The sequence below is a fragment of the Silene latifolia genome, chromosome 8 (genome assembly GCF_048544455.1).
Source record: "Silene latifolia isolate original U9 population chromosome 8, ASM4854445v1, whole genome shotgun sequence".
NCBI lineage: Eukaryota > Viridiplantae > Streptophyta > Magnoliopsida > Caryophyllales > Caryophyllaceae > Silene > Silene latifolia.
In genome coordinates, this window is record NC_133533.1 from 86,154,399 (window position 1) to 86,225,407 (window position 71,009).

Sequence of the window (71,009 nt, forward strand, 5' to 3'; positions counted from 1 at the left end):
TAATCCATCAAGTAAGTCCTCTTCCATATTCTTTATCGTTTAATTGCATTTTTAAGCTTTAATTTTGCAATTAGGGTTTTGAAATTTGCGAAATTTGGAGGAAAATCGTCTTGTTGCTGGATTGTTTTCTGATTATAGGACTTATTTTGATTATTAGGATGGATAGTAGCTCGATTCCTGCCACCTCTAGTTCTACTGCCCCATCTACCTCGGAGACGATGGTCCCTGCTGCCACCACCGTCACTACCCCCGCTGTCACTGTTACAACTGTTGCTCCTGTCACTACTACTGTTACTACTACTGCTGTACCGTCCACGGTATCGACCCCTGATGTGTCGACACCGTCTGTCAAAGTTACATCGTCTGCTTTTGTACCTCGACCATTTTCAGGCCGCGCTCCTGGACTAGCTGCCTCTGCCATGGCTGCTGCCACTGCCTCAGGTTCACGAGGACGGGGACGGGGACGGGGAGTGGGCTCCACAGCTGCTGCGCATATGGACGCCAGGTTCGCAGCTGATGATTCTTTGGATCCTGTACAGGAGTATCCTGAGGTACGCTTCATTAACCCACTTCACCGTATTCGTTTCATGCATTTGATGGATTGTGACATTACCTCTACACGTTTCTTGTGTCGTTCTTCATTGGACAAGTTGGGGATTTTAGAACCCGTGGCTGAATTGTTAAACGGGACTGGGATGACGGGTCTGACCACGATGAGAGCGCTCACATATGAGCAAGTGACCCTCGAGTATTTTAGCTCTTTTACTTTCTCATCTGCTGCCTATGACACTGACCCGGGGAGTTCTTGTATTTCATTTCGACTGTTTAACCGGACCTTCACTTGGACCTTAGCTGAGTTTGGGAGGAGGTTAGGTTTGACTAGTGACATCCCTCAGGATGCTCCTATGAAGCTCCTGTCTTTACTTTGGGGCACTATTGCACAGACTCCCTTTGACCAGAGGAAAATGGCTCACATCCATCTTCCCCTAGACGTTACTTTCATCGTCTCCTCGAGGAGACGATCTTTGGCCGCCACGAGCCCAACAACGTTAATAACGTTGAGTTGTCTATTTTAGCGGCCTATTTAAACATTGATGGTGCTGGCCCCTTCGTTCTTAACATTACTTATCTGACAGCTCAACATTTTAACGTTGTCCGGCAGAAGAGGAAGGGCACGATTTCCTGTGGTGGGTTGGCATCCTACATTGCCCGTAGCCTCTTTACTGACTTCCCCCGTGGCCTGACACATTTAGATAAGAACGTGTACATTGACATTGACGCCATGCTGGCGATGTTTTGGTTAGCTGAGGACCAGCGGACTTGGAAGATTAGTGGTTCCGAGTCCGTGACCTTACCTTTTCCCGACCTACCCCGTCTTTTACCTTTGACCAATGTGTCGGGTAGGTTACCTCTACCTCTACCTTCTTACCACCTTTCACTTGCTCCTCCCGCTTCTAAGAAGCGGAAAAAACCTGAGACCAGGGAGGGGTTCACACCGACTCAAGCTAGGCAGACGTCCACGTCCACGTCCACGCCTACACCTACATCGACCCCTATCCCTACTCCTTCTGTTACCCAGCCGGATTTGCCGACTAATTTTGTTCCTCCTACTCCCTTTGTGGCGCCTGAGGTCATGGACCAAGGGCGTCGGGACTCTTTGCTCCTTGAGATGTGCAATCGAGTGGCTCGTATAGAGCGGGATCAGGCATTTGCCTTGTTGCCTCTATACGAGTACCACATGAGGAGAGGACGTCCCGTTCCAGACGGCTGGCCACACCCTTCTTTCTACCAGTACCCGGCGGAGGGGTACCCACAGCCGGAGAGCGAGGCGGACACAGCTGAGCAGGAGAAGAGAGCTAGAGATGACGAGAGGAGGAGACGGGAGCGGGAGCGTGACCCCGACTACACGGTGGTTGGTGAGGAGGAGAAGGCTGACGAGTAGCTGCTGGTCTACTCACTTCCCCAGTTTTCTGGCTGGTTTGGGAAAGTTCGCACATTTTGTAAGTATTTCTGCTTTATTTATTTTTCATCTCCATTTATTTATTTATTTTATTTCATTCATTTATTTGTTGTATTTATCCCGTTCCCCATATATTATGCTGGTGTATGCTGGAGGACAACGAGGGCGTTGTCCATTTTGGTTTGGGGAGGGTATTGCATCCTTTGAGTCTGCATTTGCATTTGTTTTGCATTCACATTTATTTTCTACTTGCATTGTTATTTTAATTTCAAAATATTATGAAAAATAAAAACAATAGAAAAGTTCAAAAAAATATTTCACGTTTATTTTTGCATTTAGGTCGAGTCGGAACGGTAGATTTTTGTGATGATTTTGCACTGTAATTTATCATTTCACTTAAGCCTTGTAATAGATTGTCATTTTTACTAGCTTTGTCATGCGCATAGTCTACGAGTTAATGTCAAAAATACAGCTGAACATATAGACTTGACCTGATAAAATTGGCAAACTACTTAAAATTTCTAAGTTTTTAGAGTCGTATAACTGGTGTCATTTATGACAAGTCATGTAGGAATTGAGAGTAGTATACTCCTTGCATAACATGTTCATTAATTTGCACTTTTATGAAATTCGATTGCTTTTTGCTTGCATACATTCGGATTTGTGGTCGGTGTCACATGCAGGGAGGCGCTTGCAATTTTCTCTTTCTTTCATTTTCACCCATTTAGCTCCACATTAGCCAAACTTAGCCTTTTTGACCCATCAATAACTACACCCAAATTAAGCCTGTCTGTCAAACTAGTTTAGTGTGTTTTGCGGTATGTTTTCCATTGATGCGAGTTGGTTTGTTTTACATTGTTTGGAGTTGGTAGAAAAGAACAAGAAGGAGGATGTGATGAAAAAGAAGTTGAAAAAAAAAAAGAGTTGAAAAATGAAAAAGAAGAAATTCGTGGGCAGGAAAATGAGAAAAGAAAAGAGAAAAAAATGTGAAAGGAAAGAAAAGAAAAAGAAAACAGACCATGTGAAAAATAGAAAAAGAAAGTTTGTGTTTGTGACGGTCTTACTCCTGTGCTTTATCTATATCTATTGAGGAGTAGCTTTGTTTGGTTGAGTGAGTTTATGTGCCAATGAAGGGCACATGTGATTGATTTTATAATTGGTTAGGAATTGGATGTTGCTATATGGTATTGTTAGTTTAGGTGCTAGCTTGAAGCTTTACCTCCACATTTTCCATAACTGTTTTGCCTTTTCTTACCCATAGCCTCACTTTCCCATAACTTTTGTAAGCCCTCGGCTGTGACAAACACTGTTTGGTTGGAATGTACATATGGTGATTAGAATTGTCTATCATTTTAGTTGCAAGCATGTTTATGTGGGTTGTAGTTTAGGTGAGTGACTATTTTCTCTTCTTCTCTTACACTTTTATACTTACCCTTTGCTTCATGAGAGAACAGTGACCCGTGAGAGTCCAATTTTAAAGGTCTTGCAAGGTCGACAGTTCAGCTTATTTATAGACATCATACAACTCGTTTGCGCCTGACTGTTGTAGCTATCAATGTCAGTTTTGTTTACATTAAACGGTTTAAGTGGACAAGTTATAGCTAGCTCTGAGTTTTCATTTCCGTTCCACTAGTTTGCATTTAGTTTACTCGAGGACGAGTAAAGATTCGGTTTGGGGAGATTTGATACGTGCAATTTATATAGTCTTTTTGGCCTCTTATTGCACGTATTTCTATATCGTTTTCATAGTTTTGTATTGCAAAATGCCCCGAATAGGCTACTTTGGTTTGTTTTGCCTCATTTGCAGGAACGGACCTGAAAGTAGTTGCCTTATTCAGTCCTTCTAGCATGCATTTATGGAGATGGAGGATTTAGAGCGGAAGTGCAGTGCCTCGGGAAGCGTGAAGAGGTCCTTGGAAGCTGGCCAAACGAAGATCAAGTTGTTTTCAGTGGTTGGGCACTCGATCGAGAGCTCTTTTGTTCGATCGAGTGGTTTTGACGGTTGCTGGTGTTCGATCGAGTCCCTGCTGAACTCGATCGAAGTGTGCTGAATTGAAGGTCCTCGATCGACTGCTGTTTTTGTTCGATCGAGAGGATTTGCTGAATACTTGCTCGATCGAGAGGAATGAAATGCCTCGATCGAGAGGTTTGCTACTTAATACGGGATTTTATTCCGTGATTATCTTAGTTTAGTTAATAAAAACGCTTTCCTATATAAGGTGAAGCCGTCATTAGGTTAAAAACATCCTTTACACTCTATTATTCTCTAATTACTCTCTTAAGCAGACTATTGCTTTCTCTTTTGCACGTTGCTTTTGCAATTAATTTCGGATCTCAATTTGTAATCTTTCTTCACTCCTTACTCTTAATTTAATTATTCTTGTTTGCTCTTAATCTTTGTTTCTTAATTTCTGTTTAATTATTATTATTATTAGTTTATGATTCATCTTTACTGCTCATCTATTATGTTTCTCTCTAGTTTATTCATTGTTATTGTTTGTTTCATTAATAGCATGAGTAGTTAAATCCCTCTATGTTAGGATTAGGGGAGCCATGGTAGCATTTTGTTGTCAGAATCCCGATTCGATCCTATGATTCTACGATTTTACGATCCAAAAATGCTTGTCCGATCCCGGATCCTACGATTCTATCATGTTTGTAGAATCTTGCGATCCTATTTATTTGAAATTTTCTAGAGGTAGGATCATAATACGATTCTACGATCTTACGATCCTACGATCCGACTCCATAGTAAACATATTAAAATAAATTTTTATATAATGACATCGTAAAATCCAAATTTCATGTCATTTGTAGAAACGTGTTCATGAAATGATACTAAACGCATTAATTATCAATATTTTGGGTGTAAAGTGTTTTGATCTTCAATTATATATTTTTACCAAATAAAAAACTATATTTAGTGAATTTGTAGAATCTTACGATTCTACGATCCGATTCCACCGATTCGATCCTACCCTCCCCATCGATTCAAAGTAGAATCCCGATCATGACAACATTGCTGATGGTAGTGAGTTGACGATGTTATGAATAGATTAGATGATCGTATTGTGATAACTGTTTTATGACAATATAATTGTAATCGTTTAGTTGAGTGCACGCTTCTAAACTAGTTAAATTGGTTAAATTCAGACCTAGATCGGAAGATTAGAATGAACAGACCTGTTATGAACAGTAGACTACACTAATGAGGATTAAGTTTAAGTTAGTTGTATTCTAGGGTGGATAGCGGACCGGGAGGACCTTTCCCTTACCCTTCTCACATTAGATCGCCTGAACTATTTATGACCGAGTTAATTAACTGCCATGGTGAACCGACTTCCTAGCATAATTTTCTTTATTTGATCACACCTTTAATTCTCCTTATTTTATTTGCTCTTTTCTCTTGCCTTAATCTCTTTTAGTTTGTTAGAAATCAATTTAAAACCCTCAATTGTTACCTCGACAGACTTAGATTAGCAGATAGATATAATAGCCTCCCTGTGGAGATCGACCCTACTTTCACTAGCTTCTGTTAGTTGTTTTAGGTATTTATTTTTGGTACTAAACGACAGGTATCATGTTGCTTCTGGTGATAAATTGTTGTAGTAAGTGTTGCATTGAGCTATTGCAACGGAGCTTTAGGTAGCACTCTTAAGAGCGTTGCCTAAAGTATAAAGCAACATTTGTAAGACATTTTGCAACACTTTTAGCGTGTTGCTATAGTTCCATTTTGTAGTAGTGAGGGCTTACCAATATGTACCATCACCCTTTACTTGGATTTCTGATAGCGAATGTCCGTATCCATAACATACGAGAGTCATTCTAGACGTAGAATTCTCAGAGGAACGGGTCTTTATATATCTTTAGGTACTATGTTAACTCTGCTTTGTGCTATGTTTGACCAAGGTATAAAGTTGATTCGAAAAGTGTCCAAACACTCCATATTTGCTTGGTGACGACTCCGTCAATCACAAATTGCTCGTTTCGAAACCTTCATCAAAACGAAATCGATCGAACTAGACGATCCGGTCATCAGAAAACCCAAGTTTCTCACATCAATCACATATTTTAACCTACGAAATTCGTTAATGTACATCCAATCCAATTAATTATAAATAATTAATAATTAATGAATTGGTTAGAATGTTTGATTATTGAAAATTTCGATGTACGTTGTTGGGGTCCAAATTCCAATGCTTATTAAGAGGCCCCTATGAACTGAAATATCTAAGTAACAAGTACAACATCACGGCCCCATACTTAGATCTGAGGTAGAATCTTGGCACTATATGATTGACGGAGTACAGAAGATTAGAAGGAAGAAGTGGTATCTTTGTGACTTAGTAGATACCACTCATTTTAATATTGTCATAAATTCTGACTTCTATTACAACAAGATGACGTCACTTACCGTGCTTACAAGTTTCAAGGTGTTGCTACCTCGTCTTCTTTCCTCATTTATATTAATTCCACCCTTTTTTTTTTTTCTTTAATTCGCACCAAATTCGTCTCAGAATTACAACTATCCAATTCTGGGTTTTATTACCCAAATTCTATCTATCTACTATCAAGTATGTTTGTTTTTATCTCTGCATGCTCCTTTTTATTTCTTTTTAACTTTCCCATTTCTGAAACTCATTTATTGCCTAATTTGATTTGATTTGATGTCGGAAATTATTATGTAAGACGGTCTTACAATATCTTTTACATCTCATCCATTTGATATCATTAAATGAGACGTAGAAGTTACCGTAAGACATAAACCGGTGTTTTTAGTAGAGTATATTCTCGTCTCGTCCTAATTATTTGTAAACAAACGATTGAGACGGAGAGAATATCAATCTAAATGATCATATGATCGTATGCTTAATTCCTCCCCGGTAGTAGATTGTTGAAGAGGATTAGTCGTTTATGGACTGCAATTGTTTGAATTTGGTAAAGTAATGCATTTTGTTCAGTGGTTATGGATGTGGCGCACTCTTTGCTTGACGTAATTCATCTAATTATATGATTTAAACTGTTTTTCAAGGGTAGTAGGTGAAGATTGAATTTGTATATTTATCAATAATTTCGAGAATTGTTAATTATTACGATATTCGGTCAGAAATAGATGACGTATTTAATTGTCGTTGTTTTTATTGTTAGTCCTAGGTCCGCGGTCAACATCCGGCAGTTGAAAGCTTGCAACTGCAAGATCACTATATATATTACGGCATAAATGCACTTGTGAAGCCATCCATGGGAGTTGTGAGGAAGGAATAATTAGCAAAACAATTATCAGGAGCAATCTTTGCAGAAAACACCAAGAGGTATGTGTGTGTGTGTGTGTGTATGACTGTATGAGTGTGTTTGTGGAATCTTTGTACACGATTCGAGCTCGTATGTTCTTTAAGCTTACTTTAATCTAATTTGACAGGGATTTTAAGGCATTAATTGCATTAGCCCTATGAAAGATATGAGTACTGCCATGCATGATGAAGAATCATTGAGCAGGCCGCTTGGACGGTGCACTGTTTTTATTTACGGTGTTGGACATATGCTCAATGACATTACGTCTGCCTGTTGGTTTACCTACTTGTTGGTCTTTCTTACTGACATTGGGCTTTCCCCAGGGTATGCTTCTAACTTTGTCGAGGCTTTTGTCAATTTCGGAACTTAACTTCCACATTGTTAAAGTTGATTTCACAATTTGTATTTAGACTACATTCAGTTTAATGCCAATTGAATCTTTTTGAACTAATTGTAGTGATAGTTTAGGTTATTGCACGAGCGAATATTTAAATTAGTTACACTTCTAAATATGCGTTGGGGTCTTATATCCTTGAACTAATCTCCGTTTCACTTGAAAAGTTACGTGTTACATGATTGTTATATGTTGATTTTGACTTGCCTTGCATACGATTTGTCAGGGATGCTGCAATTGTGATGCTTTCTGGACAAGTAGCAGATGGTTTCATGACTGTGTTCTCTGGAGAGCTGGTATTATTACTATGCCCTGGGTTTAAGATTCTTGATGCTCATATTCCCTGTTTGACAATTTGCTGTTAGGATAAATGATCGAATTATATTTTTATACAATTAATGTCATCAATCTGTTTCATTTGTAGAGAATGTTATTACTCCGACTGTTGTTTAGATATTTCTCAAGTTATTTGTTTTGTTTTGGTAGCAGTTATCTGTTTTTTCATTCTCTCCTTTCCTAGTTACACCGCTTTTATAGCCATATGCTTGAATATCAGTGGAATCAACATGGCTATCATGAGTGAGTTGCTTGAAATTGAGTGGGCTCAGAGCATTACTTTTGTGAAGTATATGTATCTCTGGAATGAGATTTGTGGCCATGGGATGCGCAGAAGCTGTTGTTATCTTCATTGTGGTAATTACAAAGTCACATGGTCATTTATGTAGTCCGCACTGTGAAATCTTTAGTTCTAATGCACTACAGGTCACTAGTGAGAGTCAGGGGTATGAGGCTTGCTCAAGTGACTATGAATCGCGAATTGATTCTGGATTCTTTGGTGTATCAGTTTGCTAGATGGAGTAAAAACATAGGAAACTTATTGGTCTGCTAGGAAACAAATGGCATACTTAGACATCTCGATCCAAAAAAATACTCTTTCAGATAACAATTTTGATGTTGCCTTGGATTGATTAAGAAGATTAAAAAAAATCAGATCTCTGAAAAGGAAGATGAAGGAGATCATGAAGCTAATTTTTACAAATTTGCATGCTATCATTATCAATTTCCGTACTAGCATCACAGATTCACGTACTAATATTTCGAACTCGTGTACTAACCTGTGAATATTCAGATGCTAACAAGACCAATTTTGCATATTATGGTTCGTGATACTCCCACCACATTAGATAGTTTTTCAAGGGCAAATCATGTATTCGTATTTTGTATACATAGCAGGCGTGCTACATATTGGGTGACCCGGTGGGAGTGTGTAACTGCAGGTGTGAGGTGGTCAAGTAATAAAATTATTTACCGACAAACTTAAAAGTGATCTTATTTCATTTTTAAATATGTTCATTTAAATGAACGGTAATTAGCAGAATCCTGCCAAACATTTACTTGGCTTTGCAAACAGTTCTAATGCTTCAGTGTGTTACGAACTCGATCAGTATGAGGTTGCCTGTAAATGTGGAGCTTAGACACTCATTCTCTAATGTTTTTTTTTTAACTCTTCAATTTTAGCTCTAGATTCTTGGGGATAATGGTTGTCTTGTTTTAAGATCTGGCTCTTTTCCTGCCCTCTTGTTTTTGCAAGTCTGGTGTAGATACTGGTGCATGTTGGCTAGAACGAGCTACGAGCCTCTGAATACTCAGATGTTTGGCTGCTGTATTAGACTGTCAGTTGCATCTGATGTACTCGATTGGATTTTAGTTAGGTATTATGCCTGGTTTGATGATCTCTGTGATACGTTGACTTTTTTAATTTCATTTTTCATTGATGATGACGATGTCCATTAGAGTTTGTGATGTATAACCTGAAAGGACAACTTTGACTAGGTGTACGCATCTTTGAACCCAAGGCATGATGAGATTTGGGTTCTAGTCACAATGTTCAGATTTTTTGCATGTTCTAGTTCTCGAATCATGTTATTCAACCACAATTCCAGGAAAATCAGGTTAAGGGGTGCTTTAACCCTGCATGAAATGAGCAGGTGTATGATTTTGTTTTGTTACTGTCTTGATTTTGTGTCCTTTGTATGTGCTAGATAGACCGTTTTGGACATTTCAAAATATGGCACGGTGCTGGATCCCTGTTAGTTGCTGTTTCATTTTCTTCAGTATTTGGTGGCTGTATGCTGTGCCAAATATTTGGTACAAATTCAGCCACTCTTCAGACTGTTGGATACAGCATTTTTGCTGCAATCTTCAATATTGGTTGGGCTGCCACTCAAGTATCACACATGTAACTTTATTCCTGACTCTCTAATATTTTAAACTATCAAGCATTTAAATTGCATTATTAGTTGAGTTAAATTTCAAATAAGATTAGAAACTCATTATTCTCATTTCTTCCTCGGGCCTCGACTCTTAAGAAGATGCTGTCAACTTGTTATGATCTTTGTTTTTAATATTGGGAAAAATGTTATTCTTGCTATTAAATTAAAGTATATTGCCTTCTTTGACTCTAGGTCTATGGTAAACTGCATGACACTCAATCCAACAAGCAGAGTAGTTCTCGCTAGCTGCAGGAACGCTTTTACCATGGTGAAGTTCTTCATACTTTTATTTAATTGGCTGTCTATTGACTTTTTAAGTGTAACCTCCTTCTTCCTCCTACTCATACGCCTCCTCTTTACTATGTTTTTCCCTCTGTTCTCCTTATACAAAAACTATAGGTTGCAAATTTGAGCCTTTACGGAGTGGCTTTGATTGTCTTCAGTTTTGGTAAATCAATAAGTCTTGGTGATATAGAAAGTCAGGTACTTCTTGGATAAAACTTTTAATATTCTTAACCAATGTGTGTGCTCTTGAAATCCACACTTACATGCATTTCACTTGAGCAGTATCGCTGGATTGCGTTTTCTTCAATTGCCATTGGATGCTGCTTTGTAGGCATTTTCCATCTTGGGACAAAAGAGCCAAGGTGTGTGTTTCTTCATCTTGTTCTATAATGCCCTTTATCGTTTTTTCTGTAGTTTGTTCTTCAGAGTCCAGAAACTGGGTTCAAAACTCTGTCATTGACCTATAAAATGAGCCTTCTGATATGTTCAGATCTACTCTTTCAACTTTGTAAAGATTCATTTATGTAAAATTACCATGACATTTTGCTGTTGTTTAGTATATTTGTATGTGGTCTTACTCTGAATCCTAATGTATATTCCTTTGGATCGATGCTTCCCTTTCTAAATCGTAGATTGCAAGATAGCTTTCCTGGAAAAGTTTGTGTTAGAATTGAATGGGCCTACTGGTTTCGGAAAGTCCTCTACTATCAAGTTGCCCTTGTATATCTTCTGACAAGGCTCGTGACCAATGTCTCACAGGTCTGTGGGCTTCTTTTATACGTTTCCTAAATGCTCGTTCAAATTATATTTACTTTTTTTTCTTTTACTATAAAAAAGGTATTTGAAATGTGGTTTCTTGCGACCCCCCGGCCCTTCATTTTCACATATTTTTTTGCAAGGAATAGTATCCAGTTTGTTAACTGTTTGTGGTTACTTGCAGGCATTTTTTGCTTTCTTCGTAATCAACGACCTACAAATGGCTGTGTCTTCAAAAGCCCTGGTACCATTCTCCCTCAGCATTGTTACTCTTCTTTTGTTTGTTTATATTCAATCAACTGAATCTGTTCCACTTGAATGGTGATCAGGTACCTGCTATCATTTACATTTGCAGCTTCATCGTCTCGATAATTTTACAGGTAGTTTTTTTTTGTTTGTTTGTTTTTTTTTTTTTTTATTGTGTAGCACCTTTCTATTACCAGAAATATCTGTTACTAAATTTATCAAATAATACACTTGTGTGCTCAGGAGATTTCATGGACTGGTCGTCGCCTTAAGACAGTTTTCTCTGTTGGTGGCATTCTTTGGGTTATTTGTGGTATAGGGATCCTCTTATTGCCTCAAGACTTGAGTGGCTACATGTATCTCATATCTGTCTTCATTGGCATTGCCAATGCCCTAATGATGGTAAGTTAACCCTTTCTACGTGGAGTTCAATGGTTTATTTGATTATTGAATTAGTAGGTACCTATGCTCTTTTTTGGTCGATGATGTATAACTTGGGTATTTATTGAAATATTTTCTTGAGCAGCGTGAAACTTCGTACACCATAAATGTTAGTGATGTGACTCCTCAATTTCACTCGGTTGGTCATTTAACTTCTTCTGGAGATCGGAGAAGAAAAAAAGTCGAGTGTGCCTAATTGAGTGAAATGGAGGGAACAATTTTGAGCATCATTGTTGGAAACCTTACAAGCATGCATCTAAATCTGTTAAACCTTATAGGTAACTGCAGCAGGCATGCAAAGTGCCCTTGTTGGACAAGATCTTAACGGATGTGCATTCGTTTATGGATCGTTGAGCTTCTTGGACAAAATGTCATGTGGATTGGTGTTGTACTTTTTGGAATCATATTTGAGTAAGTTGTTTTTACTCGTTATGAGTATTTCCTTGTGAGGTGTCTTTTTGCATCTTCGGTATTTTTCTTATTTTCATATGAAATGTGATCGTGAATTATATGTTTTTGCAGATACTTCTACAAACATCCAAGGGTTTCTTACACTGTCAGTACCAAGTTACACGCTTACAAGATATGCCTTGGGGCTGGTTCCAGCAATATGCGCTTTCCTTGGTGTTGCAGTGACATTCAGCATGGATCTAGATACTCCCCCGAAGGCATTATTAGACCCTCTCCCACTCTTGGCATGAATCGGTTCAAGGTTAACGCTTAGATTGACTGTAGAGCTTTGTTCAATTGTAGGATACTTGGTTTATAACAACACTGAAAATCATTCTGTTGGTCATCCTATTGTTTTTAGCAGTTCCTCAAGCTGTTTTTTCTTTAACAGAAAATTTCTGCAGTCTGTCTATTTTGTAAATGGAGTATTGTATAAAATTACGGCCTTCGACAAGTTCTCAGTTCCTTCACATTGTAATACGTATCTGACATTTTGGTTTGGAAAATCATCTGATACAACCAACATTTTGTTAGATAACTACTCCCTCCATCCCGTTTGAATATATTACGGAGCATAATGAACCGATACCAACTCGCCTCTTTCGGTGAGCTAGATGTTAAGTGGTCCACTTTTGTGCTTTGCTATTAGATTATGAGCTGGTGGTTCTCTTGGTATTAGAAACAACATTGGTAGGAGAGTGATCTGATGGCTTGGATGGTTTTGCTAAGAGCTCTGGACGCATCTTTGTGGATGCTTCTTGGCAGAAGGACGGAAGGGCGGCTTATGGATGGGTGGTGGTTAAGTCGAATAGTGAAGTTGTTTTGGAACATGGTACCAAGACTTGAGCTGAATCTCCTCTCTTAAGGCTGAAGCTTAATTTTGTCTGAAGCGCTTTCTTGGGCTGCTAATGCGGCCATGCGGGTCCTTATCATATTGTCATCTTCTCCGATTGTTTTAATTTGGTTTTACAGGTCATGGAAATTGAAACCACCCGTCCTTCGAGACAGATATATTTCTATAAATGAATTATGCCTTTTATTGAATTGTAAAACTTTAGTACATAGATTTAAATAATATAGGACGTTGTATAAGTCCGAAACACTAAAAAATGTGCCCATGAAACTAGATTTGCTAATGGGTTAATGAACCGATTTCAGATCGGGTTAAATTAGTTCGATTTTATTTGGATTGAGCTTAGTTTTACTTTTAGTTCGATTTCATTCGGGTTCATTTCGTTTAGCCACCTTAATTATTTAGACAATTTCAAATAGACGGGTCGATATCAATTCATATGAGTAATTATGTCAACATTTTCTTGAGCTTGGGGACAGAATGTCTTAATATTAATTAAATTTTTTAATTTGAATGTAATGATTTGTATTACCATTAATAAATAAAGAATTGACTAAAAATTCTCCTAAATTTAGAGTATTTTTATGATAAAATAAATACTTTTAAATAAGGGCAATTGATTCCGTTATTAGCAGTTTAAATGTATTTCAAGTTTGGGTTTATTGAATTCCATCCTCTTTCGGTTGAATTTGAATTGAATCGTATTTCTAGTAATATTCCAAATATACTCACGTCGAGTATTCGATCGGTGTCAATTCAGATATTACAAATTACAATTGATATTTCGGGTTCGAGTTTATTTTTTTCTGGTCTAAATGAAACCATAAACCAGAACACAAATTCTTGTTTGTGACGGCACATATCCGTCATTTTAGCTCACAAAGTACCCACTTTTTCTCTATCTACAACACTATTCATGTGGTCCCCTTTCTCCACTAACCCATTTTGTTACCATTTTAACTCACAAAATATCCGCCACAAATGGTAACCCGTCACAAGGGAGACCAATTAAAACCAGAAATCCGGAAGGACATGTGAAGCCCCGGTAGGGCAGTAATAAAACTCTCCCGGAATTGAACCACTCCTTCCTTATTTTTGAAGCTCAAGAAACCACCAACACTTCTTCTACAAAAAAAAAAAAAACAAAGGAAGAAGAGAAGAATGCCTCCGAAGAAAAAAGAGGAGAGTGACTACGAAGACGACGACGATGACAAACCCTTATCCGTCAAAAAGACTCCACCTCAAAAACCCAACAAACAACAACCACCCATTGACAACAAGGTTTTCCCTTTTTTTTTTCTTATTCTTCGCTAATTCTTTTATTTTCGCAAAACAAAGTTGCTTTCTTTCAATTCTTCCTCATTCATTGCTATATTTTTTTGACTGTCATTTCTTTCTAGGTTTATAAAAATTGTGTCTTTTGATTAATTTTTGTTAATTTGTTGTTTGTAGAAAAAGGTAAAAAGGAAAACGGAGGAAAAAAAGGTCGTGGAAGATGGAAAGAAGAGACAAAAGAAAGTTTATGATTTGCCTGGCCAGAAGCGTGACCCTCCTGAAGAGGTTGGTACCCTTGTATCTTTTCGAATTCCAACCTTTGATTGTTGTTTTCTAAAATCAGTTAGTTCCAATGTTACCCAAAGTATCATGATTCGGGTTCTTAAACGGTTAAATTTTGTCATTAGAAGTCGTTAATTGATGAATGAAGTGTTAGTAATGTGTGGTTTGTGGAATATTGTTGCAATGCAGAGAGATCCATTGAGAATTTTCTATGAAACTCTATATCAGCAGAAGCCCACCAGTCAACTTGCTGCTGTCTGGTGAGAATTCTTGTATTATATTATATGTGTATGTTGATATGATGGCATTTATTTATAGATATATCCAGAACATTGTTATCCTGGCCAAATAAAGCGTGTTGTTTATTGGGAGAAACCTTGGTAAAGAATGGTTTGATAGATGACGATAATTATTATCGTAATAGCAAAGATGTAAACTTATTTGTGCGGGGATGCAATCATGCAAGTGGTTAGTATAAAGTGTGTTGTTTATTCGGAGTAACTTAAGTAAAAGATTACTCGATAGAGGGCAGTAATCATTGCTGTAATAACAAAGCTGTAAACTTTTGATTTAGTGGTGCAAGTGATTAGTAAAGTTGTAGAGTTTGTACACGAGGATTAAGTATCTTGATTTCTCTTAGTGACCATAATGTGAGAAAGGTTATCCCATTTGTTAAACAAATTCCTTCCGTGATTAGTATGCATACATTAAGTTCTTTATAATGTTGAAACATTGGTTCTGGTGTACACGATAATTAGCATGTCTTGTATATCTCCAGTCGTAATGCATTATTCTTGATATGCTTGATCTTAAATTTGTGTTTAGCAAAGCTATTTATGAGGACTATTTGATGAAGAGTGATGGAGGCAGACCTTGGTAATTTTTTGAAGCTCATGCCTAGTGTTTATGAGGATATATTGTTTTTTTTTTTGTCAAAAACAAAATAGTTCAGATTACCTTATTCAAGAGCTTTGGTGGTGGAGCTTGTCTGTGTGTATTGGTTGCCATACCCTGTGTGTTAAGAGCTGGGGATCTTGTTGTCGTACTTGCAATACTAGTGGACTAAGTGGAGCTTATTTACTTGAGCAGTTGATGCTTTCAATCTTTTATGATTTAACTTCAAGGCTGACATTGACCTTAATTGACATGATGGCTCTTCTTGGTTCATTGATCCATAATTTGTTTTCCAAAAGTCCGTTCCTGGCTCTTCAATCTCAGAATGCTTTAAATTTGATGATACACGAATAAGTTTCTAAAGTCTTCAACGTACTTCTTGCTCAGGGTAGTAAGCCTAGCTGCCTAGTTTATGTTGTCACTCCATTCTTTTAATCAAAGTGTTTGTTGGCTGGACTCAAAGTTGAAAGTTGTTGTCTAGTAAGGCTGGCTGATAACTTCCGTATGTTTTCTTTTAACTAACATGTATTGTTTGGCGGCCTAGTTCGGGTGCCCTTTCTTAAACTAAGATGTCTGCCTGAAGCTTTAGAGGACCACAACACTGTGAACACTATGCATAGGATGTAGGATAAGTCTATACTTTGTACCGTGTTAGAACTTAGATCTAATCACTATCTTTTGTGTCCCTGTATGAAACTTATTCCGGGCTTGTTCGTTTTATGCTGAACAAATTTGTAAAAAATACTGATATGTTGGTAAAGATGCAAATCTGTCTTTCCTTGGGGATGAAGTGGTTGCCTGGTTGGTAAGTCTGCTATTTCATTTTCTGTAATATGAGTAAGTTGTCCCTTTTGTTACTTGTATACTTTCCCAAACAATCATGCTTAAATGGAATTTTAGCAATGATTATACTTCAGATTATGTTGACTTAAAATCATGTAGTTTTACTACAGTAGGATAAAATACAGTTGTCCCGTGTCAGATCTTATCTCCTCAGTATTTATGCATGAGTTTTGACAATGCTTCAGTTGAGATTTGTGCTCTGGAAAAATACACATCTGAAACTATGATTTTATGCTCTTCCAATCATCCATAGGGATCTCTCACTTTCAAAATGGACTTTGTTTTTGGGGTTTACAAAAAAAATTGTTCCCTTCATCCCATTTATATTGGCTTCATTTCCTTTTGGTTTCATTCCAAAGAAATGGCCCCTTTCAATATATAAGTAAGAAAAAAAAAAAGAAAAAGATCTTACATGATTTTGTTACTTAACCCTTTGTTTGGATAAGGGAGTTTGAAATGGAAGAGCGGGAGGGGATTTGGAGGGGGACAATGTCCTTTGTTTGGGTAGTAATGTGGAGGTGGAGGGATTTGAAGGGGAGGGAAAATTGGTTCTTCCCTTTCCCGAAATTATTTCCCGTCCAACAAGGGAAAGATCTGGAGGGTCCCTTCCTCCCATCCCCCTCTCCATTCCCTTTCCCTCCATCTTTTGTATCCAAACAAAGCCTAATAATGTATTTTAGTGGGGAGAGTATGATGTTCTGTTATAATATTTTCCTTTATTAATCTAGCCTTTAATCAAGGGTACCATATAAGTGGGATAAAGGGATTACTTGCACTATAAATGCATTCTTCGGATACAAAGTAGGAGGGGAAGCGGAATAGAGCCTTGGTGTTTTCCCTCTTAACCTTTTGATTTAATGGAAGTAGTTGAAAGGAGAGGGATTGGAGGAAAAGAGAGATCATCAATTTCCTTTTCTTGGTTAACAAAATTTAGTTGGTGGGAAATGGAAGGTGGGGAGGGGGAAATGGAAATTATTCGGAAGGAAGATGATAATGTTCCATTTCTCTTTCCCTTTCCCTTCCCTATCTTCATCATTTTGTATTCAAACGAAGGGTAAATCTTTCCTGTGTTCGAGGAAAATTTTAATTAGGCTTGTAGTAGATTTTCCCTTCAATCCAGTTTGCTATCTAAATGAATTTCCCTTTTTTACCCTCCCCTTTCTTTCCCTTCAAATCCCTCCAGCATGTTACTGTTTACTGTGATTGAATTTCAAGGTTGGCATTTACTTTCTGTTGAAATTATCTCTGTGAATTACAGGAGATTTTATCAAAATTCCCCGTGCTTGGTTTTGTCCAATTCATTATTGTGTATTTTTTCAGTTGATAAAAAAGCACGTTATGTTTGAGTAGTAAACTTTCAGTTTCTGTTTTCGAGGCATTTTGATTATCTGCTTGTGCACTTGGTCTGACTTATCTCCTCTTTTGAGAAGACTTAATTATTTTTCTGAGAATTATGAATAATTCGTGTAATTTAAGGATGATGGAGTCTGGATTACTTGGATTCGAAGAGGCGAAGAAAGTGTACGAAAAGAAAATGAAGGCAAAGAACCAACGGATTACATCTCCTGCTAAACCTGTGAAGGCAGTGAAGGAGGCTAATTCCGTGCCTGTTAAGAAGAAACCGGAAGCCTCTGCACGGAATTCATCAACCAAAAAGAAGACACCCGTGTCCAAACAATCAAAGAAGGCCAACAAGGCTGAAAGCTCTGAAGAAGACCCCAGCTCTGATGAAGAGTCGGCATCATCATCATCTGAAGAAGATGAAGGATTTGTTCCTGTGAAAGCAAAACCTAAAGCAAGAGCAAAAGCAAACTAAGTGGAGCATTAGGTGAGATTAGTTTGTGTAGGAAATTAAGAATATTGATTCGCGAAGATGAGACTAGTGAAGAATCAGCAGTTGACTGTAGTCAGTAATGCTTATGTAGTTGTAACTCCTATTTTGTCGATGAAACTAAATTGAGTTGTGCCTGCCTCCTAAGCAGGTTGGACTGTTGCAATTTCACAGACCTGCTTGGCTACTTCGACTTATCTCTTCACTTGGCCATTTTGTATCTCAGAGTAGTGGGAAAAACTTTGCATCTTTTGACTTGACGTCTTATTATTAACCCCTCCATTTTCACGTTAGTGGTGGGAAAAAATCAGGTTATTGCTTAAATTACTAATACCGTCTATACACTGCCCTATATGTATTTAATTGAGTCAAAATCCTCTCCCTTTCCTCAAAAGAAATGGAGAGGCCATTTCCTTTCGACGCACGAGATTGTATTCTATCAACATCGAATGGTTTACGATTTATTTATAAAAATATAAGGTTAATAGAGTATAGAGAAGATAATATTATTAAATGGGTTTGTGAGAGGAAATGGAGAGGATTCTAATTGTATTTAATTCTAGCCCCACCCAGCAATGAATAGATTGGAATGTGATGCCAATGAGAAGAGAAATGAATTTAAAACCTCGTAATTTTTGAAATGGAGTGTTGGCATATACTGTAATATTTTTGCTTCTTGTAACCAAAAAAAAAATCTAATATTTTTGCTTGTACAAAATTAAAACAAAAAATCAAAATCTTCTTCTTTTCCTCTCTAAAAACACTAGCCTCCAATCTCCATCAATCAATTCGGGGCTTCCATCGACAACCCATCGATGATAAGCCCCAAAATAGCTTTATTTATCAATTACTAATATGAAAAGTTACGAATTAATCAATAAAAGTCTCCTTTTTGGTGAGATTCGTTTGTCTGTCTCTAATTTCGGAGTATTTTATGTCCTTTATGTTCTAGGTAAGTTTTATCAGTAATATAGACAAGAGTGATTTGTTAATGATCCGCCGTACGGCTCTACAATGGATATTAATTATTCGTCAGCAATCGTTGCTGCCAACAAAAGGTAAATTTCCTCCATCAAATAATCAATTGAAGTATCCCCTTAAAAGCTACATGAAGAGAGCGATATAAAGACGAGCCGAATTATCATATCATGTTTTGAGATCCCTAGTTTTAAAAGAGAAATTTTTTATTTGTTTTCCATTAGAATTGTTTTCGATTTTACATATCTTTCGTAAGTGTAAAATCTCCTGGGATGAGGAGTCAGCAGTGACATTTCGATCACTAGCCTGCGGTTGGGAAAGGGAAACCTTCTGGGATGGAGACCCAATGGCGACGTCACGATCACCAGCCTGCGCGGGTTTCTCCTCCACTTGCTGCTCAATAAGAACGGCGACTGACAGCGGCTGATCTACAAAATTTAAAGAAAACATCAGTACCAACATTCATCGACATGCCGAAAAGCCTGTCATCGGCAGCGCCTGATGAACCGGCTAAATCTGAGCCACCGGATAGATCAATACCGTGCTTGGCCTTCTTGGCCGAAGGGCGCATCTCCTCATCAGCAGCAGAAGCAACGGCAGCGGTAAAAGCTGTCTGCTTTCTCTTACGGACAAGGGGAGACCCCTCCTCCTCGTCAGAGTCATCACCATTAGAGATGTAAACGATCTCCACTGTCTCCTTCACAACAGAGGGGATGGGGGTGGAATCGATGCGGCGCCACCACCGCCGAAGACTTCGTTCTTCGCGTACGGCGCGACACATGACTAACAACCCTCGCCTGGGCCTCCACCGCATTCAAGCATCTCAGCTGCTGATCCATAAGATCATTCGGCGACGTCCTGCGGTCATGGTTTAGAGCCTTGGGGTGCAATTTAGCAACAGTTTTATCCTTATGCAGCCCCATTCTCCGGAGGAAATCCTCAGACAGGTCCGGCCCAAAGTAGTCTGCAAAGGAAACAAAGCAAGAGTTAGGTAGAAGAAATAAATCGCGGTTCGAACAACAGGGACGTTGAGAGGGATGATGGGCCTCGCACCGACCCTACTCACCCCGCGCTAGGGCCGGTATGAGACCGACATAGCAGAGCGGCTCATCCTGAAGAATGATCTGCGTGGGGGGAATCCATCTTCTCGGCACCCCACTCTTATCCGTCTCAAAAAGCCTCATCGCCAGCTTCTCATCCGCCTTAAGGTAGACACAGCTGGCATCCATCTTGGGTTTCTTGTATGAAACCCACCTGTCACGCTCCGCTTTAGTCTCACACCGCAAATTAACTTGGTGCTGGAAGGAGCGGGGCAGCGGATAGTCATCCGGCACCTTAACGTACACCCATCGCCGCTGCCAGTCTTTGCAAGAAGTAAGTTTGGGCACAGATAAATAACCCTGCTCCATCTCGCACATGTACCGGCCCGACGCGGCCGGCATCGATGGCCGAAGAGAATGAAGCCGGCGGAATAAATTCACTGTCGGGGCCTCTCCCTTGAAGAGGCATAGTCAGACAAAACCGGTTATGGTCCTCACGGCCAACGGGTGCAGTTGGGCAACGGCAACGTTCATGGCTCTGATAATAGCCATAACGTGCTCATTCAGCGGAAACCGGAGCCCGTACTCCAAGTGCCGCATGTATACACCGGTGTGACCCGGTGGAGGACAACAGACTACCTGATCCTCCCTAGGGATAACGATCTCGTACCCCTCGCCAAAGAAGAAATGGCCCTCGAAAAATCTCTCGCCAGCACAACTGGCAAGCTTACGGGTCCAAGCACGGTCGGGGCGGGCCTTACAGGCGTCGCCGTGATCCATAACGCACTGCCTCTCCTCATTAGGGCAAGCCCTTTCGGCATCATCACCAAAATCGTCATCAAGTTCATCGGAGTCCTCCCATTCCTCCAAAACTCGAGGATCAACTTCAGGAGAAGGAGACCTAGAACCCCCCCGCGTCGGTTTGCTAGGCCCGGCATCAGCAGAAGACATGTTTACAATAATAACTTAGAGAGTTAAGAAATTGGAAAGTTTGTTTACCTTGAAGAAAAACACCCGCCGGAGTAACAACTCTGAAAATTAGACAATGAAACCCTTGAAAGTTTAGAGAGAAGAAAATTTTAGAGAAAGAAATTGATGGCCAATTTCACGGGATAACTGCCCTATTTATAGGAAAAAGCCCATGAAGAAGGACCAATCAGGGCACAGCCCATGAAACGTCAGCCAATCAGCGAACAGACACGTGTCAGACATGCAACCACGGGATGTCAATCGTTGCAACAGTTGAACGTCAATCAATGCAACAGTGACCAAGCGTCTTCAGCACGCCCATTCGTATCTCTCCGCCCATTCACCTTCCTCAACAAATTTTCAAGCATCTGTTCTCCGCTGGCCACATGATCGACCAAGCTAAGTAGCGCCGGCCGGGGGCAATCAAAAACAACCGGCTCACTCAACCCTGGTCTCGGCCAGCGTCAGTTCCTTTTCCACATCGGATGCCCTTTGCACATCCATGTGGAGGGGGGATATATGGTACGGCCTCAGAAAGACCAGGCCGAGGCAACTGAAGCCGCCGCAGAAGAAGCCGATACAGAAAATTTTTACAAATCACTTACGCAGAATATACGCTCAAAGCATACATCGGAGCCCATACCACGGCATAGACTACACTGGGGGCAAATTGATGGGGCATATTCTGCACCGCTGACCAAGTCAACATATTGAGCAAGGTCAAAGATATCCACAGCAAGTCAACGACTTAGACAAACCTAGCCGATCAAAAACCCATCGGTTTTGTCACTGGTCTCGGCATGGCAACCTGCCAGCCGGGACCCATACCCGCGTACTCACATCCAAGACCCTCGGCCGGCCTGCCATGGGTCCATCGGCCGAGGGTAGAACGGTCTTTCCACCTGCTAGTCACTTGGCCACTTGGCCACTACGTGACAAAAGGTGAAAGCCTATAAATACTCCTCAACCTTCATTGAGGAAAGGATCCAATTTAATCCACAACTTGACCTAATATCACACATAAACTGGTATTATCTCCCTCATCTCTCTACAATATATTGCTCTAAATAACACACAACTTGATCCTTTAAGTTTACTGACTTGAGCGTCGGAGTGAGTACGCTTGGCACAAAGCCAAGCCCTCAGTTCGTTCATTGTTGCAGGAGAGGCCGAGAGGAACGGTAAAGGCAAGAAGAATCCAACCAAAGACATTATTCTACAAAGCCAAGGGTGGTAACGAATACCTGCTCCGGAATTACACCCGGAACATAATAAATTGGTCTTTGTTTCAAAAAAAAGGGGGATGATTCCTCCTAATCTCACTTCTCATTTCGACTGTTCACAACCACTATTAACTACCAATCTCCTTTTAAGGAGTGTTTGGTTGAAACTTTTGGAATGAATTCACTCCATTCAATATTTGGTTAGAGCATTTTGGAATGGAGTTAGATGACGATGGATTTTAACTTCATTCTAAACCATTGGAATCCCATATCCACCTCTCCCCTCAAGTTTCCAACTCCATTCCACCCAACACATTATTATTCTCATTCCCGGATTGAAACAAACAACTTTAAAACATGTATAGGGTTCTAACTCCATATCTCTTGGAATCCATTCAATTCCATACCTAATTTTTGAATCAAATGACTTTTTTTTGTTATAATTACCTCCATTTCAAATAACCCCATACATTTTAAGAGGTTAGGGATGAAATTAAAATCTACACCACCTAACCCATTTTAAAATACCTAACCAAATATCAAAATTTAATCAAATCTATTTAATTCATTTTAGAGAATGTTTGACAACAAGAATTTAATTTAAAATGCTTCATTTTAAATTTAGCAAGATGAAATAAAGATTTGGAAATGAGGGGGTTAATGAGTGGATTTCAAATGGGTTTATTTTAACCTTACTTGGATTTTGTAGGATTTGAAAATCCAAATTTAATAGGTTTGCCAAACATGCAAATTGATCCAAATCTGAATTTGAGAATACAATGTTTGTTCCCCAAACACAATCCATTCCAAAAGATCCAATTAAACACCAAATTATAAAAATGATGAAAGAGAGTAAGACGATGAAAATCGTTAAAAGAGTGAATGCAAATGGTCTAAAAGCAAAATCAAATCAACAGAAAACCCGAAAAGGTTCGACGAAAAAAGACCCTAAAAAATCTACGGGCAAAGATCTGGTTACTAGTTTGAAACAGTGTTTGATGTGTCTTCCACATCACCCTTGTTCAACAAACAACAAGCTTTTTCTCCAGCTTAACAATGGCGGTCGACGCCGATGTTCCTCCTATTATCGCTGCTCAACTTAATTACCTTCTTTCTCACTCTCCTTTCCGCATCAAAGTTTGTACTTTTCTTCTTATTCTTCGTCTTTAGGGTTCATTGATTAACTAATTCTTCAATTATAATCGTATATGACTTGATTTCAGGTTGATCAGATGTGGTCTGGCTCTAATAACTTGCCTTGGTTTGATCATTTTACATTGTCCATACCCTTTTGCCTTGATTACATTAAATGTAATTTCTTCTATTTCTTTTCCTTTCTCTTTCTCGCCTTTTTGTATTTGTTCTTTCGTTTTCATTTGTTTACCTTTATTTGAAATTGTCAAGAAAAAAGTAACCCAAATTCTTGCTTATGTCGGAAATATCCATCTAAATTTCTAAAATGTAAAATGAGCCCCACATAGGATACATTCACAACCCCACATCCAATTGAATTTGGACCACACAAAACACACAATCCCACATCCTAAAACAGAAAGAGGGAAAAAAGGGAGTACGAGACAAAAAACAAAATGCCTAGGGACTAACAAAAGCTTGTACTGGTACTAGCTCTCAAGTGGAGTGTTATTTGACTCGTTTTAATTTAAGACGGAAATGCTTATTTAAAGAGATACCAATTGAGTAAGTAAAGGGAAACAATTGCTTGGATAGGGGGGAGTATTTTTTTTATGCATAAATTTGATGTCTTTTTCATGTGCATGTTATTTTTTTTTTTTTTGAAATTGATAGAGGGAGGAACAAAATTCGAAATGCAAGCAAGTTTAATTTGGACAAGTTTGAGTTTGATTATATACTATTTGCTGTCTGCTTATACGAAAATGATTGTAATATTTGTGTATGTATGTTTATGTACAGGGGATATAATGTTCGATGTGGAGAGTCCATTATCTGCACCAGATGTAATCTTTGGTGCAGATGATGATAAATTTCCGCCTTTTCTCCTATCTGTTAATGATCCCACCAAGTCCCCGTTATCTACAATAAGCAACTGGAACAGTCGGGACCCTTCTAAATTGTTGTCCCTCATTCTCCAGCTAAGGTTCTTCTCTACTTTGATACATGTATTTCTCAAATTGATAGCATGATTTGTGATTTAAGCCGAATACCTGATATATATGATTTTCTTTTGGGCTGTGTTTTTTTTTTTTTTTTACTATCAGGGATATGTATACAGCTTATCAAAAGAAACGCGTTGAGAAGGTTGATGATGTTCGGGTGAAGTTCGAAATTAGCACTATGGTGGCTAGGGAGGTAATGCTGGGTGATCTTTTAGTCGAGTACTTGAAATTCTGACTTCTGTCTAGTTCACACTCAACTATTAGTGTTCAAGCCTTAATTTTAGAATGCTTGCCTTACTGTCATTAAGCTAAATTCCGTAGCTTGTTTGCATGTTGATTCATGTACTTGTGCAATTTGTTTAGAGAATATCAAGCAATCAAGTATTGTAACTACAGCCATATGTGTGTTGGACTGTGACCCTGAGAGAACTTACAAACTACTTGCGCTTTGCATTATTGTACCTACTGACACACTCACCGTAAAGAAAAACTTTGTTCCTAGTAGCATACGAATATAGGTACTGAAGCTTTATATGCAAATTGATTAGTTCCCGGCAAGTCCGTCATTGTTATAGGAGACTTGACAAGAACATAAAAACAAGTAAATATCACCGATTAGATTAGATTTCCACATTTAAGCTCTCGAAGTGGCACTAAATATAGTGCAGAAGTACAGTTAGACAAGTCCTCTCTCCCTTCTATCTTCACATCAACTTTGGTAAACAAATATATTTGGTGATCTGCATCTATACTTGTTTTCAATTTCTTGTTTAGATATGCCATATTGCTCTTGTTGGTTACAGCATAAAAATTAATGAATTCCCTTTTTTTTTTTCAATTTTTCAGGGGATTGAAATGTCTTTGAGTTCAAATGTTGAAAAGGTATTTGACATATACCTATTCTTCTACCCCTCAATCCTCATCTTGTGTTAGTTTGTGACTTGATTCTTTAGTATCATAATACTGCTGCTCGTTCTTTTTGATCTTTTGTGTAGCCGGAGGAGGTTAAATTTGCAGTACCTCTGCTGGACGTAGACTTAAATAATGTGGTTCCAGGTTGCCCATGGAGACTCCCTCAAAAAATTTACCTACAGGTTTGTTATTTTACTGAAGTTTAGTTACTCACTCGCTATGAATGCGTTTGTTTAAAAATGAAAATTACCCCATGTAGTTGAAGGGCGCAACGTTTAGTCAATAGTCATGTAAATTGTCTTTTATGTAATTTCATTTTGTGTCATCTGGATATAACCTGCTATTTCAGATGTAAGATCTTGTACATTTGACAGCGCCCCACTAGATGTGATTCAATGAACTACTCTGTTTCCAAACTTCTTCAGCCTCGTATTTAGTTTCATAGGTTTAAAGAGTACATTCGTGTACATTTTCCGAACTAAAACTTCATTGAGCCACACTGTGCATCTCATATACCGGTTCTGTACTAAAACTCTAAAATGAACTATCTTGTCATTTTAGGTCATCTATCCAATCGGAAGAAATTATCAAACAGCTCCTTCAGCGCCACGTTTGAAATTAGTCTCAACTCCAGAGTTGAGATCTTTATTTTCTGTTGAAGACGTCAAACTTCCTCCCTGGATGGATGGAATGTAAGTTTTCAGGGAAAATACCCCGATAAAGTCTTCTGTAACCCCCGTTTTTTTGGTTGGGATTATCATTCAATGATTGTGTTATGTATACTCACTGCATGGTATTATATGTTGAATTTATCAGGTGCATGGCTGAATATATTCCGGTTTTGGAGCTAGTGCTCCAGAAGCAGGTTTTTTTTTTCCCTCTATCTTTTCCTTTTTTTATTTCACTCCTATCCACTTTAAGTGAACTACCAGCATCATCTAAGCTGGACTATTTTTTCTTTTTTTCTTTTTTTCTTTTTTTTTTGAAAAAGATATCGGAGGCAGTTTCTCTTATTGGATTTAGGAGGAAACTCATTGAGGCACTGCCTCCTTTCTTTGGGAGGCCCTTAGAAGCTGATGCGGTATGTGCTAGCTTTGCTGTAGTTGATTAAGCTCATGTGTTTCAATTAGTTTCCATATTCTGCTAACTTCGATTGCATCTTCTCAGATATTTGGTAGGAGAGCAACAGCTCTTGTCGCTAATGGAGTGTTTACCTTTTTGGTATGTTTAATTTGTTATTTGTTTTTATAAATTTGATTCAATTCCAACATAATTTTCATTTTGGGTATTCCAAAACAATCTCTTTGTTTTAACACCGGGTAAAGTTGTGTACATCCCATATACCCCCAAGCCTGGTAACAAAACCATTACCCCAGTGCTTCAACAATGACATTCCTCCCAAGGCCCCAACCCTGATATTTGCAGAAAAACTCGAGGCATTAGGATAATGTTGCTACAACTAAGGACAGTACATACGAATCTTCAACTTAAAAAGGCAAAGCTCACTGAATCTGAAACTGTGATTTTAAGTACTTTTTGTGACAATCATCACATTTTGAATGCTGCTGTACACACTTGTTAGCAAGATTGGGCGGTTAGTGGATTACCTATCCTCAACTGTTACTGTCCGTGTTACAGGTGCACTTCCTTATTCCTGTTCATTTCCCCCGGCAACAACCAACTTTGGTATTACAAAGCTCGCAGGTATAGCAGCTTGTATGATATTTCAGTTTTTAAAAGCGTCTTAACTATATCCATCGAGTATCTCTAGCTTTTGGTTTTTGGTTTTGTGTGTATAACTGTATATGGCATTTTCTAATCGGTCATTGTAATTTATCCCATATAACCACTATGTTGTCACTGTCTAATTCATCCATGGTGTGCGAATTTGGGTCTTGCACTACAACGAGAGAGCGAATTCCTGTACTGATAAATTTGATACGTTGCAGCATTTCAACGCACAAGGACTTCCAATAAAGTCAGCTCCATTGTCAGAATACCCATGGAGCCCAAGATGGGAATTATCCGAAATGGCTTCAAGAATATTGTAATGTTCCTTCTTGTTCATGTTTGTTTTTTCCAGGATTTGTCTTACCATTTCCCTGACAATGTTTTATAAATGTGTTTGGTTTAGTGATTATTTGGTGGCAGAGTCTACCAACTTCAAAAAGCTGTGCAGTGAAGCCACGCAACTACGTTAGCGCTGATGGATTGGGATTGAAGCTCTTTCAAGTTTATTCCCGCTACTAATCCTGTTGTATCATGTGTCTTAGGATTGGGCTGATTTTCCATACCGATCTCTTATTTTGCTTGTAAATGTAATGCTTTCTGCTTACCCATTTTTTAGAGTTTGTGACAGGATTCTCATATCGGCCACTTTGGTTATTAGATATGGTTATCCATCATCCGTTTGATGTTTTTTTTTCCGACTGGGAAATTTAACACCTGCTTACCTTTTTCACTCCATTCGAGTCTTCATCGCCTCTTGTTAACCAAATTTAATCAAGATATGTGTCAACACTAACTTTTTTAGGAAAAACAAACAAGACATTAAAGAAAGGTTTTGATGGGATGATGGTGGTGTTCTTTTGGGTCCATGTTGGTTTTACCCGAGAATGGTCTGAAGCGGTGCTTTTGGCTCAAAATTTGGTTGTGGGGCTCTCTTTGTTCCATCTTTATTGCATGCTGGATTTCTCAATCGGCTGGTCCTATGATCAAAGGGGCCGATCTCTAAGATGTAGGAGTTTTATCTCGGTCGATGATAGACTTTGTTGTCTTGTATGTCATTGTCTTTCTACGTTTTTTTCGCAAGAGCATAAGTACACCTTGTTATCGTCTCTCTGCGACTCATATGTATCGACGGTATTTGGAGATCAATCATGCTGATGAAGCTGGTACAATCGCTCGTGGTCAATCTTCTGTCCGTTACCATCACGCCTTCGTTGTTATGGTTTATCTTAATGTTGTAGTTCTAATCTTAAATAATTTGTATGTAATCTCTAAGGGCTTGGTAGCCGTAGATTTGGTCGTTGGATTTCTGGTGCTACTTAGTCGAATAGCTTACTTTGTATCGGTTGGGCCATTGTAAGTTAAAATACTCGCATTTGATTAATATAAAATGAGAGTTTGTGTTAAAATAAATACCCAAATTAGTGCATTTATTATCATAATGAAAAATGTAAATTACTTATAAATCTCATGTAAGGCCAACATCAACTCCGTTTTTTTAGTATGAAAGAAATATAAGCACACTTTTGTTTAAACTCGATTACACAAGACTTGATTTCGACAATTATATTCCTAATTTTCTGTTACAGGCTTACAGCTCTAGGAATCGACATGCTATACTAGGATATGGCGCAGCCGAATCTAATGGAAGTACATGTACATTACCTTATACAATGCATGTTTCCATATCATATCAAAAGCGTGAAATACTTGTGGTACAGACATACAGTACAGCAGCTCCGAGGAGGCGAGAATTCATAGCTACGCCAGCTGAGGTGACATTTTTGAATAAGAGATGAACAAGGTTGTCATCCGAAAGCAGAGTTCCAAACAACTACACAGTACACATCTGACAGAATCTAGTTACTAGTTACTAATGAATTTCTTATCACATTGATTGATTAAGAAGGATCTATTTACGGCAGATTCCAGTTGGATCTGCGTTCCTTATGATCCATGGATGCTCGAGGATCTTTTGGAGGGATAGCCGTTTTGAAGAGTCTTTTACCAAAAGCTGCAAAACACCATCATTACATGCTTAGAAACCCAGAAAGGTTATTGACATGTCCATGGGTTTTTAAGACGAGTAGAGGACGTCAACAACATGACTCACTGACTCAAGGGCTCAGGAGGCTCAGGATATACCAAAAGACTATTTCCACGTGACCCGTAATAGTATTATGTCAAAATCGTATCAGATGATTGTTACTCTACAATAAGAATAATTCCAACCATTTTAGTGATCCAATTTGTTGTATCCTATCACGAACAAGAGCCAAAGACTAGTGAATCTTTTCAGGGACTGAGGGAAAATAAGCTGTAAAATTAAACTTACTCGAGTGATCAGATTCTTGGCCTCTGCTGAAATTTCTGGTGAAGATGGGAAGTTCAAATCAACCATCCTAATCCTGCACAACCATACCGTACACTATTATGAACCAGCCTATTAGTCTATCTTTAGTCCATAACAGTATCCTTTGAAGTTGGTCTTACCTTTTGAAAGTATCGCGTTGGCTTTCAGCCTCAAATGGAGGGACTCCATACAAGAACTCGTAACAAAGAACCCCCAGAGTCCAGTTGTCGACTGCATAATCATGGGCTTTGTTCTCAACCATTTCTGGAGCCAAATAGTCAAGAGTGCCACACATAGTGCGTCTCTTGTCCCTTGATTGAACCGACCAACCAAAATCTGCAATCTTCAGACGACCCTATGAATGAATGAATAGATTAGTTAATTCTATGTCATTTATTACTGAGCTACCTATATGCCAAATCTGTGTAATCATAGATTTGTTTAACTTTGACCAACACTTCAGAGCTACAACGCTAAATTTAAATTTGAATTCACTCAAATCCAGAAAAGATGTCAAGGTTTTAGCTGGAATTCCTTCAGATACGCATCAAGATGATCACTTGAGTTTACTGACAATTTCATTCATAAGCAAGTAGTTCCTATGTCAATCAATAATACAGTAAAACCTCCTTTACACGGGGTGGTATAAACATTGTTTGGATTGCTCTATTGAGTTCTTATCTTATTTTTAGCAAACAATGGATAGTCACCTGGACCTTCTCTCTGCCTCTAAAAGGTTGCAAAACCAAAATTTTAAAAAATGTCCAGTGGAGTGGAGTAGAGAGACTGAGAGATATAAGATGGATAGTCGATTAATATTGTCCTCAAGCAAAGAGAATCAAATTTATTCAGCAGGTTATTTGTAAGCACCTCATGATCAAGCAACAAATTCTCAGGCTTGATGTCCCTGTGAATGACATTCTTGCCGTGGCAGTACGCCAACGCCTCTGTAAGACTAGCAATATACTGTGCCCACCAAAAAAAAAAGCAAACAGAAGTTCGAAATTAGCGGTCTCAAATCAGCAAATTTGATAAAAGAGACCCATTCAAGAAATGCACAAGCATATAGCAATTCAAGAACAATAAACAGCTTCCTGGAACTGTTAGGCCTAGCTTTGCCCCGTTGTCCCAATCCCAACACTGCATTTGGACTATAACTCAACAAAGAAGAACTCCAAGAATTATACAGTAAACTGTACACGCCACATCTATCTAGTGATACTTCGTTCACACTCCCTTCCTCTTAACAAGCTAGTTTATAAAAGCAAAATGCCTAAGTTACCACTTCATTTAAAACACCTACGACAGTCGACAGTAGCTCGATTGTATTGTTCATGAATCAAAATTTATACTTCGATGACTCATTTCATAGTTTAAATCGCCCGTCTCAAAACATACAACACCTACAACTGTAGCTCTATTATATAGTTCACGTATCAAAATTTATAACCGACCAGATAGTTCACAAAACAAGTTTCTGATCAACAAATAACGGTGACAGGAAAATGGTTTTAATGCAAAACCAATTTTAGAGTATACTTTCTACTTTCTAGCACTAAGTTGCACATGTTTTGATTTATTACAAGAAACTGCATCGAAGTTAAGCAATAAGGTTACACAAAGCACAACAAATAACAGCGTGCAGTAAATCCCCACAATATATAGCAAACAAAGTTCTAGAGCATAAATAAAGCAGATGACGAAAACAATGCAAAACCAAAAAGTTATACTGAATTTCTTCACACATTGGCGATTCTAGAGTACAATTTTCGGGACTAATTATAACTTGTTTTAACTAAGTAGAATAAAATGCAGCAAAGTTCAGTAAAATTAACAACAATTACGACATCAAAATCATCGAACCAAGCTTCTTAATTAGCGTTGGCAATTAAATGCACTTAATTTCATTTCTTTAGGTTAACTACAATGAAACACAGCAAAGTCCATAAAAAACTATCCACAGCAAACAAAATCCAAAATTTCAGAAATTATACCGTTGCAGCCTGCTTTTCCGGAAGAAAACCGGAACGACGAAGCTCCTTGTAAAGCTCACCACCGAAAGCATACTCGAGAATCAAAAAAATCCTGTCAGAATCATGAAACCAACCGAAAAGACGAAGAACATTGGGATGGCGTAAACTCATTTGAATCTCCATTTCTCTCCTCATTTGATTATGTAGCTTGTACTTATCAATCTGTTCCTTGAAAATCACCTTGATCGCTACTATATATTTACTCTGCGCAATCAATCAATCAATCAATTTCAAAATTACAAATGATTAGCAACGAATATTAGCGAAATTAAGAGTAATAATATGAGAAGTTGTTTCGTAATCGAACCTTGATTTCGCGAGCGAGGTAAACTCGACCGAATTTGCCTTTGCCGAGAGGTTTACCGATCTCGAAATCGGCGAGGGACCAATTGCGCTTGATGGTAGGGTTTGGAGGAATTTGGGGCTTTTGTGGTTGTTGATTTTGAGGTTTTGGGGGTCTTTGAAGAGGTTTAGGGATGTGAGGCGCCATTTTAAGTGTGAATTTGGGGAGATTTGAGTTAAAATGGAGGAGCTTTTTTGGTCTTCTGAAACTCTGAAAGAGATGAGTATGTTAATGAAATAAAAAAAAAAAACATAAAATGGAGGGAGGGAAGTTTTTGAGTTTGAAATTATAGGAAGAAACTCAACGTAACGCCGTAGCGGTGTTTGGAAAAAATAAATAAAAGGTATTGTTAGGGTATTACTCTATTAGTAATAGACGAACCTCAATAGGTTTGTTCTCATGTCACATAATCCTCTATTTACTAAATGAATAGGTGAAACTTGAGATTTTTCGCTCAAATAATTTCACCTATAAATTGGGCATAATACTTTGGTTAATCTATATAAATATTGGGCCTTTGTAGTAGAGAAAAAATATATTAAGTAAAATATTTTGAATTACTATATACTCCCTCCCAGTTCCCTCTTTCCCAAAACGGATTATTCAACTAATATTCCCCTTTCTATTTTTAGAAAGTTTTACTCTTATTTTATTCATTCATCTCCCCTATCACCAAACCCCACACAACTCTTTTACTCCTATTTTATTACCTTCCTTTATGTTTTGGCCGCACAATTCTTTATTTAACTAATACGGAGTAATAATTCATCCCTCTCTCCTATCACTAACCCTGCACAACTCTTTTACTCCTATTTTAATACTTTTCCTAAAGTATTGTGCCAAAATAAAATGGGTAGATTATGATGAATGAGAGGGAGTATATTTTATGTGTGTTAGATTCTACAAATATATTGTCAAACTAATATATTTTGCTCATATTATGTCTAAACTTTAATCATAAATCTATCTTAATTAGGAGTATTATATTTAAGAATCTTTTCCATCACCAAACACATGAAAATACAACATGAAAATATAAATAGTGTAACTATTACCTCTTAATACTACATATAATAATTGTGGACTATAACACTTAATTTAAAGTTTAATTATTAAATGTTAATTTCTCTACACATTACAACCTTCTAAAAAAACTGTGCATTTGTACGGGATCTACAGTAGTTGCAATCCCCTATTTACTAAATGAATAGGCGAAACTCTTATTTTTCCCGCCTAAATAATATTTCCTAAAATAAAGTGTAGTATTTTTAGCATATATTATCTCACAATCTTTTAATGACACAATCTTTTAATAAATTTAATATTTAAAACATTCTATATTATTTCACATTATACATAAATTTATCTCCATTATTATATGATAAAAAAAACTGTATACTTTTTTTAAAAATAATTGTACATAAAAATTCATTGACTTTTAATGATAAGAAGTTGCACAAAAATGTTAATAGTAAAAATATTTTAGAAATAACATCATTAATTTTTCGGTGAAAGAAAACTTTCATTAAAATATTCATTTCATGACTTTTTATAATTTAAATTTTTATTGCTCAAATTAATATTAGTGATGAGAAACATAAAAAATAAGTGAATTATCAATTTAAAATCCATAAATAATACAGTGTACACTAAAAAGTAAAATTCTATAAATATCGTGCATATATTACACGGGATTTAAACTAGTATAATATAAAAACTCATTTACTTACAAACCTCATATCAATAATAGATAAATTTTTCAAGGTTTATAACATGACCCAATGTACTATTTTCTTCTCTCACATTCTCTCTCCACAAACCTGGATACTAATTTGTAACCCCTTTCATCCATGAACCTCAACACTCATCACCAACAATAGAAGGTTTGTAGACAAACCTCTAAAAAGATGGACATGTCATCCTACAAACCTTTTGATGAACCTCTATTGCTAATGCCCTTAGTATACCCATTATTTAAACGTAGAATTACCATCTAAAACTAAATATACTCCCTCCTATTCAATATAAACTTCCCTATTTTTTTCGTCTATTCAAAATAACTTCCCTATTTTTTTTTGTCTATTCACAATAACTTCACTATTTCCTTTTTTTTGTAAGTGTTTGTGTGCCAAATTTAATTGTATGGTGGGGTAGTGTATTTATGTGATCCAAATTATTTTATATGATGGGGTACTGTGTTTCCTTCATTTTTGTGTCAAAATAAAATGAGAAGTTTATTGTTAATATGAGGGAGTATAAGATAAAAATATATGCTGATAACCTGACTCGCTAATGACCCGACCCTTCTTGCCACCTGTTGATGACCCGACCCGAAGATGACCCGACATGAGCCGAACAGACCTGAACCCGTCACTGACCCGACATAACCTAAACCCGATATGACCTAACCCGCTTTGACCCGACCAGAATCGATCCAAGTGACCCGACAGTTCTCACGTTCTCTTTTCTCCATTGTTTGAAGAGTAAATTAACAATTACTCCCTTTTATAAACCACTTTTCTAAAATAACTCCCTTATAAAAACTTTTTAATAACTTACTCCCGTAGAATGTTCTCAGGTCCAAAATTGCACCCAAATTGACAATCCGGTGAAAAATCTTTTTTTATGGCTGTTATGTTCATACCTTCTTCCCTATCAAATTTATTGCTTCCCTATCAAATTCCCAATTCCCCTTGCTCCCCTGCTACTTTGTTGGATTGACAACCAAGCCCCCAAAAATTCAATTTACTAATCGTTTAACATTTACATCCCTCATTATCACCATCCATTTACCATCATCACCATTATCAAAGCTTCAACCGCCATTTTCGTTCTCAAACTCGTTCACCATTAATTCCACCATACACAACCTCCTTGGCTCCGTTTCGCGAACCCAGATCCACGACTACCACCGTGCTCATAATTCACTCCACCTGAGAGCAGCAACTCGTCTCCGTCGCACTATCCACCTCCATCACCAATTCAACCATCAATCAATCGAGCACCACCGTACACCTGCTACATCGCCAGATCGACCACCGTACACCTGCTGCATCGCCAGATCGACAATCGTCTACTCCTCCTCTATGGTGCGTCTTCCCTGCTCCCTATTGTGATGGCAAAACTGAAACCCGAAACCAGATTGCAGCTTCAACTCGGCCAGCCGTCCTGCATCAGCAATTTAACTCAATTGATTATTTTTCCCAAATTTCCTTATCTCATACTAAACTTATATGCATATAAATCGCAATTCATAATTACCATATCTCAATTCAATTTTTTTCTCTTGTGGTTAGGTAACATTTTCTATTTTCTAGTTTTTTTTCTTTCTGGGTTTACTTGTGAAGAAGACGATGGGAAGGAGGGGCAAGACGGCTAAGGCCTGACAAAGCGGCGCACCAGTGGTTTGAAGGTGGTGGTGTTGTGGTGATGGTTGGGGAGTGGTTGAAGTATAAGGGAGAGGGAAGAACTAATAAAAACATAGGTAAGGGCATTTTCGTGCAAAAAATAGACTTTAAATCAGAAAATTCAAAAATTGACGAAATCTTTCACCGGAGTGTTAATTTGGGTGCAATTTTTGACCTAAGAACATTTTATGGGAGTAAATTATTAAAAAGTTTTCATAAGGGAGTTATTTTAGAAAAGTGGTTTATAAAAGGGAGTGTTAATTTACTCTTGTTTGAATTATCATTCCCAATTTTATTTTATTTTAACAACAATAAATCGATTTATATATACATGTGTAAATTATAAGAGTGCCGAGTAATAAACACTGCATTTTGAGTAGTTGCTAATTTGTAAGCAACTCTAACGTCTGAGTTGCTAATTATGATTTCCGATTTGATATACTTCAATTACTAATTTATCGGTAGCATTGCATTTGCATCCTTATATTTCAAGAATTTAGTTAACATTGTTAAACTGAAATTTTCCTTCTGAGAGGGATTTGCTAAATACCGCCTAGTAGGACGACCACTTATCTTAATTAGTTGTTCCGTGTCCAACACTGACACTCGTAGTTGTTGGATACACGTCTAAACGTATCGGATGTAAAGAAGAGAATTGATTGAAAGATTTTTATTGATATCTAATTGAACAATACAAAGGCTCTATTTATACTAGAGATACAATTGTAATATGGAAAACTATAAGATCTAAAATATCTACGGAAACCTAGAATATTTACGATTTAGGGAAACTAATAACAAAGAAAGAAATATACAAGATATTAGAAACCGAATTTACAAGAAAAGTATCTACGAAGATATCGTAGATTTAATATCTCCAATACGCCCCCGCAAGATGGACGATCCAACAGAGAGACCAATCTTGGAAAGTAACAAGGAATGCCGAGAAGAGGCCAGCGGCTTAGTAAGGACGTCTGCAAGTTGATCATCGCCGGAAATGTGTTGAACCCGCAGCTTGCCTTATTGAACTAAATCTCGAACAAAATGAAAGGCTAAGGCAACATGCTTCATATGTGAATGAAAAACGGGGTTGGCGGAATAGTGAGTAGCACCAAGGTTATCACAATACACGATAGGTTGTAGAACGCTAGAAATGCGAAGTTCAACAAGCAAGGATTGAATCTAAAGAACCTCAGCTGTAACATCAGCAACAGCTCGAAACTCGGCTTCGGTTGTGGATCGTGCAATGGCACGTTGTTTACGAGATGCCCATGAAATTGGGTTACGTCCAAGAAAGGTGACATAACCAGTGGTGGATAAATAAGTGTCGGTGTCTTTCCCAAAATCAGCGTCACAAAAGGCATGGAGACGAAGAGGGGAAGAGCGAAACAGTTGCAGACCATGATTGAGAGAGCCATGGAGGTAGCATAGAAGTCGTTTAGCAGCAGACCAATGAACAGTCGTAGGACTAGATATGAACTGAGCAAGTCGATTGACGGTAAAGGCAATACTTTCACATTGTCCAGCTATTCACTACCCCTTTCACATTGTTCCTCAAAGTGTTGTTTTTAAACATTTTTCTCTGCCCATTTTATCAGCCCTAATACTTTACTAACAAGACTAAAAACGTTAAAATAACCTAGAATAAAATCTGCACCGTTGATAAAAAAAAACTTGCCTAGATCTTTTAAGAGGATCAATGCGTATAAGTCTTTTTTTAGGCATTTATCAAATTCAAATCCATTTATCGAGGATTGTCCTAAAGGGTACATAAAAAAAAATTATGATTTTTATTAAAACTTATCACCAAGAGACCAACAATGATAAATAAATATTTAAGTTGGAAAATTTTTATAATAAATATATCCAGTCATTGTAGAATTTAAGATTATGGAGGTGTTTGATAAACACTAGATTGATGAATTTTCAGCATATTTAAGCCTTTTAGCATGTTTGACTCACCAATCTACTAATTTACCTATTTGGTAAATGGTATATTGAAACAGTAGATTGAACCTCAATAGATTGTTTTCCAATATGCTGCTCCACCCAGCATATTCACATTAATAGATTGGAAAAATTGAATCTGTCAACCATTTTCATATAGATACAACAATCTATTAACCTAAATCCGCTAATTACCAAACACTTTTATTAAATCTGCTAATTGAAACATACTAGTCAAACCTGTTAATCCAATCTGTCATTTATAATCTGCTTGACCAATTTGTTTCTGCTATTATTAATCTGTGGAATACCAAACAGAGCCTATAAGTAAAAAATGATTCATTCACAGTACCTATAATCTATGAGTAGAATTATATGATACTTTCTGCGAGTTACGGGGTACGAATTAGATCTATCGACAGTGACGTTTTTAGCGGGGGTTCATGGGGTTCCATTGAACCCCCAGTGGCCATTGGTCTCAAGAAATTGCCTTTATTTTATGTGATAAAATGGACATAATCATACCTATTCTATACTAGCCTTACACATCTATATTTTGGAGAAGAGAAAAAAAAGGGAAGTGCCATGCATTGGCTTTGAGAACCCTCCAAAACCGGCTCCCCTTTTGTACATAGAGAAATTGTTTTCTCTATTTTGCCATTCATGCATTCATGCATTCATCATTCTTATTCTCATCTTCTTACTAACGTCTCTCTAAAAACTAGTTTTAGAATATAATAAATTGTTCATCTAATATTATCATAAAGATTAGATTACTAGTGTAGTAATAGAGATAATATTAGAATCTATTTAAGGTTTCATAATACACTAATCTAGTAAATTAGTATATTATTTTAAGGAACTTGTTTTGGGTGCAATCAAAGGAGGATCTCTACATTTGGGATTTAGGAGGATCATCCATAATATTTGAGCTCAAGAACAAATAAGGAAGGTGTGGACATGGGCCACATCTCGGTCTGCGGACTTAGGGGTCCACCTACCGGTCCGCGGTCACGGGCCACCTGCACGCCAAGCCAATCTGGACATGCATCGGTCTTTTGAAAGCCACGCTCGGCGGCGTAAAAATGCTTTCGACCGGATCATTTTAGATCGGTCGGTTTCGTCTCGGTAAGGGTCTCGAAATGATTAGAGATGTTCGGAGTCGCCACCAAGCATTTGTGGGATGCTTGGAACCCGTTCAAAATCCACTTTATACCTCGGTCAAATCGAAGCACAAAGCAGCGTTTGACATAGGTACTAAAGATAAGGAAATCGTCCCTCTTTAGCATCCTATCTCTAGAATGACTCTCGTACGCCCTGGATAAGGTCGTCCACTATCCAAAGTTTCTGAGTAAGAGGTGAAGGTACGTATTGGGAAGCCCTTTAATCAGACACCCAATCCCGCCCGCGGTAGCGGCCTCTACTGATCGATCTTGGTTGGTTGAATGCAAAAGTTGATAAAACGGTTTAAATGCATGAATGCGCATCCAATAATTTAAACCTAACATGTGAGAGCTTTCTAAGTCGGTTGATTTAATTCAAGTATCAAGTATAAGATGTCGAGTTGGATTAATGATTAATTTGCATGCAAGACGGAAATTAAACATCCATTACCGTATTAGGTTTATGGTGCATAACGTGATCCATTTAATAAAGCATTTTGTAAATATGATTTTGAATAAACAAATAGTCATCTGATCTGTCCTATATCCGGGCTAACCGGAGTCGGGATCGTCCTAGACTAATCTTTGGAAGGAACAGGCCCTATACCAGGACGGCTATATGAGGCGCGAGCGCCTGGCCAGTATAAGGGGCTTCTCCATGGTTCTGAAAATGAGAAAGAAAAGGCCTGCTTGAGGCGCGGGTTAGCCTACGGTTATATGCCGTATTCTGACCATTTGAAAAACGTTATAAAACGTGTAAAGAATGGGTATTTGAACCCGGTTTGATTAGAAAGGGGTCGTTTAGACCGCATTTGTTGATTTGAAGAACTAGACTCGAATAATCATCATGATTTTGATAATATTCGGTGTCGGGTTCGATTTGAAAAACTTGACAAGAATAGTTTTGAAAATAATTATGAACTAATTATTTTAAGTTCATTTGGATGTAATTAGTCGATACTCATCATCGTACCCGGGTTAAAATCCGGCATGGTATGTAGAACCAAGGATGACTTTGTGTTGGTGACTAATATATTTATTTCGGGAATGTAAAGAAATGAAATAAAAGGTTCTAAAATACCTTTTAAATGTCATTAACCAAATATTATCACCGAAACACGGATTTAACCGTCATGGTATGAGGAACCAAGGGTGAAAAATGTTTTATGGTTAAAACCAATAAAATGAAATAAAAAGGGTTCGAAAATATTTGAAATGGTAAAAACCGATTACAAATATGAAAATGAATTAAAGGGAAATGACGAGAACAAACACGGTTGATCTCTTACCTGGACACCCCATTTAGGCGCGGCAAGCAAGCCCAACCAAGGGGCTTGTCTCAGGCCAAAAATCAGTTTTGGCTCGTTTGTCCCATGTTTTGGTTCATGTTATGCACGTTTTAGCATGTTATAGTCATGAAACAGATGAAAACATAATAAAAGAGGATTTTTACACCCTCATACTTACATGTTTGGTTATGGCGAGTGACCGACGTAAGTGTAACAACTCGTTTGATCAGAAAAAACTCGGTTTAAAACCGTTTTGGTAAGTAAAAAGAGTGTTTTAATATTAGTGACGGTGTAGTGGTCGAAGTGGTCGGTCAAGTGATTTAATGCACGATGACGGTACCAAAAAATGTGTAAGGCTTGTATTTACGATCGGTAGGTCGTAATTAAATACACGCCGGATTGTGACTTAAGAAGTCGAGTCGAGAATTTTAAGGGAGAAAAGAGGGGGCGGACACTCGCGTAACTCTCAAATGGGGGCATTTGAGGGGTATTTATAGGAGAATGAGTGGTTGTGTGAGTTTTAAGCGACGTGGCCACCTGGGCTGCTCAAAGAGGCGCGAGCCACGTCGCGGGTCTTCGAGGTGTGTTGTCGCTTTCACACAAACGCAATCATGATTTGTTCTATCCTAGGTTTTGTAGTCATATGTTTGGTACTTGACCAAACATAAATCCGGGAAAACTTAAGATAGAAGGTTTGAAATGTTTTGTTTTTGGTGGTTAACTCGGTACGGTTTGACTCGTTGTTGGAGTCGGGATTTGAATTTTTGAGTCGGTTTTTGGTCCGGTGTCGATTTTGACTCTAGTTAGTGTCATTGCGACCCCGTCGTCGTGCATTAAACACTCCAGGTATTTTTGAAATGTTTTAAAATGTTTTATTTTCGAAATCGTTTTAAGTTTTCCGACGTAAAGTTGTACACAAACTGTCGATCAAACGCCGCGATTCCAAAACATGTTGTAGTCCGATAATCATTGGGTGTTTGTTGGAGTCTCGGCAGATCATGGTATCTCTGAGCCCCCAATTTAACCGAGGCTTGGACAGGGCGAAAGTCAAAGTAGAGCCCCCAGGTTAATCGAAGATTACAACCTGGAGACCCAAGCGACGTCGAGGCGGCTCGAAAGGATTCGGGCCAAGGACCTACCGTTGGGAAGGGCGACGCCGAGTCGACTTGAGGGTACGAGTCAAGGACCTATCATCGGGAACAGTTTAGAGTCTGTCGACTATCCATGCGGGTCGTTTAAAGTCCATTAGACTACGTACAAAGGCTCGCCAGCCATAAGAAGGAGTCATACCTGAGGCATCTTCGGATATGTCCTTGCGTGTTTGCGGACAAAGGCTCGCCAGCTGCAATAAGGAAATGTACCCGAGGCATCTTCGGGATGTGTCCTTGAGTGTTTGCGGACAAAGGCTCGCCAGCTGTGATAAGGAAATGTACCCGAGGCATCTTCGGGATGTGTCCTTGAGTGTTTGCGGACAAAGGCTCGCCAGCCATGATAAGGAAATGTACCTGAGGCATCTTCGGGATGTGTCCTTGAGTGTTTGAGGACAAAGGCTCGCCAGCCATGGCGGTCGGTTAATGGACCGTGAGTATAGCCGCGTCGAATGGGCTTGTTTTGAAAGTAGGAACTCATGATGCCGCCGTGAAAATAGTGAATTTTGAATTTCACTATCAATGTTGTTGAAATAAGCGGGTGCCGCGAGGAAGCCCCCTGTTGGTATTTGAAGGAATAGTGAACTTGAAATTCCACTACTCGTTTGTTTGAATTTGCAGTGGCGGTTTTGATCGCCATTGAATTTGAATTTTGAAGGAAATAACAAATTTTTAAATTTTGCTATTACGTTTGAAGTGACGGTTTATGTGCCGCCGTTGACATTTGATAGAAATAGTGAATTTGGAATCTTCACTATTAATTGAAGTGACGGTTTATGTGCCGCCGTTGACACGTGATAGAAATAGTGAATTTGGAATCTTCACTATTAATTGAAGTGACGGTTTATGTGCCGCCGTTGACATTTGATGGAAATAGTGAATTTGGAATCTTCACTATTAATTGAAGTGACGGTTTATGTGCCGCCATTGACACGTGATAGAAATAGTGAATTTGGAATCTTCACTATTAATTGAAGTGACGGTTTATGTGCCGCCGTTTGAAATTTTCACTATTTGTTTTCGTTTTTGAGAAAATGACGATCTTTAATATCGTCAATGAAAATTCGAAGTTTAATATGTGAAATTGGGCCAAAGCCCAAATTTTGTTGAAAAAGCAAGGGGAGGCCTGATTGAGGCGCGAGCCACCTTGAGAACCAAAGGGGCTTCCCTTTTTTCTGTAAAAGACGCGAGTTCAGGCTGCATTTCATTCCTCATCCATCTTCAACCTTCGACACAAAATAAACCCAAGAACGCCATTGTTGGTCCTTAAGCTTGCTTCCATTCGTGCCATCAATAACAATGTCATCTCAAGGTATGTATTTCCTCTTGAATCCATTAAATTTGTTGGCCTTTTAGCTTAATTGAATTAGGGCGAAATTTTACCCTAGAAAATTGATTTGGGCGTTTTTAATTGAGCCTATTTCGAGTGAAATTGATGATTGCATTAGGTTAGAAACCTGTTTAGGAGTATAGGTATAACAACCCGACCCGCCACGTCGTAACACAACCTCAATAAGATGAGATCTGTACCTTTGGGCCTATTATTTGTCCTCACTTAAGCCCAAAAGCACAGGGCCTTGTTACTAAGTGGTGGGTGGAATCCTTTATAAACATATCCCAAGCCTCCCACTTTCCCGATGTGGGACAAGTTTTTCTCTCAAACTCTTGGGGTATTACAAACTCCCCCACTTAAATAACACAACGTCCTCGTTGTGTCCGGGAGGTCGACCGCAGCCAAGCGTAATCCTTCCCCGCTAGGTGTGTGACCCGGTACTCTCGACCACGGACCCACCACACGGTCGCAGGTTGCTCCGATACCATTTATAACAACCCGACCCGCCACGTCGTAACACAACCTCAATAAGATGAGATCTGTACCTTTGGGCCTATTATTTGTCCTCACTTAAGCCCAAAAGCACAAGGCCTTGTTACTAAGTGGTGGGTGGAATCCTTTATAAACATATCCCAAGCCTCCCACTTTCCCGATGTGGGACAAGTTTTTCTCTCAAACTCTTGGGGTATTACAATAGGGGTGCTTTTAGTCTGCATTTTGGTCCCCGTTCCCGTTCCCCATGCTCGAAAAACGTGAGTGAGGTGAGAAACCGTCTCATCTCGCAATGCCAAGTTTATTTGCTTGGGTAGTGGGTCCCACTAGGTTGTATTGTAGTCGGGAAAGATCATTGTTGCCGTTGTGGACCTTCGTTGGGTATTGTGGGCAAAATTGGGACTTTTGCCTTTTGTGACGGTCTTATGTCTGATAGAATAAGCGTCCGTTTGAGCTTGAATTGAATCATTTTGCCTTGAAATGGACCTTATTGGTAGTTTAGGTCGCCTTGAGGCGTGATAAAATCACGTTTGCCTTTTTGCGGTCGTTTTTTGAATTTTTGACCGGCTTGTGCTCAAATTAGCGCATGAATTGCCTTTTTGAGCCGTATAAAAATTTTCCGTTGCCTTGGGAATGTATCTTGGTTTGTTGGCGGACCTTGTATGGGTCTTGGAATGCCGCTTTTTGACTCGTCTTTTGCTTGAAAAGAGGGGCGAGTCATTTTTTGTGCTTTTTGTTTGTTTTGTTGCTGTTTTGTTTGGCTGGGTTTGGGCGGGATTGCCCTTGTTTTGCTTTGCAGGTTGTGTTTGTCTTGGGTTTGTCCATTTCACGCCGTCATGATGCCGAAATTTCGGCTGACGTTCTTTTGTTTATCCTTTTGATCGCAGGGTACCATTTGGGACCTATGGGGTCCGTTGTTGAGGTACTGGAGGAGGAGGATGATCCTGGAGGGGGAGAGACGATTGTTTTTTGTTACAGGCTTGGTTGTGTTTCTGCCTGGCGGCCTTTGCCCGGCCAATGATCAGGTATCGATTGTTGGTCGTTGTCTGCGGAGGTCCGGATGTCCGATGAGTGGGGTTCAGTACGAGTGTGTTATCCCATGTTGTTGCTTTCGGTCGCTGTTGAATTCAGCTGAGTGGGGTTCAACATCGGGGTAACATGCTAAGTTACGGTCCTCGGTTGTCGTGTCGTCCAAAATCTGCAAGGCATCATTTTTCTTTTTGTTGTGGAGCAGGAACGAGGTATTACCGTCATGGTAACCACCTCTGCTTCCGTCATTGCTCCTCCGTTTCTTGTGTTGCTCCCTTTCTTTTCTGTTTGAGAGGATAGAGAGTGCTTAGTTCAGTAGGTGGCGGATAGCCCCTAGTTCGTTGTCTTAGGTCAGTGTCTGTATGATAGATAGTTGTTTTAGGCCAGTGTCTGTATGATAGACGGTTGTCTTAGGCCAGTGTCTGTATGATAGATGTATGTACTGTATCCTGTTTGTACGGTCAGTTGTCCGTATCAAATGCATGTCGATGTATTTTGCGTGAGGCGGTTTGTATATATGTGTTTTCGGAGGAGCGCTGTCGGCTGTCGATTCTCTTTTTGCACTAGTTCCTGCATCGTTAGTTGTAGAAAAACAGGCAACAGGTAGCACATATGCATAAACGTAAACACGTAAAAGCATTTGATTGAAAACAAAATTAACCAAGATGACTTGAAGTTAAAATTTGAATTTTGAAATGAATTTTGAAAATTTGCGACAAGTCGTCACGTTTGAATTTCGAAAGGAATCGATTTGAAAATCGAGCAATTAACTCGTGTCTTGAATTAAATTGCATCGGAATTGTTAAAATTGATTTGTGACTCGAAAAATTCAAAATCAAACCGTCAGGGAAGAATTTTAGAAAAGATTTTTACGAGTGTATTTGTTTTGATTTTTTTGAGGACAAGACTCGAATTTGTGAGCGCTTGAATTTTTGAGGAAAACTGATGTCGTTCTATCAATTTTCGATTTTATTGCGAAAAAGCGAAAAAATTTCGGAATTTCGACTGACATGGAATTTTCGACTGACATGGAAACGATCCGTTGCGGATCGGGGCGACTAGCCCTTCCCCCTTAAAAAAAGAAAGAAAAATCCGTATGTTTAAAGCTGCGTCATGGAAACCGTGTCAGATTTCGTAAAACGCGAAAATAAGGAAATGTGAGTGTGAGGAAACACAAAAATGTTCTGGATCATCCCGAAGAGGCGCGAGCGTCCTGGCGGGAGGTTTGAGGTGTCAGGAGAAAACACAAGTTGAAAGAGACAAGTCAACAGCGGGAATCCTGGAGAAGCCTCAAAGAGGCGCGAGCAGCCTGGCGATAGAAGCCGGCTCTCCCTTTTTTTCTGAAAAACGCGCTGATCATTTTGTATAAATAGGGACTTTTGCGCCTCATTGTTTCATCATCCGAAACACAAAAACATCTCCACAAAACCTCTTCTTCCTCTTCCACAAAAATATTTCATGGATCCTTTTGTGCAAGGACTTTACAGTTAGTGCAAGGACTTATAAATCTCTAAAAGGATCAAAGGGTATACTTTTGTATTATAATCAGTTGGTCCACGTTTATCAATAACGGTTGGCTTGCTAGATAAGTTTGACGTTATTGTCATACAGATGGCGGTGATCAACTGGTCCCTAAAAGTCACACCTATAGGATACGTTTGAGAGATGTGACGGTATGAAAATACAGTCATGTTGATGCCATAAAATTGACTAAGCAGTTAGTCCGAGTTATTTGACTAGTAATTAGTCAAAATGCGATGTTGAGATATTTTATTTAATACGGATTAAATAAAATGGGCTAAGGCGAATTAAACAGTTAATTCGTAAATTAAATATAAACGATTATATTTAATTAATGTATATGGAATTAATTATACAATATTGTCTTTGTCGGACATGTATTAACATTTCAACTAATCCGAGTTATTAGTTGATGTTTTAATAACCGATAACCGATGACGATTTATAATTAAAAACCCGTCGTATACATTTAGCAAATTTCGAGTCGGACCACGAGTTAAACATAAGAGGAAGTGGAAGCCCACTTCCCCATGTGGATCTCGGTTTGGCCGAATGAAAGGAACAAAAGGAGAGCTTCTCCTCCTTTCTAACCTAATGATTCATTTTGACAAAAATATTAGGGTTTCAGAGTATTTTTCTCTGAAATTTCTAGATCTCACATCGAATAACCTCACAATAGCTCTCTCAATATTGCAAGTCAATTAGAGAGCATTTCTAGCACAAGGGCATAGTCTCAGACGGTCTTGGGTGCAACAATTAGGAGGAAATCTACATTGATTTCTGTTCATTTTGCCGAATTGCACTAGGACCCGAGGTTGATTCTTTACCTTTATCGTTTCTCTTGTATTTATGTTTTATGACCATAATTCACATGTAAATTTGCGTTATAATCCTTAAAATTTAAGGGAATTTTACGGATATTTCCTTACACATTTTGTATAAATAGGGACTTTTGCGCCTCATTGTTTCATCATCCGAAACACAAAAACATCTCCACAAAACCTCTTCTTCCTCTTCCACAAAAATATTTCATGGATCCTTTTGAGAACGCATTGCGACAATGGTGCCGGTGTTGGAATATGTGTCCTCCGACAATAATGCGATCACAACTGTCGATCATGATGATCACATGTTTAAGTCTCATTTCAAAAATACATTTGGGAAGTAATATTTTACTGTCAACTGGTCCACACATATCGGTAATGATTGGCTGAATAGAGTTTGACATTACTGTCGTGCGACGGTGGTAATCAGTTGATCCCCTTAGGTCATACCTAAAGGGTAACACTCTTAATTGATTATTTAATTGATCGTATGACGATACGGGTTAATTAAATTACTTAAAATTGACGGACGATTTTGGAAGTAATATTTACGTATCTCATTATAATTTGATTAAATAAGATACGGTCTAAGTAATCGAATTGTTTTATTACTTAGATGAAATTATTGTTTAAGGAAACAATTGCATTTGAATGAATAATTTATTATAAATGCAAGATTTTGTGATTTATAATTGTTAAAATATTTTGGTACAAGTAATTATGAATTATTAAGTCAATTTTGTATATGACGTATTTTTATTAATGCGTTGATTTTTAATATGTTAAAAATACATAACAATTTTACATGACATGTGACAAATTGACAATGATAAAATGGAATCCATTTTATCTCATTTGGACCGAAATTAGGAGGAAGTATGGTGTTTAAATTATGTTATATTTTTGAGTGGAAAACAATATAATTACATCTAGCCATAGCCATGCAAGCCTATGTTTTCTTGGATAGAAAAAACTTGACCATGCATTGGCTCCCTCTCTCTCCTTCCCACCCGGTTTTTGAAGGACAAAAATAGAGAGTTTTTCTCTATCATTATTCATTCATAATACACACAATATTTCTAGTGTAAGAAATAAGAAAGCTCTCTAAGAAAAACTAGAGAAATAAAAACTCCAAAGATCTTCTTCTCTTGGCCGAAATACAAGAGATAAAACAATATTATTGGGTCAATTTTATTTAGATTAATATTGTTCTAGTATTAATAATATTAATCTTATTAAGAGGTTACCTTGGGTATTATTCCTTGGGAGGGATTCTATACTTGAATCCTTGTTCTTCCATTTTAGGAGTGCTCAAGAACAAGTAAGAAGGAGATCTTACTTGTGCCCAATAATCCGAAATCTTCAATGTAAGATGATGATTTCTTCCTTATTCTTATTATTGTTTGCATGCATAAGATCAACATTTAATTTTATGACTAAATTAATTTGTAACATATATGAATATATTAAGTAATGAGATATAGATTTCTAACAAGTGGTATCATGAGCCTTTGGTTGTTTGCATGCAAATCGGTTATAGTTTTTCCGAGTTATACGATTATCATATATAAAACTTATAAATTTGTGTTTATTATGACATATCACGAAATTTATTTTGCATGTTAAAGTTTCTGATCCTAAAATGTATTTAAGATATCTTATCTATATTAATACAAAAGACAATACTCAATCCTCAACGCCACGTCGTAGTGCAACCCCCCCCCCCTTTTTTGTTTTTTTGGAAATTTATGTTATGGTAGGACCCGTTAGTGTGCAATGTATTTATTTCTTTAGATTTTTGTCTTTTCAAACATGCGATAAATTCCGTCTAGCAACAAATTCTATGAAATAATATTATGAAAAAATTCTATGAATTAATATTATGAAATAATTTTATACATTCCGTGTAAATAAAATTAATAACATATAAGTAGAATGAATTACAAATGGGAGTAAATGAAATTGAATTACATAATTTTAAAAAAAAAAATAATAATAATAAAATTACATTATTACGAGAAGGAATTACATTTATATTACGAGAAAGAATTACATTTATATACGGAATAGAATATAAAACGTAAATGAATTACATACATAATTTTTTAAAACTACATGGTACAAAAATTTTTGTTTAAAAAATCAATCATGACGGAGTATTTATTTGGAATATAAAACTCGGCAACTTAACTATCAGCCGCGCACACCGAAAATGATAGTTGACAATGATAGACAACCGAGTTAATTTAGTCTTCAACTAGCATTTAAAGCAAATTTTATTTTTTTTTTACTCTAAAAAAAACAAATAAAATTTAATTTAATTTACAAGTGACTAGATATGCGTACTTCTACTACGACTACTAATGTAGTGTACCATGAAATGTTTCAATTTTTAGAATAACTTGCATATGTTAAACTTGATTATTAGATTATATTTCTTTTATCCGGATGTAAAGTTTTTTATGTATGCAATTTTTATTTACAAGAGTAGATTACGTTATTTCCTCATAAACCAGTGCATGTGAACACGTGTTTGTAACAAGTTTAAACATTAATTATGTAGATCGTTGATTTAGACCAACTAGATAAGTACAATAGAAATGCAAAAACAAATATACATCCAAAAACATTAATACCGGCCCAAACACATACCCGTGCAATTTTGCACGGGTTTAAAACTAGTTTTGGTTAATTTATGGATTTTTATTGTTCATTTTATTTAATAATGGCATTAAAAATGTGATTTTATGATAAAAATGTCATTTTCGGACTAAAATTATCTAAAATTCGAATTTTCCAGTGGTTTTTGGATATGTTTTCACATATATTATTTTTAGATGACCTGTAAATTTTCATAATTTTTGGAGTTCTTATGCTCGAAATATGGATTTTTCATGTTAAAAATCGAATTTAAATGAAAAATAGGTTAATATGAGATAAATTTCGAATATGGTCATAGAAATTTAGTATGTTGTCACATGCAATTTTAGAAGATGTGTGTAAAATAATAGGCTATAATTAAGTCTTTATGCATGATTTATGAATTTTTGATGGAAAATAACATAAATAGTGACTTAATTAGTGAATAATTGCTAAAACATACTTCATGACTAAGGAAAAACGTCACATGTTGCATTTTATTACCTTTTTCAGATCTAAAATTGAAAAGTTGATAAATATAATTTTTCTCATGTTTTATGATTATATTTGTTAAATCCGATAAACCGCAACTAGAGCTGGCAAATAATGACACGACACGAAAACACGACACGAAATTAACGGGTTTGGGTTGAGGCTCAATGACTCATTTATGTAAGTGGGTCGACACGAACACGGCACGATATTTAATTGGGTCGGGTTTTGGTTGAGCTCTCTAAACACGAACCTGACACGAATGACCTGTTTAATATATTATTCCTAATTTTTTTATCTTTCATCACATAAATATTCTTAAAACTTTCCAACTATTAATATGACACGAAAACACGACCCGAACCCGACACGATATTAGCGGGTTAGGGTTGAGGCTTGATGACCCATTTATGTAAGTGGGTCGACACAAACACGACACGAGATTTAAACGGGTCGGGTTTGGGTTGAAGGGTTTGTGACCCGTTTACATATGACACGAACACGAACCCGACACGATCCGATCTGTTTGCCAGGTAACCGCAACAATGTTTTTCCCGATAAATTTCGAAATTTTTAACCTAAGTTTTTGAACATTATGAGTGTCATGGTATTTTTCCAGAATGTTCATGAGTTTTAAATTTCAAATTTCAAATTTATTTGAAATTTTTGTGATTTATTTGGAGTTTATGGCAATTTTATTGTAATTTTGAGTCCATTAATGAACAATTTTAAGAAATATAAGTTAATTATTGTCATAAGTTAGTCGAGACTAATTTTGAGTCCTAAGTTGGTTAGGGTAATTAACTTGTGCATAAATATGATTTTATGTAATTTATTGTGATTTTTAAAGGTTGAATCAAGCAAATCCGTAAAAACCGTTTAATATACGATATTGGCTCCTTAAAGGCGATTTAGCATAAAATTGGGCATGTTCATACATATTATAATGCTGCATTTTATTTATGATTGTCATAATTTTATTTTATGTAATTTTTGAATTATGTAATTTTACTTAGTATGGCCTTAGTTTTTATTGGTATTACCCGAAATGTATGGGAATATCGATTCGGTTGTAATTTACTGTGATCTCGTATCAGCGTTTTATAATTTAATAGATTTATTTTATTTTAATTACAAATGTATAATAGGAAATTATGTAATTTGTTATGTAATTTATTTATTTCGGAGTTCCTTGAAGACGGTGTCACTCAAGGAAGACGATACGTAAAGACGGTGTTACCTCGAGATGCGTGCCAAAACGGAAGTTCAAGGGACCAATGGAGTTGGTTTCCGAATATGTAATAGTTAATTAGATTTTCTATTTTAGGAAGGCCATACTAGGATTTAATTCATGCTTTGCATTTTATTTATATGTTGCAAGCATCGCTAAATCGCCATAACTAAAACATGCATTGTCATTTTAATCGAGTTTATCGACCGTGTCAATTACAATTATCGTAGTTCACCGCTTTAGTTCACTTAAAATGTGATAGATAATAAATTGACATGACCTCTCGCTAAAAATAATCAATTGAGACATAGCCTTACTAAAAAGTAGAAACCATGAAAACCTATTTCGCGAGGGAGTGCACTCGGCCATCCCGGGGTACAAACCTTGTTACGTAGGGGAAGTGGGTGATAAATGTCTATCCACCGAATTCGTGTTGATGAGGGTTTCATCGGCTATCCCGTGCCCAAGTTTATGTGAATTTGGATCATGGACACATTTATTTGAAATTTGGATTGACCTCAACGGAAGTATTCGTGACCGTAGTCGCATGTGTTCCGGGCTATAGATAAATATTAGAGTAATTTTATCGACCGAGAATTCTAAAAGTAGAATCGATTAAAGAGTTAGTCCACCGAGTTATATTGATAAGGGTTTCATCGGCTATCCCGTGCCCAAGTTAATATGAATTTGGATCTCGAAATCATTTATAATAGTTGGGTAGAGGTCACTATATAAATGCTCATATCTTGTTAATTTATTTACGAGTATGATTCAAAAAGACAAATGTTAATATTTCCTTTTCCTCCATACTTATAGTTCATTACAATGAATCCATCAAATGCTACTACACCGATAACTATTGAGTCTTGCCACAATGTTTTTGACGACGTTTGCTTCAACAATGATTTCGACACTACTAGAGAACTTCATTTTGGGATAGGTTCGGATGGAAACCTTAACTTCATCACTTCTTCTAGACCACCTACTACTACTAGATCACTTTTGAGCCGGTCTCAGGAAGACCGCCTCATAAAATCTATAGGATCTTTGTCTCTGGAAGATAAAGATGCCAAAACTAGTGGGAGCTCAAGCAATCAAGTTCTTGCTTCAAAGGGCAAAAAGTTCAAGAAGAAGGGAAAGAAAGGGAAAAACTTCAAGCAAGTTGATGATGAGTGCCATTATTGTTATGGCATGGGACATTGGCTTAGGAATTGTCTCGTATATTTGCGAAATATAAGGGAAGGAATCATCGTTTCAAAAGGTAAAATTCCTAAGGAAATTTATGTTATTGATATAAATTATACTTCCACTACGACATGGGTACTGGATACCGGTTGTGGTTCTCACCTTTGTAATCATTTACAGGGTTTAAGAGACGTGAAGAGGCTTAGCAAAGGAGATGTGGATCTACACCTTGGAAATGGAGCTCGAGTAGCGGCCGAATCCAAAGGAACTTATGTATTAGCTTTGCCAAATGGATTTGAGTTGTATTTACATAATTGTTTTATGTGCCTACACTCTCTAAAACCATTATTTCTATCGCTATGTTAGACATGGACGGATTTTGTTTTGTCATTAAGAACAATCGTTGTACTATTTTTAGGAACAACTTGGTTATAGGCCAAGCTTCTTCCATTAATGGCATTTACATTTTAGAAACCTCGAATCCAACTAATGATATCTATAACATTCAATCAAAGAAACTCAAATCAAGTGACCCAAATGAATCGTTCATTTGGCATTGTCGATTAGGTCACATAAACGAGAATCGCATCAAAAGATTAATTTCAAGTAATGTGATTACACCATTTGATTATCAATCATATGGAACATGCGAATATTGCCTTCTTGGCAAAATGACTCGTAATCCTTTTAGTGGTAAAGGGACACGAGCTAGTGAACTATTGGGACTCATACATACCGATGTGTGTGGACCAATGAGTATCACCGCTCGAGGAAATTATGACTACTTCATAACCTTCACCGACGACTTGAGTAGACATGGGTATGTTTATTTAATGAAGCATAAAAGTGAAGCTTTTGAGAAATTCAAGGAGTTTCAAAACGAAGTAGAGAACCAATTGAACAAAAGGATAAAGGCACTACGATCCGATCGTGGTGGAGAATATCTTAGCCTTGAATTCGATTCACACTTGAAAGGTTTTGGTATTATATCACAACTTTCTCCACCTGGAACACCACAACTCAATGGTGTTGCCGAAAGGAGAAATCGAACCCTACTTGATATGGTTCGATCCATGATGAGTCAAACCGAGTTACCAAACTCGTTTTGGGGATTTGCAATCCAAATTGCAATTATATCTTTGAATAATAGTCCCACTAAGGCCACCGAAAAGACTCCATTTGAGATGTGGAAAGGAAGAATTCCTAATCTATCCTACATGAAAATTTGGGGATGTGATGCTTACGTCAAGACAAAGACTGACAACAAGCTTGCCCCAAAATCCGAAAAATGTATCTTTGTAGGTTACCCCTTGACCTCTCGAGGTTACTACTTCTACAAACCTCAAGAAAACAAAGTGTTTGTGTCTTGCGAGGCTGTCTTCTTAGAAAGAGACTTTATTTCTAGGAGACAGAGTGGGAGAAATTTTGAACTTGATGAAGTTCAAGAGCCACAAACCGAGGTAGAGACGCAATAAGATGTTCCTTCGTCGTCTAATGCGGTTGTCCCTCCTCCACTTAGAAGAACGGGCCGAGTTGTACGCCATCCCGATCGATATGTGGGACTTATCGAAGAAGATGGAACACTCAATGTGTTGCTTTTGGAAAGTGACGAGCCCGCCACCTACAAGGCCGCAATCTCTAGTCCTAGTTCCTCCTTATGGCTTGAAGACATGAAGTCCGAAATGGATTCTATGCATGAAAACCAAGTTTGGGACTTGGTGGATTTGTCCAAAGGGGCAAGACCTCTTCAATGCAAATGGATTTTTAAAGTAAAGAATGGCATAGAAGGACATGATGATGTCTACAAAGCTAGGCTAGTGGCAAAAGGATTTACCCAAGTCCAAGGTCTCCATTATGATGAGACTTTCGCCCCCGTAGCCATGCTAAGATCCATACGGATTTTGTTAGCGATTGCCGCATTTCATGATTATGAAATATGGCAAATGGATGTCAAAACCGCTTTTCTAAATGGGCATTTAGAAGAGGAAGTGTACATGATACAACCCGAAGGTTTTGTTGATTCTAAGTATCCTAACAAAGTGTGCAAGCTTAAGAGATCCATTTATGGTCTTAAGCAAGCATCTAGAAGTTGGAATCATCGATTCGATCATGTGATAAAAGAGAATGGTTTCACTCAAAGTGTTGAGGAACCATGTTTATACATGAAATTTAGTGGGAGCAATGTTGTGTTCCTAATCTTGTATGTCGATGACATACTACTCATTGGAAATGATATTCCGATGTTGTCTTCAGTTAAGAAGTGGTTATGTAACCACTTCCAAATGAAGGATTTAGGAGAGGCACAACGCATATTAGGTATCTGGATCCATAGAGATAGATCCAAGAGGATATTGGCACTAAGTCAAGAGTCTTATGTTGATAAGATTCTTCGACGGTTCAGCATGGACAAATCCAAAAGGGGATTAGTACCTATGGTAACTGGGACTATATTGAGCAAGTCTCAATCTCCCTCCGAACCCCATGATGTTGAACTCATGGAGATGATCCCTTATGCTTCCGCTGTTGGATCAATCATGTACGCCATGATATGCACACGTCCTGATGTCTCGTATGCCTTGAGCATGACAAGTAGATATCAAGGAAATCCAGGAGAGAGTCACTGGATAGCCGTCAAGAACATCCTTAAGTACTTGAGAAGAACTAAGGATTCTATCTTAGTGGTTGGAGGAGACACCGAGCTACGTGTTAATGGATACACGGACTCGAGTTTTCAAACAGATAGAGATGACATGAAATCACAAGCTGGTTTCGTTTTCATGCTCAATGGTGGTGCCGTTAGCTGGAGAAGCTTCAAGGAAGCTATGACTGTGGATTCAACAACGGAGGCTGAGTACATTGCAGCATCAGAAGCTGCCAAGGAAGCTGTGTGGATCAGGCAATTCGCGGAAGGTCTAAGAGTAGTACCTACCGCCAATGATCCCATCACTCTCTATTGTGATAATAGTGGGACAATCTTCCAAGCTAAAGAGCCAAAGTCTAGTAATAGATCTAGACATGTACTTAGAAAATATCATGTAATAAGAGATTTCATTGAAAGAAAGGAAATTGCGATTTGTAAGATTGGGACGAATGACAACATAGCCGATCCGCTCACCAAACCTTTATCGCAGGCCAAGCATGATGGACATGTTGCGTCCATGGGACTTAAACGTGTACCAAGTTTATGTTAGATTTTGAAATGAAATAAAAGTGTTGTTTTTGTTCATGTTCATAATTGCATTTGTCTTTTATCTTTTCTTTGTACATTGTTATATGCAAACGGGTTGTAGTGACAATTGAACCCCGTTAAAGTGAACACGGATTAACATAGTATTCGCCCATAATCACTTGTATGAGGTGACGTCTCGAAGTGACTAGAGTGTGATGCGATTGATGGCAAGTTCAAGTGCCATGGAGTCATATGAGAATGACTAGTCGATCACATAGGCTGACTGTTAGGAACACTTTGTCGGGCCTTATGACCGCTTATAGAGTTCTGGCAAATTTATATAGCCTGGTCGTGGCGAGAGCTACTATAGTATTCTAATGAGTCGATTCTTTTGACTAAAGACTGTTCGCCTAAGATGGCACAGTTTTAGATTAACTTTGATTTGTGTTACTACGACCTTCGTAAATGGGGTCAAATGGGCATATTTTGGGTTATGATGGATGTGGCTAGTCAAAGGGAATTAGTGCGATAGGAATTGTCCACCCCTAGTCAGGGTTATAACAATATCTCAGGGCCACCCGAGGAGTAATGAACTGGAAATGCGTGGCCATGCTCGGAAGATATCTATGGTAGATAAATCCGGTCAATCAGTTGTTCTCCATATCGAGGAAACCACTCTCGATATGATCACTTGCAAGTACGACCTGAAAGACACCTTGCATTGAGTGGTAGATAGTAATAGGACAAGAGAATTGGTGACGCACACTTGTCGAGGACAAGTGGGAGATTGTTGGAATATGTGTCCTCCGACAATAATGCGATCACAACTGTCGATCATGATGATCACATGTTTAAGTCTCATTTCAAGAATACATTTGGGAAGTAATATTTTACTGTCAACTGGTCCACACATATCGGTAATGAATGGATGACTAGAGTTTGACATTACTGTCGTGCGACGGTGGTGATCAGTTGATCCCCTTAGGTCATACCTAAAGGGTAACACTCTTAATTGATTATTTAATTGATCGTATGACGATACGGGTTAATTAAATTACTTAAAATTGACGGACGATTTTGGAAGTAATATTTACGTATCTCATTATAATTTGATTAAATAAGATACGGTCTAAGTAATCGAATTATTTTATTACTTAGATGAAATTATTATTTAAGGAAACAATTGCATTTGAATGAATAATTTATTATAAATGCAAGATGTTGTGATTTATAATTGTTAAAATATTTTGGTACAAGTAATTATGAATTACTAAGTCAATTTTGTATATGACGTATTTTTATTAATGCGTTGATTTTTAATATGTTAAAAATACATAACAATTTTACATGACATGTGACATGTGACAAATTGACAAAGATCCATTTTATCTCATTTGGACCGAAATTAGGAGGGAGTATGGTGTTTAAATTATGTTATATTTTTGAGTGGAAAACAATATAATTACACCTAGCCATAGCCATGCAAGCCTATGTTTTCTTGGATAGAAAAAACTTGACCATGCATTGGCTCCCTCTCTCTCCTTCCCACCCGGTTTTTGAAGGACAAAAATAGAGAGTTTTTCTCTATCATTATTCATTCATAATACACACAATACTTCTAGTGTAAGAAATAAGAAAGCTCTCTAAGAAAAACTAGAGAAATAAAAACTCCAAAGATCTTCTTCTCTTGGCCGAAATACAAGAGATAAAACAATATTATTGGGTCAATTTTATTTAGATTAATATTGTTCTAGTATTAATAATATTAATCTTATTAAGAGGTTACCTTGGGTATTATTCCTTGGGAGGGATTCTATACTTGAATCCTTGTTCTTCCATTTTAGGAGTGCTCAAGAACAAGTAAGAAGGAGATCTTACTTGTGCCCAATAATCCGAAATCTTCAATGTAAGATGATGATTTCTTCCTTATTCTTATTATTGTTTGCATGCATAAGATCAACATTTAATTTTATGACTAAATTAATTTGTAACATATATGAATATGTTAAGTAATAAGATATAGATTTCTAACAGCCGGGATTTGTCGCCTCCCGAAAAATATCAACTCATTTGCATGGGAGTTTTGTCAATTGTTGGTGCTTCGTCAAGTCAAAGTGCAACCTTCTTTTCTTGAAGCATGTTCTCGGTTTTGGGATTCGAAACATCATGTTTTCGTTTTCCCTAAAGGTGAGATGTGTCCTCTTGCCGAAGAAGTTGGAGCCATTGGTGGGTGGTCGGGTTGTGTTCCGGTGCTTCCTCCGACTCGGTTGTGCTACAAGGAGAAATTCCGTTCCATGTTGGGTTTGTCGACAAGCCAAATCAACTCCCTTCTTGCTCCACATGGTGTGGATATGTTGGCTCTTATCAACATCTTTTCAAACCGATTAGATGCCAACGTCTCGGAGGTGGCTAGGAGAAGGGCTCTTGCCTTTTGCCTTATCCATGTGTACCTCTTTGTTGATGTTTTGAAGAAGGAGGGGCCAACATGTTATGGTAGCATGACCCTTGTTCATGTGGTTGAGCAAATGGAGTATGGTAGAGATCCATCATGGTTGGTGCTTGGCGAGATCATCCAAGATTTGTGTAATACTATGGTTTTATGAGTCTCTGGGTACTCTATCGAGTAGGCCTTACTCTGTCGAGTAAGGGTGTGTTGCGTTTTAAAAATAGTTTCTAACCTGTTGGGTACTCGATCGAGTAACCTTGATACTCGATCGAGTAAGGGGGCACTCGATCGAGTACCTTAGCTACTCGATCGAGTAGCCGGTTTACGGGGGGATGATTTGTCGGGTTTTGTTAATAAAGCGATTAAGTATATAATTACTTCCGCCAATTTTCTTTAAACACTTTTAAAACCTAATTGCTTTCAAAAGAGAAAACAAACTACGTTCTTCGCATCAATCGCATTGTTGGCAAATCCCGGAGCTTGGAAGGTCGGATTTTACCTTTCTTTATACCTTTGTGATCCTTGCGTCGAGGGTAAGATCTACGTACCATTTTTATAGTGTTTCGTTAAAGTTAGTTAAACCCTAATATTGGGATTTGGGGGTTTTGTTGTATTTCGTGATTGGTAGTGATTATATGTTTGTATGTTAGGAGGAGGATTCGTAGAAGAAGCCTTTTGATATCAGCTGTTGAGACCGTTTGATTGGGTTGCTTTCCAGGTAGGGTTTCCCTACTCAGTATTAGTCCCATGATGCATTGTTGGTGTTTTGTGATTGTTGAATATTATCGTATTCATATTGTGACGGTCGTTGGTTTTGATTCTTTGTTTAATGGTTGTGATTGTTTGTCTGGTTCTCGAGATGCGTTCTCGGTGAGTGGAGTCACTTGCGGGAGTGGCTTCACACCTAGTTTCGCCCTTCGTGGAACCCGCCACGGGAGGGGATGTGCACATTAATGGGACGGGGTTATCGCTCGGTATGATGAGCGGGGATTTGGTGGGTACGGTGCGGTCCCCCAGCGGTGGTGGTCCGGTGGACGGTCGGTGACGGAGATTGATTGGAGTGGGTGTGATTGTGTGTGTGACCGTTTGATTTGCTTGTTTACTGTGTTGTTGGTTATATAAATTGTGTGATTAATCGACCCGTTTAATGTTTTAAAAACTGTGGTGATCCATTCGGGGGTGGTGAGCAGTTATTGAGCATGTATGAATCTAGTTACATGGGATAGCTGGGATGTGCCACCGTCTGATGATAGAAGTCTTCCGCTGTAGCTTTAGTAGTTTAATCAACATTTCATTTAGCTGATTAGACAGTTGGTTTGATAACTTGTATTTGTATTTTGGTATTTGGCTTTGGTTTGTAACCTTTCACTAAAGTTATACTATTTAAATGTTGTTTCGTTATTGTCTGATGAGTATCATTGCCTCGGGTAACCGAGATGGTAGCATCCTTATACCTGAGTGGTCCTGGTAAGGCACTTGGAGTATGAGGGTGTTACAAAATGGTATCGTCCTATCTGCGGAAGGGATGCCCTTTGATCTTGTGCCATGTGAGAGATGACCGGATAGAGAGTCCGACAGTGGATCAGATACCAGTGGTGGGTGAGTTTGCAGATGTTTTTCCAGAGGAGATTCCGGGGTTACCACCGAAGAGGGAGATAGATTTCACAGTTGAGTTGAAACCGGGATGTGGCTAATCTCTAAGGCACTCATTCGGATGGGCCCTAAGGAGATGGAGGAGCTCAGGAAACAATTAGATGATCTGATAGAGAAGCGATACATTAGACCTAGTGTATCACCGTGGGGAGCACCAGTTCTTTTTGTGAAGAAGAAAGATGGGAGTTTGAGGTTGTGCATAGACTACAGAGAGCTGAACCGAGTGACGGTGAAGAACAAGTATCCTTTGCCAAGGATAGATGACCTGTTTGATCAGTTGAGTGGTCCATCAGCCTTTTCCAAGATTGATTTGAGGTCGGGATACCATCAGGTGAAGATTAGAGAGGTGGACATACCAAAGACAGCTTTCACATCGAGGTATGGCCATTATGAGTATGTGGTGATGCCGTTTGGGTTATCTAATGCACCGAATGTGTTTATGGATTTGATGAAGAGAATCTTGAGACGTTTTTGGACAAAGTTTGTGGTGGTGTTTATCGATGACATCTTAGTCTACTCCAAGACTAAGGAGGAGCATGAGGAGCATCTGAGGATTGTGTTTCAGACCTTGAGGGAGCATGAGTTATATGCTAAGCTCTCCAAGTGTGAGTTCTGGTTAGAGAAAGTTGCTTTTCTGGGGCATGTGATCTCTAAGGATGGGGTAGCTGTGGATCCGGCAAAGATTGAGGAAATGACAAAGTGGGAAGCACCAAAGAATGTTGCTGAGATCAGGAGTTTCTTGGGTTTAGCTGGATACTACAGACGGTTCGTGAAAGATTTCTCCAAGATAGCTAGACCTATGACAGCATTGATGAGGAAAGAGAACAGGTTTCGTTGGGATGAGAGTTGTGAGACGGCGTTCCAAACATTAAAGGAGCGTTTGACCACAGCTCCTGTCTTAGCATTGCCTGAAGGGATTAAGAACTTTGAGGTTTATACAGATGCCTCAAAGAACGGGTTGGGATGTGTGTTGATGTAGAACGGTAAAGTGATTGCCTATGCTTCTAGGCAGTTGAAGCCTTATGAGGAGAACTATCCTACACATGATCTAGAGTTGGGTGCGGTGGTGTTTGCTCTCAAGATTTGGAGACAATACCTTTATGGGGCGACCTTTAAGATATTTTCGGATCACAAGAGTCTCAAGTACATCTTCACTCAAAAGGAGTTGAACATGAGACAGAGGAGGTGGATGGAGCTGATTGGCGATTATGACATGGATATTATCTACCATGAAGGGAAATCCAATGTTGTTGCAGATGCTTTGAGTAGGAAGAGTGTGCATTCTTTGTGTACAACTCTATCTTTGATGAGGTTGAGAGATGAGGTGGGGAAGTTTGGGATACATATGATGCAGAGACGGGATGCCGTAGGAGATTTGACAGTACAGCCTGATCTTTATGATGATATTCGAGGTAAACAGGCGTTGGATCCTAAGTTGGTTGAGTGGAGAGCTGGAGTAGAGAAAGGGATAGTGTCTCGATTCTCTATTCATACAGATGGTAGTTTGAGGTTTGATGGTAGGTGGTGTGTCCCTAATGATGAGGAGCTGAAAAAGACAATCATGACAGAGGCACATTGTACACCATATTCAGTACATCCAGGTGGTGACAAGCTGTACAAGGATTTAAAGAACACGTTTTGGTGGCCTGGGATGAAGAAAGAAACAGTTGAGTTTGTGGCCCGTTGTTTGACATGCCGGAGAGTTAAAGGGGAACAAATGACGACCACAAGGTAAGATTCAGTCTTTAGAGGTACCTGAGTGGAAGTGGGAATCCATTTCTATGGATTTTATCATGGGTTTGCCAAAGAGTCAACAGGGTAACAACATGATATGGGTAATAGTGGACCGACTGACCAAGTCAACTCACTTTGTGCCAATGAAAGATACATGGACTAAAGCACAATTAGCTATGGCTTATCGGAAGAATGTGCTTAAGTTACATGGAGTCCCTAAGGACATAGTATCCGACGAGAGATGCGAGGTTTATCTCAAGGTTTTGGAAAGAGTTGCAGGAATCTTTGGGAACAACTTTGAAGATGAGTACAACATTTCATCCCGCGACGACGGTCGTCGACCGAGAGAACGATCAAGACTCTTGAGGATATGTTACGGGCTTGTGTGATGGACTTTGGTGGTAGCTGGGAACAGAGGTTGGATTTGATAGAGTTTTCTTACAACAACAGCTATCACACTAGTATTGGCATGGCACCGTTTGAGGCTTTATATGGGAGGAGATGTAGGAGTCCGATTTGTTGGGACGACACAGTCTTGAGGCGATAGTTCTAGGACCAGAGATGGTACATGAGATGGTTGAACAGATTAAGATGATCAGGGAACGGATGAGAGTAGCTCAGGATAGGCAAAAGAGTTATGCAGATCTACATCGCCGGGATATAGAGTTTCAAGTTGGGGACAAGGTTCTTCTGAAAGTGTCTCCTATGCGTGGGGTTATGAGATTTGGGAAGAAAGGCAAGCTGAGTCAGAAGTTCATCGGACCTTATGAGATCTTAGAGCAGGTTGAAGAGGTTGCATATCGTCTTGCTTTACCAGCTGCGTTAGAGAGAGTGCATAATGTGTTTTATGTATCTCAGATGCGGAAGTATGTGAGTGACCCATCACATGTGTTAGAGGCAGAGAGCTTAGAGCTAGATGAGTCCTTATCATATCTTGAGGTCCCTAAGCAGATTATTGACCGGAAGGTTAGGAAGACTAGGAGTGGTGAGACAGTTTTGTTTAAGATCCTCTTGTCTAACCACGAGACTGAGGAAGCTACATGGGAGGCAGAGGAGGCCATGAAAGAGCGTTACCCTTTCCTTTTTTATCAGGTATGTATGGTTACGGGGACGTAACCTTGTTTCTTTTAGGGGGGGTAGGAGATGATCGCGAAGAGTTTTGGGAGCTTTTTATACCTTTTTATGTTGTGTCGGTATGTTTGTGTGGTTGAGTCGGGTTGAGTTTGGGTTAGTAACATGTTTTATGTTGAGTTTTGTTTTGGTTGTTGAGTCGGGAGTGTTGTAGTGTGTGTCTTTGTTTTGTTGTGGTTTGAACTTCGGGGACGAAGTTCTTTTTAAGGAGGGAAGACTGTAATACTACGGTTTTATGAGTCTCTGGGTACTCTATCGAGTAGGCCTTACTCTGTCGAGTAAGGGTGTGTTGCATTTTAAAAATAGTTTATGACCTGTTGGGTACTCGATCGAGTAACCTTGATACTCGATCGAGTAAGGGGGCACTCGATCGAGTACCTCAGCTACTCGATCGAGTAGCCGGTTTACGGGGGGATGATTTGTCGGGTTTTGTTAATAATGCGATTAAGTATATAATTACTTCCGCCACTTTTCTTTAAACACTTTTAAAACCTAATTACTTTCAAAAGAGAAAACAAACTACGTTCTTCGCATCAATCGCATTGTTGGCAAATCCCGGAGCTTGGAAGGTCGGATTTTACCTTTCTTTATACCTTTATGATCCTTGCGTCGAGGGTAAGATCTACGTACCGTTTTTATAGTGTTTCGTTAAAGTTAGTTAAACCCTAATATTGGGATTTGGAGGTTTTGTTGTATTTCGTGATTGGTAGTGATTATATGTTTGTATGTTAGGAGGAGGATTCGTAGAAGAAGCCTTTTGATATCAGCTGTTGAGACCGTCTGATTGTGTTGCTTTCCAGGTAGGGTTTCCCTACTCAGTATTAGTCCCATGATGCATTGTTGGTGTTTTGTGATTGTTGAATATTATCGTATTCGTATTGTGACGGTCGTTGGTTTTGATTGCTGTTTAATGGTTGTGATTGTTTATCTCTGGTTCTCGAGATGCGTTCTCGGCTGAGTGGAGTCACTTGCGGGAGTGGCTTCACGCCCTAGTTTCGCCCTTCGTGGAACCCGCCACGGGAGGGAATGTGCACATTAATGGGACAGGGTTATCGCTCGGTATGATGAGCGGGGATTTGGTGGGTACGGCTGCGGTCCCTCACTGGCACGGCTGGTCCAGTGGACAGTCGGTGACGGAGATTGATTGGAGTGGGTGTGATTGTGTGTGTGACCGTTTGAGCTGTTTGTTTACTATGTTGCTGGTTTATATAAATTGTGTGATTAGTACTGACCCCGTTTAATGTTTTAAAAACTGTGGTGATCCATTCGGGGGTGGTGAGCAGTTATTGAGCAGGTATGAATTGAGTTACATGGGATAACTGGGATGTGCCACCGTCTGATGATAGAAGTCTTCCGCTGTAGCTTTAGTAGTTTAATCAACATTTCATTTAGCTGATTAGCAGTTGGTTTGAGAACTTGTATTCGTATTTTGGTATTTGGCTTTGGATTGTAATTAACCTTTCACTAAAGTTATACTATTTAAATGTTGTTTCGTTATTGTCTGATGAGTATCATTGCCTCGGGTAACCGAGATGGTAGCATCCTTATACCTGAGTGGTCCTGGTAAGGCACTTGGAGTATGGGGGTGTTACACTTTGGACAAGGAAGGCTCTTGTGGAGAAGCTCCCTCTTTTGGGTCCCCAAGGATCCTTCAAGTGTGGCTATTGGAGAGGCTAATGTATGTAGAGGCTCCGGTTGATTGTTCTTCTTATTCCTTCCGTCACCTTACCATGAGGAAGAAGTTGTACTCGGATAGTTTTGCTTCTACTGAGGCTTATTGGGCCGCGAGATTGGCGGAGGAGGGTGGTCCTCACATCCGTTGGGTGGTGCCGTGGTGGCACTTGAGGTCCTTCACGGGGTTACCCGCTTCGGGTGCTAGTCCTCGTTCCTTGATGGTGGCGGGTTTGAAAGTTGCTTCCTTCATATATCCCGAAAGGCTCATGAGGCAAATGGGGCGTCAACAAAAGGTGCCCGCTCAAGATACTCTTGTCTAAGAGAATGTTTTCCGGAACTCCGAGCTTGTGGAGGTTTTCGAAAGGTGGTGGGCCACTCGGCCTCTTTGGGAGGTACCAATCCCCGTTGCCACGACATGGGTGACTCCCGCTTATGTCAAGTGGTCAAGTGCTCCGTCCTTGGAAGAGAGATCCAAGTTTCGTAAGGACGAGGTCGTCGACTTGAAGTATCGAGAGGTTGGCAAGGCCAACCGTGCCTTCTTTGAAGAATATTTTGATAGAGTTAGCCCGGATGTGATGAGACCACCGAAGAGGAGAATCTCGGGTCCCAAGAGTATGGTGAGCCATGCATTGGCTCGTTTTGGGTCGAACATGGGGTCTTGTGCTAGACCGGAGGCCATCGTCGTCTTAGATCCGTTGAGGATCCGTTCCGAGGAGGAAATCCATGCTAGGCGGGCCAACAAGAAGAACAAGGGGAAGATGTACCTCGAGGGAAAAGGCAAGGGTAAAATGGAAGATTGAAGACCTCCATTACCCGTTTTATTATTATGTTGTATTAGTATTGTGAGTTTTTATTATGTTGTACTAGCTAGTTATTGTGTGTTTTGTGCTAGTTTTATTATGTGAGGTGTTTTAGTCGACACCTTAGCTTCGATAAGTTCTAGACTCGTCGAGATTTAATTGTTGTTGAAATTGTAATCCCTCCCATTATTAATTAAATAAGAGGATTGACCGTGTCGAAAATTGTGAACGCTTGTTTCTTCCATCCATTTTGTAAAGGCAATTCGATTTGAATTATCCTAAACATTTGCACTTGGGAAAGTGGTATTTTGTGGAAAGGGAGAAAGGCTTATTTTTGTATTTAGTGTGGGGAAAAGGGGAATGTTGTTCCCTTTTCTCTTTTTGATGGGGATGTTTTTGTATGTGGGGATGGTTGTTTTTTGATTGTGGGAATGGTTTTTTTTTTTGATTGTGGGGATGGTTGTATTCTTCTTGTGTAAGAAAGGACTGCCTACGTATTCACCCGGAGAGGTGAAATCAAACCATGATCGTAGTTCGAAATGTTTTGTTGATTTATTGGGTTTTGTGGTTGTATCCCTCAGGCATAAGAGGGACTGCCTACGTATTCACCTGAAGAGGTGAAATCAAACCATGCTCGTAGTTCAGGGGTTTTTGTTTTAGTGCAAATGGATGTTGCCTTTGACAGATCAAAGGACATTCGAAGCGGGCAAGGTGCCGCAGCTTAGACTCGATAAAACATGCAATTTCAAATCAGAACACGTTTGAGGAACTTGACTTGAAAAGGGTTAAGGTGGTTGCTAGTTGTAAAACTAGGCTTAGGTCGTTGGTTGCTATGGTTCAAGGGTAGTATTTCTTGAGTTGGTCCGGGTTGGTCGGGTTTGTAAAATCCTCCCCATCTAGGTCACTCAGTCTCACTGCGCCCCCCGAAAGTATTTTCTTGACCAGGTATGGCCCGGCCTAGTTGGGTTTGAATTTCCCCCTCGGATCGACGGGCAACGGTGCTCGAACTGACTTGAGGACCAAGTTGCCCTCCTGGATATTCCTGGGTTTAACCTTCTTGTTGAATGCCCGTTGTATACGTCGTTGGTATAGCTGGACGTTGTGCAAGGCATTGAGTCGCCGTTCGTCTAGAAGAGTGAGTTGCTCGTAACTTCGACGGGTCCATTCCGCCTCGGGGACTTGGCTCTCCAGTAAGATGCGTAGAAAAGGGACCTCTAACTCTACCGGTTGAATCGCCTCCATACCATATGCTAGGTAGAAGGGTGTGGCGCCTGTCGGTGTTCGAATGGAGGTTCGGTATCCCCAGAGTGCGAATGGGAGTTTGCTCGGCCAATCGCGGTAGTTGTCTTGCATTTTCTTGATAATGGTGATAAGAGTTTTGTTCGCTGCCTCCACCGCTCCGTTAGTTTGGGGACGGTAGGGGGATGATCGATGTCGTTTGATCTTGTATTTGTCCAGCAAAGCTTGAGTTTTCGCCCGGAAGTGTGAGCCTTGATCGCTGATGATTTCATGGGGTACCCCATACCGGCAGATGATGTTGTTTTGGATGAACTTGGCCACTTGTTTGGCGGTCTAGACTGCATATGATTGCGCTTCCACCCATTTGGTGAAGTAGTCGATGGCGACGAGGACAAAGCAGTGCCTCTTGGTGCCCACCGGGTTGACTTTCCCGATGATGTTGATGCCCCAGGTCGAGAAAGGCCAGGGTGACGTCATGGTGTATAAAAGGGATGGTGGTATGTGTTGTATGTTGGCGAAGATTTGGCAGTTGTGGCAATGTTTGACGTAGTTACGGCAATCGGCTTCCATGGTGGTCCAGTAGTAACCTAGCCGCGTGATTTTTCGAGTAAGCATCATTGCGCTCATGTGAGGGCCACATTCTCCGTCGTGGGCATCTCCCATGACTTTTTTGGCTTTGTGATGGTCAATGCAAAGGAGGAGAATTCCTTGGGGTGTTCTTTTGTATAGTTGGTTTTGGTTTATCACGAATTGTGATGCAAGTAAACGGATGGCTCTTTGTCCTCTTTGATTAGAGTTGGGAGGGAATTCGTTTTTGGTTTTGTAGTTGAGGATGGCTTGGTACCAAGGTTCATCATGACTTTCTTCGTCGTCGTTGATGGCACAAATGTGAGCTGGCTCGCTCCTTCTCTCGACACATAGGGGCATCGACGTCATATCGTCAGGTATGTTGACGAGCGCGACAAGTTTTGCCAGGGCATCAACAAATTGGTTTTCCTCTCGTGGCAAGTGGAAGTAGTCAACTTGGTCGAAGAACTCAGCCTCTTGGTTGATCTTTGCTCGGTAGGGAGCTAAGCTGTCAGATCGGATTTTCCATGATCCGGATACCTGGTTGATGATGAGCGAGGAATCACCGTGGACCCTCAGTCTCTTGATGCCGAGTGTGATGGCTGATTGTAAGCCGATGAGGCATGCTTCATATTCAGCGGCATTGTTGGTGACGGCAAAGTCTAGCTTGACTGAGATCGGAACATGTTCTCCCTCCGGTGATATTAGAAGGATTCCTACCCCGAAGCCTCTCAAATTAGATGCACCATCGAAGTATAGGTCCCATTCGTCGGAATCAGCACAAAGGATGTCTTCGTCAGGAAGTGACCATGTGTCGGTCGTTGAATCTTCGTTGACGGGATTCTCTGCTAGGAAATCAAGCAACGCTCTTCCCTTGATAACCTTGAGGGGTACAAACTTGAGATCAAACTCGGACAACATGAGCGTCCACCTAGACAGCCCTTCCGTTTAGTACGGGTTTTTCGAAGATGTATTTGACCGGGTCCATCTTGAAGTAGATGTGGACCGTGTAGCTGAGCATGTAATGCCGCAGCTTCTTTGTTGACCATACTAGGGCAAGGCATGTCTTCTCCAGTTGGGTATACCTCGTCTCGTACTCAATGAACTTTTTACTGATGTAGTAGATGGCTCGTTCTTCGGTGCCGACTGTTTGTGCTAACATTTCTCCCATGGCTGTGTCGGTAACAGTCAGGTATAGGGATAAAGGAATCCCCGGTTGAGGTGGCATGAGGACAGGAGGCTTGGATAGGATTTCCTTTATCCTGTCGAAGGCTTTTTTGACAGTCGTCGTCCCAATCGGTGTGATCGGAGGCGCGCAGTTTCTTGAATATCGGTTCACAAATCATGGTAAGCTTGGCAATGAAGCAGCCTGATGTATTGGACCTGACCGAGAAATCCTCGAATCTCCTTCTCGTTCCTAGGCCGAGGCATTTGCTGAAGGGCTTTGATTTTGGTTGGATCAATCTCAATGCCTCTCTTGCTAACGACATGTCCCAAGAGTTTTCCGGAGGTGACCCCGAATGCACACTTCTGAGGATTTAGTCTCATGTTATATTTCCGCAAACGAGCGAAGAATTTCCGAAGGGCGCTGATGTGGCCGTCGCGTTCTCTGGATTTGACGATCATGTCGTCGACATACATCTCTACCTCCTTGTGCATCATATCATGTAGGAGAGTGGTAGCGGTTCTTTGATAGGTAGCCTCGGCGTTTATAAGACCGAAGGGCATGACTGTGTAGCAATATGTACCCCACTGTGTAGTGAATGCTGTCTTGTGCATGTCTTCCTCAGCCATTTTAATCTGGTTGTACCCGGCATACCCGTCCATGAATGATAGGAGGGCATGTTCGGCAGTATTGTCTAACAGAATGTCAACATGTGGCAAAGGGAAGTCGTCCTTTGGACTCGCCTTGTTCAGATCCCTGAAGTCGACGCAAACCCGAATTCTTCTGTCTTTCTTTGGTACGGGCACAATGTTGGCCACCCAGTCAGAGTATTCAGACACTTTGATGAAACCAGCCTTAAACTGTTTATCCACTTCTTCCTTGATTTTCAGGGCCCATTCAGGACGCATCCGACTTAGCTTCTGTTTCACGGGTTTAGCTCCGGGCTTAATGGGTATCCGGTGCTCTGCGATTTCCCTGTCAATCCCAGGCATATCTCTGTAGGACCAGGCGAACACGTCCTTGTATTCGTGGAGGAGGTCAATGAACTGTTGTCTTTCCGAGGGGTCCAGGGTTGTCCCTATCCTAAGTTCTTGAGGTGTATTGTCGGTTCCTACGTTAATAGGTTCGGTCTCCTCAATGATGGGGGTTCTGGTTTCCCGTTTGTCAAGTTCTTTGGCTAGGTGAGGTGGGTAGTCACTCAAGTCAAATTCCTCATAGTCATTCAGAATTGCATTGCAGTTAAATTGAGACGAGTCATAAGCAAACTTAGCGTTCATTAAGTTGACACGAGCGAAAAGCTCGAAAAGGACAGACATTTCGTGGTCAGTCATAGGTGACACAACAGAGGAGGCAGACCCTGGAACAAGCTCCAGGTTGTCACCTTTCATGGGAGTGGGAGTGACCCTAGTAGACTCAGCCTCTGAATCAGCAACGACTTTGTGATAAAACAGTGGGAAGGGGACCTTGACCGGGACATCAGGAGTGTTAGGAGCTATGACAGACTCTGACTCCGACTCAGACTCAGATTCAGATTCTTCTTCGCTTCCCTCCTTGAACATAGGGCCTTCTCCAGTTGTGATCTTGAGAATGCGGCCTTGGCGATCGATCCACTTGACGGTCTTCCTCCAGCCTTGGGTAGTTTTCTCCGGGTCAGTGTCGGAGATCCAGGCGGTGGGATCTAACTGGTTGTCCTTCAGGGCGATGTTGATAATGTCATCATAGTCGAGGTGCTTGATGTTATCTTCCCCAAAGAGGAGTGTGACAGCTTGTCCATCGAGGCATGACGACGGCTTAGACTCACTTGATGCAGCTTCGATGTTGTCAGGGATGAAGTAGCAGTCCTGGAAGACTTCCACTCCCGGGTACCTAGCCCTGGCCACAGAGTCATAGATTGGCTCTGGAAAGCCATGGTAGAGCTCAGACTCTCCCTCGGGGACAAAGTATCCATTGAGGGTCAGATGATAGGGACGGAGGATAACTCCGTGCTTCTTGCGCTTTCGAACTAGGAGGTTCATCTCTTGGATATCTTCATCGGTAGGCTCATATCCCAGTCCGAAGGGAATGTTGGGGATCTTAGCCTGTTTCAAGGGAGGCAAGGTATCTTTCAGTTGATTGAGGGGTAAGCCCGGGAAGTAACCCTGGCGCATCATGATACGGTTGACTGTGAGGTTGGCAAACGGGTCACAATCAAAGGGTGTTGATTCATCAGTTAAGGCATTCACAGCTTGAAATCCCCACATTTCATTATCGTCTTCCTCAATGGTTTTGGAGGCTATTCCCTTTCTCATGACAACTTTGATCGGGGAAGCAGGAATTGTGATTGTTTTCCCGTTTAAGGGGACCCTAATTTTCTGGTGGAGAGTCGAGGTAACTGCCTTGACGGCGTGAATCCAGGGACGTCCCAAGAGCATATTGAAAGAGGCGTCGATGTCGACCACCTGAAAACTGGTTTGTCTTTCCAGCGGTCCAGTTGCGACAGTCAGAGTGATAAGCCCTGCGACCTTGCGACGAGTGCCATCGTAGGCGCGTACTCCTTGATTGTTGGGACCAAATCACCTTCCTTAATACCCAGCTTGTGAGTAGTCTTGAGGGGAATGACATTCACCGCGGATCCGTCATCTACAAGGGCCATGGGTACATTCCTCTTGAGGCATCGTACGGTGATGTACAGGGCAAGGTTATGAGTGGCTCCGAAGGGAGGGATATCTTCGTCGGAGAAGACGACTGGGTTATTCAGATCAGGGGAGTCCCTTGTCATATGTGCCACTATTTCTTCTGGGGAAGAGGTGGAGGGCACGGTTAACTTCCCCAAGGCATGTAGCAAGGCCTGTCGATGTTCAAAAGATGTTGCGATTAGTTGCCAAATTGAGATTTCGGCTTTTGCTTTCTGAAGCTGCTTGAGGATTGAATTATCAGGAGCTCTTGGTTGAGTGTCTACTTCTGGGACGACTTGGTCATTCGTTATTGGAACGACCGTTGGATTGTTCGGGTTCTGATACGGGCGTCCGGACCGGGTAAGGTGGCCGATCTATTTCGCCCGTTTCTCTTTTTCTGGGACCAGGTAGACATCTTCAACGTCGTCTCTCCAGATGCCGTTGATTTCAGGATCTCGAAGGCACCTTGGAGGGGTATTCCTTGGTAAATAGTTCTTGTGAGGGATATTTTGTGGGGGTGATTTTTGTGAGGGTGATTTTTGTGAGGGTGATTTTTGTGAGGGTAGTTATTGTGAGGGGGATTTTCGTGAGGTGCATGCCATAATGGTCGCGGAAGCAATCCGTCCTGGTGTGGGTAGTTTTGGGCGCTCGGGGGACTCTCCCTTGGGCGCGATGGTGGAGGATTGAAAATAAGTCGACGGTAGGCATCGTCGAGTCGGGTGATCCTCTCGGAGAGACTGGCTATGGCTTCCTCAACCTGTTGGAACATGGTGAGCATAGTGGCAGCACTAAACACGAATACCCCGTCCGAGGGATCTTTCTCCAAGGCATTCACCTCTTTATCAACTGGCAGGATGAGGTGAGAGCAGTCCAGAGTCGGCTCATCGTCGGAGATGGCGTGTATTCCCAGAGGATTTGTTTTGTTGTTTGGCTTAGTCGGCGGGGGTAGAGGCAAATCTCCTTTCTCAATCATGTCTTGGATGATATGTTTGAGTTTGAAGCAGGTTTCTGTATCATGTCCCTTCCCTTGATGGTACTGACAATAGGCATTGGGGTTCCAGAAGCGGAATTTCTTAGCATCGGTCGGATCCGGGGTGGGCTCGATTGGTTGTAACTTTCCCTGGTCCATGAGCCTCTTCAGAGCACTTGCATAAGTCGACCCTATATTGGTGAACACTCTCTGGGGGCGCTCAGCTTTCTTAGTAGATGGTTCAACGAGGTTAACCTCATCGATCTTGTTCGTTTGGCCGTAAGGGCGAGATCCGGTTGATGTGGATCCTTGGTAGC

General features: G+C 39.4%; 4 protein-coding genes across 7 annotated transcripts; 3 read left to right on the top strand and 1 right to left on the bottom strand.

The window, feature by feature from the left end:
* The first annotated feature begins 6,280 nt into the window (after positions 1-6,280).
* On the top strand, positions 6,281-12,618 carry LOC141597037 (uncharacterized). 2 transcript variants are annotated; one of them, XM_074417352.1, is made up of 14 exons: positions 6,281-6,534; positions 7,109-7,272; positions 7,380-7,576; positions 7,873-7,942; positions 9,689-9,885; positions 10,112-10,187; positions 10,319-10,402; positions 10,487-10,566; positions 10,837-10,963; positions 11,145-11,204; positions 11,290-11,340; positions 11,450-11,608; positions 11,926-12,058; positions 12,170-12,618. In XM_074417352.1, exons 3-14 carry the CDS (start codon positions 7,410-7,412, stop codon positions 12,346-12,348), a joined length of 1,383 nt encoding a protein of 460 aa, XP_074273453.1. In that variant the 5' UTR covers positions 6,281-6,534; positions 7,109-7,272; positions 7,380-7,409; the 3' UTR covers positions 12,349-12,618. The 2 variants fall into 2 exon arrangements, with proteins under 2 accessions (XP_074273453.1, XP_074273454.1); XM_074417353.1 differs by having other exon boundaries at positions 6,299-6,393.
* Positions 12,619-13,952: 1,334 nt separating this feature from the next.
* On the top strand, positions 13,953-18,213 carry LOC141597043 (uncharacterized). Its single transcript, XM_074417361.1, has 4 exons — positions 13,953-14,231; positions 14,403-14,510; positions 14,697-14,767; positions 17,721-18,213. Exons 1-4 carry the CDS (start codon positions 14,112-14,114, stop codon positions 18,058-18,060), a joined length of 639 nt encoding a protein of 212 aa, XP_074273462.1. The 5' UTR covers positions 13,953-14,111; the 3' UTR covers positions 18,061-18,213.
* Positions 18,214-23,165: 4,952 nt separating this feature from the next.
* Positions 23,166-27,798, top strand: LOC141597039 (uncharacterized). Of its 2 annotated transcripts, XM_074417354.1 has the most exons (13): positions 23,166-23,422; positions 23,509-23,596; positions 24,218-24,401; positions 24,523-24,613; positions 25,267-25,302; positions 25,416-25,514; positions 25,894-26,024; positions 26,149-26,197; positions 26,324-26,413; positions 26,500-26,553; positions 26,971-27,036; positions 27,282-27,379; positions 27,467-27,798. In XM_074417354.1, exons 1-13 carry the CDS (start codon positions 23,342-23,344, stop codon positions 27,531-27,533), a joined length of 1,134 nt encoding a protein of 377 aa, XP_074273455.1. In that variant the 5' UTR covers positions 23,166-23,341; the 3' UTR covers positions 27,534-27,798. The 2 variants fall into 2 exon arrangements, with proteins under 2 accessions (XP_074273455.1, XP_074273456.1); XM_074417355.1 differs by lacking the exons at positions 23,166-23,422; positions 23,509-23,596 and adding an exon at positions 23,858-23,983.
* A 786-nt stretch (positions 27,799-28,584) lies between these two features.
* On the bottom strand, positions 28,585-32,091 carry LOC141597040 (serine/threonine-protein kinase Aurora-3-like). 2 transcript variants are annotated; one of them, XM_074417357.1, is made up of 6 exons: positions 31,754-32,091; positions 31,408-31,650; positions 30,284-30,379; positions 29,554-29,768; positions 29,396-29,468; positions 28,585-29,074 (listed from the first exon to the last, which is right to left on the bottom strand). In XM_074417357.1, the coding sequence occupies exons 1-6, from the start codon at positions 31,934-31,936 to the stop codon at positions 28,973-28,975; spliced, it is 912 nt and encodes a 303-aa protein (XP_074273458.1). In that variant the 5' UTR covers positions 31,937-32,091; the 3' UTR covers positions 28,585-28,972. The 2 variants fall into 2 exon arrangements, with proteins under 2 accessions (XP_074273458.1, XP_074273459.1); XM_074417358.1 differs by lacking the exon at positions 30,284-30,379 and having other exon boundaries at positions 31,754-32,031.
* Between the last annotated feature and the right edge of the window lie 38,918 nt (positions 32,092-71,009).

Excerpts from the sequence above, each read along its gene's own strand:
- LOC141597039 (XM_074417354.1), top strand. The coding sequence starts at position 23,342 with ATGGCGGTCGACGCCGATGTTCCTCCTATTATCGCTGCTCAACTTAAT. Across the intron at positions 23,423-23,508 it reads ACTCTCCTTTCCGCATCAAA|GTTGATCAGATGTGGTCTGG; the intron begins GTTTGTACTTTT and ends ACTTGATTTCAG. Across the intron at positions 26,025-26,148 it reads CCTCCCTGGATGGATGGAAT|GTGCATGGCTGAATATATTC; the intron begins GTAAGTTTTCAG and ends TGAATTTATCAG.
- LOC141597043 (XM_074417361.1), top strand. The coding sequence starts at position 14,112 with ATGCCTCCGAAGAAAAAAGAGGAGAGTGACTACGAAGACGACGACGAT. Across the intron at positions 14,511-14,696 it reads AGCGTGACCCTCCTGAAGAG|AGAGATCCATTGAGAATTTT; the intron begins GTTGGTACCCTT and ends GTTGCAATGCAG. Across the intron at positions 14,768-17,720 it reads AGTCAACTTGCTGCTGTCTG|GATGATGGAGTCTGGATTAC; the intron begins GTGAGAATTCTT and ends GTGTAATTTAAG.
- LOC141597037 (XM_074417352.1), top strand. The coding sequence starts at position 7,410 with ATGAAAGATATGAGTACTGCCATGCATGATGAAGAATCATTGAGCAGG. Across the intron at positions 10,403-10,486 it reads TTGGTGATATAGAAAGTCAG|TATCGCTGGATTGCGTTTTC; the intron begins GTACTTCTTGGA and ends TCACTTGAGCAG. Across the intron at positions 11,609-11,925 it reads TTGCCAATGCCCTAATGATG|GTAACTGCAGCAGGCATGCA; the intron begins GTAAGTTAACCC and ends TAAACCTTATAG.
- LOC141597040 (XM_074417357.1), bottom strand. The coding sequence starts at position 31,936 with ATGGCGCCTCACATCCCTAAACCTCTTCAAAGACCCCCAAAACCTCAA. Across the intron at positions 31,651-31,753 it reads ACCTCGCTCGCGAAATCAAG|AGTAAATATATAGTAGCGAT; the intron begins GTTCGATTACGA and ends TTGATTGCGCAG. Across the intron at positions 29,769-30,283 it reads ATTTGTTGCTTGATCATGAG|GGTCGTCTGAAGATTGCAGA; the intron begins GTGCTTACAAAT and ends ATTCATTCATAG.